General features: G+C 34.7%; 2 protein-coding genes across 2 annotated transcripts; both read right to left on the bottom strand.

Annotated features, from left to right (window-relative positions):
* Positions 1 to 48,134: 48,134 nt before the first annotated feature.
* Positions 48,135 to 49,587, bottom strand: LOC107892965 (cytochrome b5). The gene is made up of 4 exons (XM_016817978.2): positions 49,380 to 49,587; positions 49,187 to 49,281; positions 48,688 to 48,754; positions 48,135 to 48,573 (listed from the first exon to the last, which is right to left on the bottom strand). Exons 2-4 carry the CDS (start codon positions 49,271 to 49,273, stop codon positions 48,311 to 48,313), a joined length of 417 nt encoding a protein of 138 aa, XP_016673467.1. The 5' UTR covers positions 49,274 to 49,281; positions 49,380 to 49,587; the 3' UTR covers positions 48,135 to 48,310.
* A 719-nt stretch (positions 49,588 to 50,306) lies between these two features.
* LOC107892953 (homeobox-leucine zipper protein ATHB-12) lies at positions 50,307 to 51,448 on the bottom strand. Its single transcript, XM_016817969.2, has 2 exons — positions 50,976 to 51,448; positions 50,307 to 50,884 (listed from the first exon to the last, which is right to left on the bottom strand). The coding sequence occupies exons 1-2, from the start codon at positions 51,321 to 51,323 to the stop codon at positions 50,525 to 50,527; spliced, it is 708 nt and encodes a 235-aa protein (XP_016673458.1). The 5' UTR covers positions 51,324 to 51,448; the 3' UTR covers positions 50,307 to 50,524.
* Between the last annotated feature and the right edge of the window lie 20,641 nt (positions 51,449 to 72,089).

Below are 72,089 nucleotides of genomic sequence, written 5' to 3'. Positions count from 1 at the left end.
TTATTTAGGGTATTTTTAGTAAACCCCATGTATATAAATAGGGGTATTTTGTTCTTTGAAAAGGGACCAATGACTTTTGGAGGACTTTTGGTATTCCTACTTCAATTTGGAACTAGATTATTCTCTCTTTTCCTATTTCCATTGGAATTGAATTATTTTCTTTTCTCTTTCAATTACGTGAGAATTTTTTCCATTTCATTTCAATTTCTTTGTTTTTTTCTAAATTCGTCTGATTGCTTTTAGTCCTTCTATTTTTTATTTGTTTTGCAATTAAGTTTTCCTTATTCTTAATTTTGGCCTTAAAATTTGTTTTGACTACATTTTGGTCTTCCTTGAAGTTGTGTGTTTTGGAGGGTGGGGATTATTTTCCTTTTGGTCCCTCCTTGTTATTCGCACATTTAAATTGGTCCATTTTCTTTTATTTATTTCTGATTTGCCCTAAAATTTTTCTTTAAGGTTCGATTTAATCTTTTTTTATTTTTGCTATTTTATTATCAAATTAACTAATTTAATATATTATTGCTATTATTTTTATGTTTCTATTTATATTTATTTTGTTATTCTAATACTATTATTATTTGTCTAATTTTTATTTATCTATTTATATTTCTACTTATTATATTTTTATTTCTATTTATATACTAATATTATTTTCATTATTATTTTTCTTATATATGTTTCACTTTTGTTATTAACATTCTATTTATTTATCTATTTTTTTTACTTTTTTTTTGTTATTATCTATTTTAACTTTTTATATAACGCTCATTTCAAATTTTTATGCATTATTTACTTTAATATTTTCATATATTATATATTTCAAACTTTTTTTACACATTATATATTTTGAATTGTTTATATATTATTTTTAAAAAGTTTTATATATTATTTTATCTTGAATGGATACCAATTTTTTTTAAATTATTTTATATACTTTAGATTGCTTTTATAATCATCATCATTTTAAAAAACCTCTCAAAATAAGGAAATATTTCGTGTTTGGAAATTCAAGAAATCGTGCCCTACCGTGCTGGGTTTCGATTTTTCATTCAACCGAATAATTGAATATCCTTTTGAAATTTCGTTCATGTTTTCTTAAATTAAAATGATGCAATATTTTGATCGTGCCCAATCGTGCTGGGTTTCGACTTATCGTTTGACCAAATAGCCAAATATCCTTTTGAAATTTCAAATGCATGAGTTTTGGAAATTATAAGATGATCCTGTATCGAGGGTTTGAAATGTTGTGTCCTATCGTGCTGGATATGATATTTTATTCCTTCTAAACGCGAGAATCTCAATATCCAATTCAAGTTATCCAAACGTTTTAAAGGAATTGTATTTTAAAATCTTTTTCAAATTTTCAACATTAGGACGTTAATTGATCAATACGATACCAATTTTGGGCGTTGCGAGAATGCTAATCCTTCCTCGCGCGTAACTAACTCCTGAATCCATTTTCTAGTTTTTCGTAGACCAAAAACATTGTTTTAATAAATAGAAATGCTTTATTAAAATGATCGATCACAAGGTGACCCAATCACACCTAAACAAAAAGGATTAGTGGCGACTCCATTTTTGTTTTAAAGTCGACCTCTGTTTTTCAAAATAAAAAAGGTTTTGACAGGTTGGCGACTGCACTGGGGATGAATAAGAGAGTCAAGCCATAAAATTGATTATTTTTTGTCTTTTTGTCAAAAAATTAAAAATTTGATTTAAAAAAAATCCTGCTTTTTTTGTCGCATTTGCTAGTGTTATGTTATATGTTTGTTGCGATTAGAAACACATAGGATATTCCTGTATCATGTTGTATGACCGTTGTGGTCACACCTTTTAAGTGGGAGTGAGAAACTATTTCTTTTGTGAGGTATTCACCTCCGTGCAGGATAGTGGATCGCTTTCGGGATACATCCATACCTATGTCTTCGTGAGGTTTTCACCTCCGTGCAACCATAGGGAAATGTATTCCTCTGAATTAAACTAGGTCCACATGAGCCTATAATAGGTGAAGATCGATGAATCTGCTAGTTTAGGTACCCTTTCTCTAAAACTAAGCCACATATAGTGAACCTTGAGGGTCCACCTTAGGTAGAACCGTGCCCAAATTTAGTGGTCACCCAAATAGGTACTTTATTTGTTATTTATTTCTTCTATACTAACGAGTTTTGTTTTTGTTTTGTCTATGAATGCATTGCATTACATCATCATAGAAATGAGGTGTGGATTCATATTTGATTACTAAATAGAATAGTTTGTCATAAGAAAGCAAATTTCTTGATAAAGTGGATTTTAATACGGTTGTCTGAATATGGTCCAAGTAAACACAACGAAAAAAGGCTGATAGTTCACAGAGGAAAACAAGACTTTGCCGAGGATTTAAGCTGATAAAGATTGTTTGGGATCCGTCGCGTCCCAAATTTCTTAAAGGAGCTAACCAACATCGTGAGGATAAGTGAGTGATAAATCGTGGCCCGGATCAAGAAAAAGGAAATCGGGATTTGACTTTTACAAAGAAAGGAAATCGGTCTCTTCTCTTGGAACATGAGGGCAAGGCCGCACATGTAATCCGTTTTATGCAAAGGAATTTGTTTTCTAAAAAAAGTTGTTCCAATAGAATTGAATTCAAAATCAACGCCTTTCTTTCTTTTGCATTCATTCCATGCATTTGCATTGCATTGCATTGCATTATTGTATCATGTGCATTAAATTTCACAAAAAAACCCTAATTAACTAGTAATTGTGTTATAGTTACCCTGGAACATCACTACTACACATGAAGAAAAACTAAGGTTATGGGTCAAAGGCTGGAAAAATTGGAGCAAATGTAGAAAGAGATGCAAGAACAGATGCAAGCGCAAATGCAAGAGCAATTAGCCAAGATCCAGCAAGATATGAAGGATCAAGTGCTGGAATCTCAAAAGAATATGATGAGCCAATTGACTCAGTTACTAGTTGGAAGGCCGGAAAAAGAGAAGAGTCCTGTGACCAATATTGAGGACGACAGTGAGATCCTTACTTACCCTCCAGGTTTTACCCCAATAGATACCCCAGTACCACCGCAAAGGGTGTCTTTCAGGATTAAACCCCAATATCAGACAGGTACTTCGGCACCAATAAATGTCCCGATGGGCCCGTGTTCTAACCCCAAAAACAATCAGGCAAATCCTGCAGTCCTTGACTTCGATGAGGTAGCGGAAGCAGAAAAGGCAAGAGCGAAATTTCCAAAGCAATTGAAAGACCGATATAAATGGTTGGAGAAGAAATTCAAGGCATTGGAAAGCGCTGATTATTATTGCGAAATGGATGTTAAGAAGTTGAGCTTGTTTTCAGATTTGGTACTCCCTCCGAAGTTCAAAGTGTCAGAATTTGAAAATTACAATGGAACCAGCTGCCCTGAGGCTCTTATTACAATATTTTGTCGGAGGATGATTGGTCATGTTAATAACGATCAGTTTTTGATTCACTGTTTTCAGGATAGTTTGGCTGGGGCTGCGGCCAAATGGTACAATCAGCTGAGTCGTACCCAAGTTAAATCATGGAAAGATTTAGTACAGGCCTTCATGAAGTAATATGGCCATATGATCGACATAGCGCCTGATAAGATCACATTACAAAACATGGAGAAGAAGTTGAATGAAAGTTTCAGGCAGTATACCCAGAGGTGGAGAGAAGTAGCTACGTAAGTTCAACCGCCGCTGTTGGAAAAAGAAACAACCATGCTTTTTATTAATACTTTGAAGGCACATTTTATTAATCACATGCTAGGAAGTGCAACTAGGAGTTTCGTGGACATAGTGATGTCTGGTGAGATGATAGAAAATACGATAAGGTGCGGAAAGATAGAGGCTTGGGAAAATACCAGGAGGTCGGCCCCGAAGAAGAGAGAAGATGAAGTCAGCAAAGTAAGCCTGAGTTATGCAAAATCAGTCACAGTAAACCAACCGAAGGCAGTGGCCACGGGTCAGCAAGCTTCACCAAGACAGGTGCCCAATACAAAACAAAGCATAGAGAAGCTCCGGTTTACTCCTATTCCAATAACATATCGGGAGCTGTACAAAAGTTTATTTGATACGCACATTGTATCCCCTGTCTACTTAAAGCCATTAAAACCCCCATATCCCAAATGGTACAACACTGGTACTCAATGTGAATACCATGCAGGAACAGTGGGACACTCAGTAAAGAATTGCCTTTATTTCAAAAGGCTAGTCGAAAGGTTCATCGACGTGGGCGTTGTGAAATTCGATGATGTACCTAACATAGGAAATCTGTTACCCAATCATACAGATAATGGGGTAAACGTGATAGTCGAGAATATGGGGAACGAATATCAAGAAATCTGAAGAAAGAATCAGGAAATAAAAGTTTCCAAATCCTTGCATACCTGGGAGTGTTTTGAACAATTGGATTGTGATAGAGATCCCTGTATTTTTAGAGCTAATCTAGAGTAATATTCAAAACACGCTTGTTGTTTTAAGCCTAGAGGCAATAAGAATCCTTTTGTGACATAGGCTTGTGTCCAGAATTTTTTATTTCAATAAAATGCATCCTGTTAAGCAAATATACTTTCATTTTTTCCATTTCATAGTATACAATTCTTTTGTTTTTTGGACTTTATTTTAAATATTTTTTTATTCTTCATTCATGGTCATATCATACAAATAATCATCATTAGAATCATTTATTCTTTGGAAATATGCCTTTGTACCTACAATAGGTCCCTAAAAATCAACGACATGAGCAACGTTGTAACTGACTCCCTTTTAGAGTAAGATATGTGTTTAAGCAGATCTCAAGACTTTGAAGATTACAAGAGATTGTAGCTTATATCCTGATTTGTTAAAAATGGTAGAACAGGATGAGAAACAGATCCTACACTACAAAGGGTCAGTGGACATTGAGAGCCTAGGAAAGAGGTGAAGGTCGAAACCTAGCTCACCACAAAGACAAAGCGAGACATCATTGGGTTATTCCCAATTTAAAGATGTTTTCTCATGATCACATCAAGATATGCCTAGGCTACTAAAACGTAAGGATACTATAGGGTGCTTGAAAGACACATGCTAATGGTTTTACGTTAGCCAGGTTAATCATAAGGTTCGGATACTGCTGATCCACAATGGAAGGGGATTGTATCAGTCGGGCTGTATTTAGGGAGACAAAATTCATGTGCCTCATTCATTCCTTCATAGACTTTCTCTATGTGGGGCATGGATGTTATCAGGTCATTTTCGACTAATATACATCGATTCATCTTGTCAGTCGTTGATTACTTCATGAGGTGGGTGAAGGCCACTTCATATGCCAATGTTACAAAGTCATCAAACCCCAAAAAAATAAAATAAAACAAAGGTCATAGTGAAAGGTGACCGAGACTTGTAAAGATTGGCATAAAGAAGTTACAATTTACCCTTTATGCTTATCGAACGTCGATCAGGACTCGTTGGGGTAACACATTGCTCATTGGTTTATGGGATAAAAATGGTATTGAAATCGAGAGTCCTTCTCTCCAAGCTTCGATTGAGTCAAGAATTGGATGAAACAGAAGGATCCAGTGAACTTAATTGAAGAGAAGAGTTTGAAAGTTACCTGTCATGGTCAAAACATACCAAAAATGAATGATGCGAGCTTATGACAGAAAGGTTCGTCCCAAAGAATTCCACAAAAGGGACCTGGCATTGAAGATTTCTATACAAAAGGACTTCAGAGGAATGGATCCCAAATTGGGAAGGACCTTATGTAGTAAAGAAAGCATTTCCTAGAGGAGCATTGATATTGACCGAGACGGATGGCAAGAACCTGCCCAGTCTAGGGAATTCAGATTTAGTCACAGTTAGCAGTTTAAAAAAAAGGAAAAAACACAAAAAAAGAAATGAAAAAGAAACAGGAGAGGCCAAGGCGAAAACCCGTAAAGGGCGCCTTGAGACCAAAGGGGATTTGAGTTGAAAACCGAAAAAGGGCGGCTCAAATTTGGATCAAAGTGGGGCATACAATGGTCTTGCTATGAAGAAGTATGCTACATCTAGGGGCATCGACAAAGTGCTCCGAATCCCCTAAACACAGGTTGAGCTCAAAGTGGTCCTCAAGAAGTTGGTACAGAGAACCTCAAGCTGCGATATCTAGGGCACCTAGTGTTCCATTTTACCCATTTTTAGAATTTGATATCTTTGATTATCTTATTCTTTTCAAGATACATCCCAATAAATTTCCATCTTAATTGCATTTTGCCATCCTTGGTTAACTTACTTGCTTCGAGCTATGTATCTGGTTCATTGTTATGATCATTTTCAAGCGTTTTGCATTGAAGTAATAATTAGTGGACTAATAATATTTTCATAAAAGGAGTTTCACATATTACTCTAGAAGTTTCTAAATAATACAGGAACCTAAAATGTGACTATTGTTTAAAAGTCACCAAGCTTAAGGGTTGGAAATATTTAATCCCAAATTGAAATTATCTCCTTAGGTTTTCTATCAAAGATATTGGTTGAGCAAAAAGGAAATTACATTGGTGTTATAATCCCGGCAAAGTACGAGCAATGGGATTATTCTCAAGAAAAGGAAAATGGTATTCTGTATTCATGAAGATATCAGGCATATACATCAATTCATTACACCAAGGGATTGGTGTAATAGATCAAATTGATTGAAGATGATGAGTTGCAGGAGGATGGATAGAAGAAATCAAATGACTATTCCCCTGAAGTTGTAGTGGGAAGTATAAACTTTATGTCCCAGAAGGTACAGTGGAAGAGACTTTGAAACTACAGCGGGGCAAGCTAGTTCAGCAAAATGGGTTGTTTCTATGGGTTTTCGTTGGAAATGCTAGTTGAGCAAGAAGGTAGCATAATACGACAGTAATAAAACTTCGATGGATAACGAGTGATGACACTTTAAGATTTTAAAAATCATTCAGTGATGACACTTTAAGATTTTAAAAATCATTCTCATGACATTTCTTCATTCATATAATAACACATCTAGTTAGGAGCATTTGATTCATTTTCATCATAGCATCATAATTATTTGACAAAAGCATCACATCTAGTTAGGAGTATTTGATTCATCCCGATCATAGCATCCTAATTATTTAGGCATAAGCATAAATACATGAATCTGATTTTACTGATCATGTTCCTTAGAGTACAGTGCAGTGGCATCGGTGAATTCACAAGCATTAACCCCCTAAGCAGTAGGGTAATAGGCCGAAAATTACAGATCTTATTTCCATGTATAGACTATGGAGTAGATCGAAAATGGCGAGTCTTATCACCATGTATTGGTTATGGAGCAGATTTTAGCCTTATCTCTCTGAGGTAGTAAGGGAGCAAGCTGAAGATACGAGCCTTAACCCCCTAAGCAGTAGGGTAACAGGCTAAAAATACAGATCTTATCCCTAAACAGTAGTGGAACAGATCGAAGACAGCGAGCCTTAACCCCCTAAGCAATAGGGTAACAAGCTAAAAATACAGATCTTATCCCTAAACAGTAGTGGAACAGATCAAAGACAACGAGCCTTAACCCCCTAAGCAGTAGGGTAACAGGATGGAAATATAGATCTTATCCCTAAACAATAGTGGAGCAGATTGAAGATAGCAAGCCTTAACCCTCTAAGCAGTAGGGTAACAGGCTGGAAAATACAGATCTTATCCCTAAACAATAGTGGAGCAGATCGAAGACGGTAAGCCTTAACCCCTAAGTAGTAGGGTAACAGGCTGGAAAATACAGATCTTATCCCTAAACAGTAATGGAGCATATCGAAGACAGCGAGCCTTAACCCCCTAAGCAGTAGGGTAACAGGCTGAAAATACAGATCTTATCCCTAAACAGTAGTAGAGCAGATCGAAGACAGTGAGCCTTAACCCCCTAAACAATAGGGTAACAGGCTGAGTTACAGATCTTATCTCCCTAAGCAGTAATAGAGTAGATCGAGGATAGTGAGCCTTAACAGTAGGGTAATAGGCTGAAATTTGCAAATCTTATCTCCTTGAGCAGCAGTGGAGCAGGATGAAGATTACAGATCATGTAATAGCCTAAATTCAAAGTTATCGGAACAGTGGTTTCGTAACCACAAATCTGATTTAAAGAGAAATTTATTTCAATATTTTTGCATAAAATTGATATGATAGGAAAATCGTATGAAAATATTGATAGAAAAATTTTACCGATTTAGTGGTTAGTTAGAAAAAGAAATTATTGAAGAAATTGAGTAAAAAAAAGGTATCGGGACCTCTATCTCGTAAAACTGAGTCAAAAATAATTTTATAAATATTTATGAAATGTTAGTAATGTGGTATTAAAATTTCGTTAGGAAATTTTAATGTTTGGGTAGTCAATTAAATGAAAAGGACTAAACTGTAATAGGTGTAAAAGTTGCTAGAATGATTAAATAGCTTAAGAGTCTAATGAGAAAGGATTTAAAAGGAAATTAGACCCAAAATTTATTTGAGCTGGACGGCAAGGGCATGAAATCAACAGGAAAATTGATAAATTAAGGGAAAAATTGGAATATTACAAAATTAACTAAATAAAGCTAGGACTAAATAGGAAATATCTAGATTTCTCTTCATTTCTCTTCAATTCTAGCAGCTAAAAACGCCATAGGAGGATTCTCTAAGCTGGTATTCCATAATTTTTTCACCAAGTGAGTTAATCCTTGCCTTTTTCTTGTAATTTTTGTGTTTCTAAGACTTTTACAACTAGGTCCTACTATTAAATTCATTATTTTTTGATTTCATGGATGAAATTGAAAGTCACCATGGTTGAGTTATGTAATTTTATGATGAAATAGAATGAAATTAAAGCTTTAATTTGTTTATGAGATGATTTTATTAGGTAATTTCAATAGAAATTGATTTTTAGGACCTAATTGTAAAAATGCTTGGAATTAAAGTCTATTGTTGAAGTTCTGATTCCTAAAGGTTGTAAACTAGTTTAAGGTGATAGAATAAAATGTTAATTGAGAAAAATCAGCTCAATTGAGAGGATAATTGAGTACGGACAAAATTATCATTTATTAAAAACTTAAGGGAAAAATGGTAATAAACAGCTTGCACAAAAACAGTTTGGACAGCAGCAGTAGACTAAATTTGAAAAATCACCATAAATTGTAGAAAAAATTATAAGATGAATAAAATATTGAATTAAAGCTTATTGAGTCTAGTTTCTCATAGAAGAAATAGTGTAAGCAATAGATTTGTAAATTTTGAGATATAATGAATTTTTGAGACAAGGTCAGAATGAATTCGGGTTCCCCTATTCTGACTTTGAAAAATCATAAAAAAATTTAAGAAAAATAATTAGGGGCTTAAATTTATATGTATAGAATCCTGAATGAGTCTATTTTTAATAGAAACAAACAAGAACATCATTTGAATCCTGTATGAAGAGATAATTAATTTTTAGTGAAGAAGGGTCAGAACTGTCTGACAGCAGAATAGGGGTGACTTTAAAGAATAAAATGTACTTATTGGCTAAACCAAAATTCTGAAAATTTTATGGTAAGAATATATATGAGTCTAGCTTCAGGGAAAATTAACTGATCTTAATTTGGAGTTCCGTAGCTCGAGTTATAAATAATTTAGTGACTATGACTCAAATAGACAGCTTTGAATAAACTATAAATAATAATAGTTGAATTATAGAGAATGTTGCATATGAACATGAAATGTATTAAATTGATAATTAAATTTATTTATTTAGATCCAGAAGATTCAAATACGAAGCTAGATCGAGGAAAGGAAAAAGTTCGGGATTAGTAGATTTTTTTTGTTTACAAACAAGTATCAATGTAAGTTCGTGTAACTTTAATTATATTCTTAAATGCTGGAGATTGTATGTTATTGATGTGAATATGATTTGAATGTTCATTGTATGAAAATTAATGAAACATTGACGTATGTGATAAAATGGGAAGAAATCTCGGTTGAATGAAAGGAAAATTCGATGGATCTCTGAAAAGGAATTGACGGTAAAAAGGATCTAGCCCGGACGGGTGATCCTATCCTGATATAGCCCTCCCGAAGAATATGTGTAAAATGGATTTAGCCCGGACGGGTAATTCGAATTAGGGTCTGAATTTAGTCTGGACTGGTAATTCAGATCCAAGCTCATTAGAGTAATTGTCGTTGCAGGGGATCTAGCCTGGACTAGTAATCCCGACAATACTCTATGAGTTTATATTGCAGGGGATTTAGCCTGGACTGGTAATCCCGCTGCAAGGTTGAGGTTCGCGGGAGTGTGCTCTCTAAAATGGAAATGTGCGCACATGAATATGAATTGACGGACCCGGAATTGTACACTAAAAGTGTATCTCTGAAAAATCCATCGAAATTTCGATAAATTCAATGGGATAAATATGGAAAATAACAAGGAAATGGAAATTATGATATTGATGAGCTCATCAATCATAGTATATATTATTGGTACATGGAAATTATTGTACTAACTTGAATGTTGAGTTTGTGCATGTTAGGGTAATAATGCATTGAATGGATATAGGAATGTTTATTGTATTGTATTGAAAATATTAGGTAAGTATAATTCTTGTTACATGAGCTTACTAAGCACAAAGTGCTTACTCTGTTTCAATTTCCCCTGTTTTGTAATGTTAAGAGCTCGGAGGTCGGATTTGGTCGGAGACACATCACACTATCAACCTCAGGATTTCGGTATATAAAGAAACTTTATTTTGGAAATCAATGGCATGTATAAGCTAATAAAGTAAATGTTAACATGAAATGAATGTAAAGTTAGCCATTAGTATGGTTAACAAACCTGGTTTTGGGTACGTGATGATGTTATTTTATAAATATGCATGAATTTATCTTGAAAATATGTTGAATTGGATTGGTTAATGGGGATTGTTTTTGGTTTAAAATTTCAGGGAAGGTTAGATATCTATAAAGGGATTATATTGAGTTAAAAAAAATTTTAATTCGTAAACTCCGGTAATACTTCGTACCCTATTCCGGCAATGAATACGGGTAGGGGTATTACAGATCATATCTCCCTAAGCAATAGTGGAGCAGATAGAAACAAAAATTCCTATACCCCTAAAGATGCAGTGGGTTAAAGCGAGGTTACTTGAAGAGGAAGAAAGGAAGCGCCGAGACTCAGCAGGCCCAGGCAAAATTGGCTATTTTAGAGTCTTTGCTCTATTCTCGTTACACAATAATGAGCAAAGAGGGGCAGCTGTAATAGGCAAATTTTGGCCTGGGCCCCCCAAAAAATAATAACCGAAGCCAAATGATGCAATCAGTCGGAAACAAGTTAAAACAGGGCCAGATTGAAAGACAATCATTAAATTGTAGCCAAATAAAAAAGATGGAGAAAGCCAAGGAGTTATTAAAATTTATTGACTTGGTAAAAGGCTAAAAATAAAAAGATATGATTTTTATTTTATTTTATTTTATTATTAAATTATTTAGGCTATTTTTAGTAAACCTCATGTATATAATTAGAGTATTTTGTTTTTTGAAAAGGGACTATTGACTTTTGGAGGACTTTTGGTATTCCTACTTCAATTTGAAATTGGATTATTCTCTCTTTTCCTATTTCCATTGGAATTGAATTATTTTCTTTTCTCTTTCAATTACGTGGGAATTTTTTCCATTTCATTTCAATTTCTGTGTTTTTTCTAAATTCGTCTGATTACTTTTAGCTTTTCTGTTTTTTTATTTGTTTTGCAATTAAGTTTTCATTATTCTTAATTTTGGCCCTAAAATTTGTTTTGACTACATTTTGGTCTTCCTTGAAACTGTGTGTTTTGGAGGATGGGGATTATTTCCCTTTTGGTCCCTTCTTGTTATTCGCATGTTCAAATTGGTCAATTTTCTTTTATTTATTTCTGATTTGTCCCAAAATTTTGCTTTAAGGTTCGATTTTATCCTTTTTTACTTTCGCTATTTTATTATCAAATTAATTAATTTAATATATTATTGCTATTATTTTTATGTTTCGATTTCTATTTATTTTGTTATTCTAATACTATTATTATTTATTTATTTATATTTCTACTATTATTATATTTCTATTTATTATATTTTTCTTTCTATTTATATACTAATATTATTTTCATTATTATTTTTCTTATATATGTTTCACTCTTGTTATTAACATTCTATTTATTTATCTATTTTTTTTACTTTTTTTGTTATTATCTATTTTAACTTTTTATATAACGCTCATTTCAAATTTTTATACATTATTTACTTTAATATTTTCATATATTATATATTTCAAACTTTTTTTACACATTATATATTTTGAATTGTTTATATATTATTTTTAAAAAGTTTTATATATTATTTTATCTTGAATGGATACTAATTTTTTTAAATTATTTTATATACTTTAGATCGCTTTTATAATCATCCTCATTTTAAAAAATCTCTCAAAATAATGAAATATTTCTTGTTTGGAAATTCGAGAAATCGTACCCTACCGTACTGGGTTTCGATTTTTCGTTCAACCGAATAACTGAATATCCTTTTGAAATTTCGTCCATGTTTTTTTAAATTAAAATGAGGCAATATTTTGTGTTTGGAAATCCGAGAAATCGTGTCCAATCATGCTGGGTTTCGACTTATCGTTTGACTAGATAGCCAAATATCCTTTTGAAATCTCAAATGCATGAGTTTTGGAAATTATAAGATGATCTTGTATCGAGGGTTTGAAATGTTTTGTCCTATCGTGCTGAATATGATATTTTATTCCTTCTAAGCGAGAGAATCTCAATATCCAATTCAAGTTATCCAAACGTTTTAAAGGAATTGTATTTTAAAATCTTTTTCAAATTTTCAACATTAGGACATTAATTGATCAATACGGTACCAATTTTGGGCGTTGCGAGGGGGCTAATCCTTCCTCGCGCATAACTGACTCCCGAATCCATTTTCTAGTTTTTCGTAGACCAAAAACGTTGTTTTAATAAACCGAAATGCTTTATTAAAATGATCGATCACAAGGTGACCCAATCACATCTAAACAAAAAGGATTGGTGGTGACTCTATTTTTGTTTTAAAGTCGACCTCCGTTTTTCAAAATAAAAATGGTTTCAACAATTTGTAATCTTCAGCCTATTACCCTACTGCTTAGGGGGTTAGGGCACACTGTCTTCGATTTGCTCCACTACTGCTTAGGGAGATAAGATCTGTAATCTTCAGTCTGCTCCACTACTGCTTAGGGTGATAAGATCTGTAATTTTCAGCCTGTTACCCTACTTCTTAGGGGGTTAAGGCTCACCGTCTTCAATTTGTTCCGCTATTGCTTAGGGAGATAAGATCTGTAATTTCCAGCCTGTTACCCTATTGCTTAGGGGGTTAAGGCTCACCGTCTTCGATTTGTTCCACTATTACTTAGGGAGATAAGATCTGTAATTTCCAGCCTGCTACCCTACTGCTTAGGGGGTTAAGGCTTACCATTTTTGATCTATTCCGCTACTGCTTAGAGAGATAAGATCTGTAATTTCCAGCCTATTACCCTTCTGCTTAGGGAGTTCTTCGATCTGCTCCACTACTGCTTAGGGAGATAAGATCTGTAATTTGCAACCTGTTACCCTATTGCTTAGGGGGTTAAGGCTTACCGTCTTCGATCTACTCCGCTACTGCTTAGGGAGATAAGATCTGTAATTTTTAACCTGTTACCCTACTGCTTAGGGGGTTAAGATTTGAAATGTTTAATTTGCTTCCTTGCTACCTCAGGAAGATAAGACTTGTATCTTCGACCTGCTCTCTTGCTACCTCAGAGATATAAGGCCGGTGGCTAAAATTTGCTCCATTACCGATACATGGAGATAAGACTTGCCATTTTTGATCTACTCCATAGCCTATACATGGATGTAAAATCTGTAATTTTCAGTCTGCTTCCTTGGTACCTTAAAAAGATAAGACTTGTATCTTCAACCTACTCTCTTGCTACCTCAGAGAGATAAAGCTAGTGGCTAAAATCTACTTCATAACCGATACATGGAGATAAGACTCGCCATTTTCGATCTGCTCCATAGCCGATACATAGAGATAAGATCTGTAATTTTCAGTCTGCTTCCTTGCTACCTCAGAAAGATAAGACTTGCATCTTCAACCTGCTTTCTTGCTACCTCAGAGAGATAAGGCTGATGGCTAAAATCTACTCTATAGCCGATACATGGGGATAAGACTCGCCATTTCTGATCTGCTCCATAGCCGATACATGGAGATAAGATCTGTAATTTTCAGCCTGCTTCCTTGCTACCTCAGGAAGATAATACCTGTATCTTCAACTTGCTCTCTTGCTACCTCAGAGAGATAAGGCTGGTGGCTAAAATCTGCTCCATAATCGATACATGGAGATAAGACTCGCCATTTTCGATCTGCTCTATAGCCGATATATGGAGATAAGATCTATAATTTTCAGTCTGCTTGTAATGCCCCCACGTCCGAAACCGTCGCCGAAGTCAAGCTTGAGGAGTTACCGAACATAATTTATCAAATTAAGAACTTCAAATCTTTTGTTTCTACATTCACAGCTTTCTAGCTACTAGCGTCACAGTTATAAGAAAAATCATATCTCGAGTTACGAAACTCGAAATCAAGATCCGTAAATTTTCCCTAAATCTAGACTCATATATCTATTTACTAATATTTTTCTAGAATTTTTGGTTGGGCCAATTAGTACAGTTTATTAGTTAAAGTCTCCCCTGTTTCAGGGTTTGACTACTCTGACATTTGTGTATTACGAATCAGATATCTCTCTATACAGAATTTCAATGACTACGAGGTTTGTTTCTCTTAAAACTAGACTCAATAAGAAATCTTTAAATATAAAGAATTACTTCTAATTATTTTTTTACAATTTATTATGAATTTTTAAAGTCATAATAGAGGATCCAGAAATCACTCTGGCCCTGTTTCACAAGGTTTCAAATATCTTATAAAGTATAATTTATATGCCTCTTTTTTTTATCCATATGAAAATAGACTCATTAAGCTTAAATTTCATAACTTGATCATCATTTAATTCTATTTATACTATTTTTAGTGATTTTTCAAATTCATGTCATTGCTACAGCAATATTCTGTTTTAAGGCAAATTTCATCTTTTCATGAGTTATTATGAACTAGATAACCTATTAAACTTCCATGATATCAAACATGATCTAAATTTAACCATCACCATGACTTATCAATATCAAACATTTTCTCAACCAATCATGGCCATATCATAAAATTATTTACACAAAATAAATATATTGCTATACATGCCATACTTAAGTTTTACAAGCCATTTACCCAGATGAAAGTCCTTTGGATAGTGTGATCGAACCTTCGACCCGTCCCGATTCCCGAGCTAGCTTGTTCAAAACTACAGTAAATAAAGAGGAGGGAGTAAGCATAAATGCTTAGTAAGTTCATATGTAAATAACAAGTAACATAACAATACAAATATACCAAACAACTTTAGCATGGTATCACCAAAACATATATCATATTTCTAAACATCATTCATCATCTTACTACCTTATCGTTGTTGTATCTATTATCAACCCGAGGGTTAAGAACATACCTGTCCAAAGTGTCCATTTCACAACACTTACCAAAACGTCGCTTGCATCTTAAGTGTTCTTTCATTTCACTAGAAATTTCACCCGTTGAACACATCGGAATACAACTCGGATACACGGATAATTTGCACATAAGTGCCTCATATGTAATCAAGAAATCATGTAACCTGCCCCTAAGTGAACTCGGACTCAACTCAACAAGCTCGGGCGTTCGCATCCATAAGTGAACTCGGACTCAACTCAACGAGTTCGGATGCCTAGTTACATTTCACGAACTCGAACTCAACTCAACGAGTTCGGACATTCGCATCCATAAGTGAACTCGGACTCAACTCAACGAGTTCGGATGCTCAACCATCCTAGTGACATGTCACTTGTATCCTAATCTATTCCTAAGGTTCAAACGAGATTTTTTTTTCCTCTACCTCACATCTTTGCCGTCTTCCACGGAATATCGGAACCGATACTCGGTGATAGTTCATACTCATCCAGTAATTCACATAATTACATATTATTCAACAATAACCACAAAGCATAATATTTCATGATAATAATCAGCACCATATCATATAAACAACATTAAATTACTTAAAATGACAATTATGTTACTACATTTACACATGAACTTACCTTGGTACCAAAATATAAAGATTTTGCAATTTAGTCCACAATTTTTTCTTTTCCTCGATCGCGACTTGAATCTCGTTTCTCTTGATCTATAATGCCAAATTAATCTTATTTAATACATACATTCATCAAAACAGCATTTAATACGAACTTTGGTAAAATTAAACTTTTGCCCCTAAACTTTTGCATAATTACACTTTTGCCCCTAGGCTCGGGAATTAAACTTTATTCCTTATTCTTATGTTTTATAACATGCTGATCACTTTTCCCTTCTATGGCAACATCAAATTCTCTCTCTAACATATACTTATGACTATTAGGTATTTTTACCGATTAAGCCCTTTTGCTCGTTTTCACTTAAAACCGAGTAGCACAAGTTGTCTAACATAATTTAAAACCTCATATTCTATCATAAAACACCAAAATACGCAAATTTCACCTATGGGTATTTTTCCAAATATAAACCCTAGGTTAAATTATTGCTAGCATAAGCTAAATCGAGCTACGGGACTCCAAAAACATAAAAATCATTAAAAACGAGGCTAGAACGGACTTACAATCGAGCTTGAAAGCTTGAAAAACCCTAGCCATGGTTTCTCCTTGCTATATTCGGCCATGGGGTTGAAGATGAGCAAAATTGGCTTTTAATTTTGTATTTTAATTCATTTTACCCCTAAATGACCAAAATGCCCTTACTACTAAACTTTCCAAAAATTCCATCCATGTCCAATTTTTGTCCATAGACTTAGAAATTGGTAAAATTGCTATTTAAGACCTCATAATTAATATTTCAAAACAATTCCATACTAGAAACTTCTAGAATGCAAGTTTTACAAATTATTCGATTTAGTCCCTAATTTCAATTTAAGCACTTTATGCATAAAATTTCTTCACGAAATTTTCACACAATCATGCAATCATATCATAGACCTTAAAATAATCATAAAATAATTATTTCTATCTCAGATTTTGTGGTCACGAAACCACTATTCCGACTAGGCCCAAAATCAAGATATTACAACTCTCCCCCCCTTTAGGGATTTTCGTCCCCGAAAATCTTACCAGAAATGTGGTCTTCACTTAGATTCCTCAATTTCATATTCGGTGCTGAAGAACTTTCACTCAGGCGGTGCCTCCAATATATCTCATTAATTTCTCATATATTCTGAAAGTTTACGAACTCATCTCTTAATTGTTCTTAAATTTTCAACCCTTCTCCGTTTCCCTTGTCATCTTGACATAAAACCAGATCTCAATTTGGTTAATGGAGACTAGAATTCCAAGAAATTCAACAATCAAAAAGACCTGAAATTCCATGAATCTGATGAGTAGGAATTCATTCAATACCGATATGATTTATAGATCTCGCCAAACATTTAACAATAGGATACATCACATTTTCCTCTTTCCGCCATGGAAATAATTCTGATATGGCCTCAAGAATAATCCTTCTCATTTCCATCCCAATATCAACACTGGCAAGGATAATTTTGATAGATCCCAATGCTCGGCTTTAACCTCTTTAACAACTCAGATTTTATGTAACATCGAATGCTCTAAACTATCACATTACCTCACTGTCTTGAAACACATCACAATTCATACAACGGTACATTACTGAAAGTCAGGAAGTCTTTACTCAATGTAGACTAGTCTAGTTCAGACGCTTCGGTTACCAATATTCTCATCTATCCAAACTCTGTCAACATGTAATAAACTTTTCAGCTTTCACAAGACGAAAACCTTATCATTCGTAGTGACTTTAACTAATATCCAACTCTTTCTAATAAATATACACTTCTCGTTCAGACTATTTACTCTTTTATCTGTACAAAATGAAATTTTATTATCAGGCTTGGGAAAAATAATCCTGACATAATTGTCACATGAAATCTTTCAAATAAATAATTTACCATATCGACTGAAACTCGCGCTTTTATCACTTATGCCTTTACTGATGTGAAATCCTGACACAGAAATTAGAAAAATCCCAATACTAAAATCATTACATTACCAAGATCAAATTAGAAGTATAGTCATATTTGACATGATTATCACGAGCTGAAGAACGCACTTCGAACACGAGTCATAATTGATAAATTATGGAACAAAGATAACAAGGAAACCGAATAAAGAAATCCAAGATAGAGAAATCCAGAGTAAAGAAATCCAGAATAAAGAAACCCAAGATACGATACTATGCCGGAGAATCGAAAACCAAACTCATAGAGAAAATACAGAATACCCCGATAATTCTTCAAAGAAAAGAAAGTCCAAAAGAAAACATCATTTAATCCCACTGAAATCAAATATAACAAGATCAATATATCTTCCTATTCATATATATCAGATGAAGCATCAAGTAGAAGAAACAGAATCATAATATCATACGTATTCTCTCATCAATTCTTATCAGACGAAATGAAATAGAACACCCGATGAAATAGAGCAATATAAATTATAAACCAGTCAGACTACCAATGCTTTCATCCAACACCAGGATTAAAAGACATTCCCATATAACAAGAATTTCTTCAGAAAATCAATAGCCATAGAAATATTTCTGAGAACGGGTAAACACATAGAACATCTCAAAAGAGACTGCTAAATCTGTCCAGTCATAACTGTCACACTCAGATAGTTCACATTTCAATTATCATTTCCCCAACTAGTTCTGCCGTCACAAATTTCATATTAAACCATTCACTAAAGAAGGCCAGTTCTGAATAAATTTGGATTTACACTTTTCTCGACCTTGCACCTGAGTAATTCGGTTTACCAAGGAGAATTTCTTTTCTAACTGGGACAATGCATAACTCCAATAATCTTTACGTCAATCCGATACTTTACTTGCTCTGACTTTACTTATCAGCTCATTTTCAATCTCTGATCATACTTATAATTATTCTATCACTGAACTCTTTGGGTTCTCAACCGAAAACTTATTCAATACAAATCTCATGAAATTCCATTATAAGTACCACTTTGGTAAAGGGGGAGGGGTTGTAGGACCTCTGACTCGACTTTCTTATACATACACATATGACACAACTCCCATCATCATAGCAACATCATCAAAATCATGTCATTCATTCATGTTGGCTTACACCAATTTTCCTATTGTCCCATTTAGACAATATACTTATGCATACATTCTATGTTTTCTAGATAGCTTTACTTATCCATTTATTTAATTAAATTAATTCATGCTCATGACATCATATAAGGCCAAACAAACATAGATATTTGCATCACAATCACAACTTTCATTTCGTGCATCATCATGTACATATCATTACAATCATATAATTCAGTCCAACAATTTAACATAGATAAGTTCATTTCATTATAATCCTTTATCTCATAAAAAAATTGTATATCATTAACATTCATCAACATTCAACGTCCAATCAAGACAAGGACATTTTCATTCGTATCATGATATTATGACCTTTATTCATACCTCTACTACTTTATATTTATTCCGTTCATCTTATCAAGTAAGCCACATACACTACATCGTATGAGCATTAAGCAAATATGGATATTTATCACAACATGAACTTTCATCTCACATATTATCACATATGTATCATAAACTTTTATTCATACTTTTCTAAACCGAGACTTATCATAATCATAACTTTACTCAAATACCTTCGCATAACATTGAACATGGTCAGCGCAGCTCGGTTGGAGAGTACCCTGTCTAAATAAGACGGTACTCATACGCGTCGGAAGACATCACACTATCACAGATCAGTGGCATGTATAGCTAAACTTTTACACATGCTAGGTTAGTCTGAGAACCAACTAAACCTGCTCTGATACCACTAAATGTAACGCCCCCACGCCCGAAACGGTCGCCGAAGTCGAGCTTGAGGAGTTACCGAACATAATTTATCAAATTAAGAACTTCAAATCTTTTGTTTCTACATTCACAGCTTTCTAGCTACTAGCATCACAGTTACAAGAAAAATCATATCTCGAGTTACAAAACTTGAAATCAAGATCCGTAAATTTTTCCTAAATCTAGACTCATATATCTATTTACTAATTTTTTTTCTAGAATTTTTGGTTGGACCAATTAGTACAGTTTATTAGTTAAGGTCTCCCCTGTTTCAGGGTTTGATTGCTCTGACATCTGTGTATTACGAATCAGATATCTCTCTATACAGAATTTCAATGACTACGAGGTTTGTTTCTCTTAAAACTATACTCAATAAGAAATCTATACATATAAATAATTACTTCTAATTATTTTTTTAAAATTTATTATGAATTTTTAAAGTCATAATAGAGGATCCAGAAATCACTCTGGCCCTGTTTCACAAGGTTTCAAATATCTCATAAAGTATAATTTATATGCCTCTTTTTTTTATCCATATGAAAATAGACCCATTAAGCTTAAATTTCATAACTTTATCATCATTTAATTCCATTTATACTATTTTTAGTGATTTTTCAAATTCATGTCATTGCTGCAGCAATATTCTGTTTTAAGGCAAATTTCATCTTTTCATGAGTTATTATGAACTAGATAACCTATTAAACTTCCATGATATCAAACATGATCTAAATTTAACCATCACCATGACTTATCAATATCAAACATTTTCTCAACCAATCATGGCCATATCATAAAATTATTTACACAAAATAAATATATTGCTATACATGCCATACTTAAGTTTTACAAGCCATTTACCCAGATGAAAGTCCTTTGGATAGTGTGATCGAACCTTCGACCCGTCCCAATTCCCGAGCTAGCTTGTTCAAAACTACAGTAAATAAAGAGGAGGGAGTAAGCATAAATGCTTAGTAAGTTCATATGTAAATAACAAGTAACATAACAATACAAATATACCAAACAACTTTAGCATGGTATCACCAGAACATATATCATATTTCTAAACATCATTCATCATCTTACTACCTTATCGTTGTTGTATCTATTATCAACCCGAGGGTTAAGAACATACCTGTCCAAAGTGTCCATTTCACAACACTTACCAAAACGTCGCTTGCATCTTAAGTGTTCTTTCATTTCACTAGAAATTTCACCCGTTGAACACATCGGAATACAACTCGGATACACGGATAATTTGCACATAAGTGCCTCATATGTAATCAAGAAATCATGTAACCTGCCCCTAAGTGAACTCGGACTCAACTCAACGAGCTCGGGCGTTCGCATCCATAAGTGAACTCGGACTCAACTCAACGAGTTCGGATGCCTAGTTACATTTCACGAACTCGGACTCAACTCAACGAGTTCGGACATTCGCATCCATAAGTGAACTCGGACTCAACTCAACGAGTTCGGATGCTCAACCATCCTAGTGACATGTCACTTGTATCCTAATCTATTCCTAAGGTTCAAACGGGCTTTTTTTTTCCTCGATCTCACATCTTTGCCGTCTTCCACGGAATATCGGAACCGATACTCGGTGATAGTTCATACTCATCCAGTAATTTACACAATTACATATTATTCAACAATAACCACAAAGCATAATATTTCATGATAATAATCAGCATCATATCATATAAACAACATTAAATTGCTTAAAATGACAATTATGTTACTACATTTACACATGAACTTACCTTGGTACCAAAATATAAAGATTTTGCAATTTAGTCCACAATCTTTTCTTTTCCTCGATCGCGACTTGAATCTCGTTTCTCTTGATCTATAATGCCAAATTAATCTTATTTAATACATACATTCATCAAAACAGCATTTAATACGAACTTTGGTAAAATTACACTTTTGCCCCTAAACTTTTGCATAATTACACTTTTGCCCCTAGGCTCGGGAATTAAACTTTATTCCTTATTCTTATGTTTTATAACATTTTGATCACTTTTACCTTCTATGGCAACATCAAATTCTCTCTCTAACATATACTTATGACTATTAGGTATTTTTACCGATTAAGCCATTTTGCTCGTTTTCACTTAAAACCGAGTAGCATAAGTTGTCTAACATAATTTAAAACCTCATATTCTATCATAAAACACAAAAATACACAAATTTCACCTATGGGTATTTTTCCAAATATAAACCCTAGGTTAAATTATTGCTAGCATAAGCTAAATCGAGCTACCGGGACTCCAAAAACGTAAAAATCATTAAAAACGAGGCTAGAACAGACTTACAATCGAGCTTGAAAGCTTGAAAAACCCTAGCCATGGTCTCTCCTTGCTATATTCGGCCATGGGGTTGAAGATGAGCAAAATTGGCTTTTAATTTTGTATTTTAATTCATTTTACCCCTAAATGACCAAAATGCCCTTACTACTAAACTTTCCAAAAATTCCATCCATGTCCAATTTTTTCCATAGACTTAGAAATTGATAAAATTGCTATTTAAGACCTCTTAATTAATATTTCAAAACAATTTCATACTAGAAACTTCTAGAATGCAAGTTTTACAAATTATTCGATTTAGTCCCAAATTTCAATTTAAGCACTTTATGCATAAAATTTCTTCACGAAATTTTCACACAATCATGCAATCATATCATAGACCTTAAAATAATCATAAAATAATTATTTCTATCTCAGATTTTGTGGTCACGAAACCACTATTCCGACTAGGCCTAAAATCAGGATATTACACTGCTTCCTTGCTACCTCAGGAAGATAAGACTTGTGAATTCACCGATGTCGCTACACTGTCCTCTGGGGAACATGCCATGTAAACTCAGTTTCATATGCCTATATTTATGCCAAATGATTAAGATGTTATGATCAAAATGAATCAGATGCCCCTAATCAAATGCGCTATGAATGATATGAATGTAAAAATGTCATTAGAATGATTCCTTTTTTTAAAGCTTAAAGTATCATCACTCATTATTCATCAGAGTTTTATCACTATTGTATTATGCTGCCTACTTGCTCGGCTAGCATTTTCCAACAGAAAACCTATAGAAACAACCCATTTTGCTCAACTGGCTTGCCCCATTGTAACCTCGGGGTCCATTTCACTGTACTTCTAGGACTCAAGGATTGTACCATCTTCAAAACCTCCCCTACGATCCAGGAGTATAGGGTCAAAATCTTTCCATTAATTTGGCCTATTACACCATCCCCTAAGGTGTCATGATCAGATGTGTACACCTGATATTTGCATGAATGAAGAATATCATTTCTTTTCTCGAGAATGATCCCCTTTTATGCTTGGGTTGATCATTATTTGTCGAGGATGTATCACCGACGCTATATCTTGTCTCTTCGTTCAACTGGTATCTTTGATAAAAAAACTGAAGAGATAGTCATAATTTAGACTCCTCTTTCTCAAACATTTCCAACCCTTAGGCTTGTTAAGTTCTAAACAATAATCCTGTTTCAGGTTCTTGTACCATTTAAAAACTTTCAGAGTAATACGCAGAACCTCTTTTGTGAAGGTATTATCAGTCCATTAATCATTATTTCAATGAAAAATGCTTGAAAAAGATCATAACAATGGACCAGAAGGAAATTAGGATCATAGCTCGAAACAAATATGTTAATCAAAGATAGCAAACGTAATAATAAGGAAATTTATTGAGACGTATCTTGAAAAGAACAAAATAATCAAAGATAACAAATTTAAAATGGGCAAAATAGAAAGCAATGTGCCCCAGATATCACAACTTGAGCTTCTCTGTACCAACCTCTTGAGGACCATTTTGATCCCAATCTGTGTTTAGGGAATTCAGAGTACTTTGTCGATGCTCCAAGACGTAGCATACTTCTTCATCATTAATTCAGGCGTAGCAAGACTACTGTATGCCCCACTTTGATCTAAATTTGAGCCGGCCTTTTCAGGTTTTCAACTCAAATCCTCTTTGGCCTCAAGGCGCCTTTTGTGGGTTTTTGCCTTGGCCTCTCCTGTTTCTTTTTCTTTTCTCTTCTTATTTTGAAACTATTAACTGTGACTGAATCTAAGTTCACCGGATTGGGCAGGTCCTTGGCATCCATTTCGGTCAATATTAATACTCCTCTAGAATAAGTATTCTTTACTTCATAAAGCCCTTCCGAGTTTGGCACCCATTTTCCTCAGAAGTCCTTTTATATAGGAAGGATCTTCTTTAATGGTAGGTCTTTCTTGTAGAATCCTCTAGGGCAAACCCTTTTTGTCATGAGCTCGTATCATTCATTTTCTGGTGCATTGGAACATGACGGATAACTTTCAACCTTCTTTTTAAATTCAACTGACTATATCAGGATTAGATTTAGTTCTTACAAGACCCGGAGAAAAGAAATCTCGACCTCAATAAGAAAAATCGCTTCCATAAATCAATGAGGAATGTGCTGCCCCGGCGAATATCCTGACCGACGTTTGATAAGCATAGAGGGTGAATGGTGACTTCTTATACCAATATTTACAAGTCTCGGTCATTTTCCCACAATCTTTTTTTTTTCCCGCCTCTGTTGGGCCATTCATTTTGGGGTGATATGGTGTTTGGTCTTGAACATACTGCAATCTTTTGATATTGTGCAATTGTACATAATCCTTTCTGACATTTTTTGGTCGACATTTTCTCTTTTTTGTTTGATAACTATTGACCTTGTAATATTGACATATGAAGCGACCTTTACCCACTTTGCGAAGTAATCGACGGTCGCCAATATGAATCAATGTATATTGGATGAGAATGTCCTGATAACATCCATGCCCCACATATAGAAAATCTGTGAAGAAATAGAGATGGCACATAAGTCTTCTCTTCCGGCATAACTGATACAATCCCCTTTCATGGTGGATCAGCAGTACCCGTACCTCATGAGTAACCTGGCTAACGTAAAACCATTAGTATGTGTCTTTCGAGCACCCTATATCATCCTTACGTTTTAGTAGCTTAGGCATATTTTGATGTGATCATGCGAAAACATATTTGAACTGGGAATAACCCAATGATGTCTCGCTTTGTCTTTGTGGTGAGCTAGGCTTCGACCTTTATCTATTTCCTAGGCTCGCAATGTCCACTGCCCCTTTGTTAGTATAGGATCTATTTTTCATCCTGTTCTACCATTCTTAACAAATTAGGATATAGACTACAGTCTCTGTCTTCTTCAAAGTCTTGAGATTTGCTTAAACACACATCTCATCCTAAAAGTGAGTCAGTTACAGCGTTGCTCATGTCGTTGATATCTAGGGATCTATTGTAGGTATAGAGGCATATTTCCAAAGAATAAATAATTCTAAGGATGATTATTTGTATGATGTGATCACAAATGAATAATAAAAGAATATTTAGAAGACAGTCCAAAGAACAAAAGAATGTATACTATGAAATGGGAAAAATAAAGGAATATTTGCACGGCAAGATGCATTTTATTGAAATAAAAATTCTGGACACAAGCCTAAGTCACAAAAGGATTCTTACTGCCTCTAGGCTTAAAGCAGCAAGCGTGTTTTGAATATTACTCTAGATTAGCTCTAAAAATACAGAGATCTCTTCTACGGTCCCATTGTTCAAAACATTCCCAAGTATGTAAGGATATGGAAACTTTTATTCCCCGATTCTCCCTTCGGATATGTCATTCAAATTCCCCGATGTTCCTTCCTCTTCTGAATTGTTCAAGGCATTGCAACCCTTTTGCCCTTACTTTCAAATATTGCATTTACTCCATTGTCAGAGCGATTAGGTTCTGAAGAATCGTCGAACTTCACAATTCCCATTTCAATGAACCTTTCGACCAACTTTTTAAAAGAGAAGCAATTCTCTATCGAGTGTCACATTATTCCCGCATGGTATTCACATTGAGTACTTGCGTCGTACCATTTAGGATATGGGGGCTGCAACAATTTTAAGTAGACAGGGGATATAACGTACGCATTAAATAGACTTTTATACAGCTCCCGGTATGTTATTAGAATGGGAGTAAACTAAAGCTTCTCCGTGCTTTGCTTTGTATTGGGCTATTGACTTGGTAAAGCTTGCTGGCTAGTAGCCACTATTCTCGGTTGTTTTACCGTGATTGGTTTTGCATAACCCACGCTCACATTACTAACCTCATTTTCTGTCTTCTTCGGGGTTGACCTCCTGATGCTTTCCCCAGCCTCTATCTTTCCGCACCTTATCGCATTCTCTATCATTTCACCGGACATCACTATGTCCGCAAAACTCTTAGTTGCACTACCCAGCATGTGATTAATGAAAGGTGCTTTCAAAGTATTAATGGAGAGCATGGTTGTTTCTTTCTCCAGTAGTGGTGGTTGGACTTGTGTAGCAACTTCCCTCCACCTCTGGGCATAATGCCTGAAACTTTTACTCGACTTTTTCTATATATTCTGTAACTTGATCCTGTCAGGCGCTATGACTGTCACATGGCCATATTGCTTCATGAAGGCCTGTGCTAAGTCCCTCCATGATTTAATTTGGGTGCGATTCAACTGATTGTACCATTTGGCCACAGCCCCTGTCAAACTGTCCTGGAAACAATGAACTAACAACTGATGATTATTGACACAACCAGTCATCCTCCAACAAAATATCGTGATGTCGGCCTCAGGGCAGCTGGTTCCGCTGTATTTCTCAAACTCTGGCATTTTGAACTTCTGAGGAAGCACTAGATCCGGAACCAAACTTAACTCATTAGCATTCATACCACACTGATAATCAGCGCTTTCTAGCGCCTTGAAATTCTCTTCCAACCATTTGTATCGGTCTTCCAGCTGCTTTAGGAGTTCTCCTTTTGCCCTTTTTACCTCTGCCATGTCATCCAGATCAGGGACGCTGGGATTTTTCGGATTGTCTCCAGTGCCTGAGCCTGTCAGGAAATGTATTAGTGCCGAAACACCGGCTTAATGCTGAGGGCTAATATTGACAGATACCCTTGCTTGATATGCATTGAACTGCACTGGGGTATTTGTTGGGGCAAAACCTGGTGGGTAGACAGGGTCCTCACTGTCATCCCCGGGGTTGACCATAGGGCTCTTCCCTTTTCCTGTCCCTCCGAACAGTAACTGGGTTAACTGATTCATCATGTTCTTCTGCGATTCTAGCATCTGATCTTTCATATCCTGCTGAATCTTGGCCAGTTGCTCTTACATCTGTACTTGCAGCCGATCCTGCATTTCTTTTTGCATTTGTTCCAGTTTTTCCAGCTTTTAATCCATAACTCTAGTTTTTCTCCATGTGTAGTAGTGATGTTCCAGGGCAACTATAACACGATTTCTAATTAATTAGGGTTCTTTTGTGAAGTTTAATGCACATGATGCGATGCAATGCAAATACATGGAAAGAATGCAAAAGTAAGTAAGGCGTTGATTATGAATTCAATTCTATTAGAACAACTTTTCTAGAAAACAAGTTCTTTTGCATAAAACAGATTACATATGCGGCTTTGCCCTCATATTCCAGTATCCCTTTTTCTGTAAAAGTCAAACCACGTACTTCCAATAGATGCCTCTAGTAGCTCCTTTTTTGCTTAATCCGGGCTGCGACTTATTACTCACTTATCCTCGCGATGCTTGTTAGCTCCTTTAAGAAATTCGGGACGTGACGGCTCTTGAATAATCTTTATCGACTTGAATCCTCAGGTAAAGTCTTGTTTTCCTCCGTGAACTCCAGCTTTCTTCCGTTGTGTTTACTTGCACCATATTCAGACAATTGTATTATAATCCACTTTATCAAGAAATTCATTTTCTTATGACAAACTGTTCTATTTAGCAATCAAATATATCAACATCTCCTTTCTATGATGATGTAATGCAATGTAGTCATAAACAAAACAAAACACATTAGCACAGGAGGAAAAAAATAATATAGGGCACCTACTTGGGTAACCACTAGGGTTTGGAGTGGCTCTACCTAGGATTGGGCTCTTAAGGCTCGTTATATGCGGTTTGGTTCTAAAGTAAAGGTACCCGAACCAGCAGATTCCTCGATCCTTACCCATTATAGGCTCATGTGGACTGAGTTCAGTTCAGAGGAATACATTTCCCTATGGTTGCACGGAGGTGAAATCCTCATGAAGACATAGGTACGGATGTACCCGGGAAGCAGTCCACTAGCCCATGCGGAGGTGAAAACCTCACGAATGAATAGTTTCTCACTCTCACTTAAAAGGTGTGACCACAAGGATCATGCAACATGATACAGGAATATCATATGTGTCCCTCATCGTAACAAACATATAACATAACACTAACAAATGCGACAAAAGAAACAAGATTTTTTTAAATCAAATTTTCAATTTTTCGACAAAAGGATAGAAAATAATCAATTTTATGGCTTGACTTTCTTATTCGTCCCTAGTGGAGTTGCCAAGCTATCGAAACCATTTTTATTTTGAAAAAAGGGGGTCGACTTTAAAGCGAAAATGGAGTCGCCACCAATCTTTTTTGTTTAGGTGTGATCGGGTCACCCTGTTATCGATCATTTTAATAAAGCATTTTGGTTTATTAAAACAACTTTTTTGGTCTACGAAAAGCTAAAAAACGGATTCGGGAGTCGGTTACGCGCGAGGAAGGATTAGCACCCTCGCAACGCCCAAAATTGGTACCATATTGATCAATTAACACCCTAATGTTGAAAACTTGAAAAGATTTTAAAATACAATTCCTTTAAAAATGTTTGGATAACTTGAATTGGATATTGAGATTTTCTCGTTCAGAAGGAATAAAATACCATATCCAGCATGTTAGGACACAACATTTCAAACCCCCGGTACAAGATTATCTCATAATTTTCAAAACTCATGCATTTGAAATTTCAAAAGGATATTTAGCTATCTGGTCAAACGGTAAATCGAAACCTAGCATGATTGGGCACGATTTCTCGTATTTCCAAACATAGAACATTGCCTTTATTTTTTTTAGAAATCCTTATCTCGAGATACAAAATGTCATATCCAGTGAGTCAGGACACAACACCTCAAATTCCTGAGAATAAGCTTTTATTTGAAACTTATGCGTTTTGATTGAAAAAGGGGTACTCGGTTACTTAGATTCAACGAGGAAAATTGGGATACAGTAAGTTAGGGCACAATCTTCTCGAAGATGCCAAAAATCGAATATTGCCTTATTTTGAAAACTTTTGAATAAAATGATTTTAAAACTTAAACGATATTAAAACACGACCTTTTAAACGAATAAAATGCGATGGAATAATAATGTACAACGCAAAGTAATAATTCATAAACAAAATGTTATAATAATGAATCACAAATAAAAATAAATACAAAGTAAGAAAATCTAAAATAAAATATAAAACAATTCTAAGCAAATGATACATAAAAAAATTTAAAATGGATATTATAAAAGCGATCTAAAGTGTATAAAATAATTTTAAAAAATTAGTATCCATTCAAGATAAAATAATATATAAAACTCTTTTAAAAATAATATATAAACAATTCAAAATATATAATGTGTGGAAAAAAGTTTGAAATACATAATATATGAAAATATTAAAGTAAATAATGTATAAAAATTTGAAATGAGCATTATATAAAAAGTTAAAATAGATAATAACAAAAAATGTAAAATAAATAAATAAATAAATAGAATGCTAATAACAAAAGTAAAAAACATATATAAGAAAAATAATAATGAAAATAATATTAGTATATAAATAGAAATAAAAATATAATAAATAGAAATATAATTATAGTAGAAGTATAAATAGATAAATAAAAATTAGATAAATAATAATAGTATTAGAATAACAAAATAAATATAATAATAATAGCAATAATATATTAAAATAGTTAATTTGATAATAAAATAGCGAAAATAAAAAAAAGATTAAATTGAACCTTAAAGCAAAATTTTGGGGCAAATAAAAAATAAATAAAAGGAAATAGACAAATTTGAACATGCGAATAACAAGGAGGGACCAAAAGGGAAATAATCCTCACCCTCCAAAACGCACAGCTTCAAGGAGGATCAAAATGCAGTCAAAAAAAATTTTAAGGCAAAAAAAAAACTTAATTGCAAATCAATAAAAAAATGGAAGGGCTAAAAGCAATTGGACGAATTTAGAAAAAACAAAAAAATTGAAATGAAATGGACAAAATTCCCACGTAATTGAAAGAGAAAAGAAAATAATTCAATTCCAATGGAAATAGGAAAAGAGAGAATAATCCAATTCCAAAATGAAGTAGGAATACAAAAGTAATTCATCTAAGTCTCCCCATTCAAAGAACAAAATACCCCTATTTATATACATGGGGTTTGCAAAAAATAGCCTAAAATTTACTAATAAACTAAAATAAAAACAAAAAAATCATATCTTCCTATTTTTAGCCTTTTACCAAGTCAACAAATTTTGAACTCTTTAGCTTTCTCCATCTTTTTTATTTGGCCATAATTTAATGATTGTCTTTCAATTTGGCCCTTTTTGGCTCGTTTCTGACCGATTGCATCCTTTGGCTTTATTGATTTGGTTATTATTTTGGGGGGGGCAGACCAAAATTAGCCTATTACAATCAATACCGGGGACAATAGTGAGGACCTTGCTTACTCTCCAGGTTTCACCCCAACGAATACCCAACAATACCACAAAGGGTGTCTGTCAATATCAGACCCCAATGTCAGACTGGTACTTCGGCACCGATAAATTTCCCAATGGGATCGAGTTCCAACCCCGAAGACAATCGGGCAAATCTTGTAGTCTCTGACCTCGATGATGTAGCGGAAGTAAGAAGGGCAAGAGTGGAACTCCTAAAGCAACTGGAAGATCGATGCAAATGGCTGGAGGAGAAATTCAAGGCGTTTGAAAGCGTTGATTCTCATTTTGGAGTGGATGTTAAGAAGTTGAACCTGGTCCCAGATTTGGTACTCATTCCAAAGTTCAGAATACTGAAGTTTTAAAAATATAATTAGACTAGTTGCCCTGAGGCCTACATTACAATGTTCTGTTGGAGGATAACGGGATATGTCAACAACGATCAGTTGTTAATTCACTGTTTCCAGGACAGTTTGACTGGGGTTGCGGCCAAATGGTACAATCAGCTGAATCGTACCCAAGATAAATCATGGAAGGACTTAGCACAGACCTTTATGCAGTAATATGGACATGTGACCGACATAGCGCCTGACAGGATCACGTTACAGAACATGGAGAAAAAGTCGAGTAAAAGTTGTAGGCAATATGCTCAGAGGTGGAAGGAAGTCGCTAAACAAGTCCAACAGCCACTACTGGAAAAAGAAACAACCATGCTCTTCATTAATACCTTGAAAGCACCTTTTATTAATCACACGCTGGGAAGCGCAACTAAAAGTTTCGCAGACATAGTGATGTCCGATGACATGATAGAGAATACTATAAGATGTAAAAAGATAGAGGCTGGGGAAAACACCAAGAGGTCGGCCCCGAAGAAAAGAGAAAATGAAGTCAGCAATGTGAGCATGGGTTATGCAAAACCAATCACGGTAAACCAACCGAGCACGGTAGCCACTGGCCAGCAAGCCTCACCAAGACAAGAGCCTAATACAAAGTAAAACACGGAGAAGCTCCAGTTTACTCCCATTCCAATAACATATCGGGAGCTGTACAAAAGTCTATTTGATGCACACATTGTATCCCTTTTCTACTTAAAACCGATGCAACCCCCATACCCCAAGTGGTAAGATGCAAGTGCTCAATGTGAATACCATGCGAGAATCACGGGACACTCGATAGAGAACTGCACCTCTTTCAAAAGGTTAGTCGAAAAGCTCATCAAAATGGGTGTTGTGAAATTCGATGATGCACCTGGTGTAGGAAATCCATTACCCAACATACTAATAATGGGGTAAACGCGATAGTCGGGAATATGGGGAGGAGAATCAAGTTGAATGTTGCAAAAGTAAGAACCCCGTTGAGAGAGGTTTGGAGGAAACTAGTGGAAAGAGGGTTAACCATGCAAGACTTGGGGAGTAAATCCCGATAAGTGAGGAAATATTGTGAGTTCACGGAGAGGAGGACCATGATATTCAGAGATGCAGTGAATTCAGGGCCTTCCTGCAGGGTTTAATGGACAACAAAAAGTTGGAGTTTTTTAAATTTATCGAAGGAGAAGATGTATGCACCTTGGAGAGGGTGTCGATAGAGAAGGTCTCTGAGGTCAAACACCCGGTGGTGATCAACTAACGACCAAGAATCAAGGAAACCAGAGCAAAAATGGCACCAAGAGTTGTAAGTCAGAAACCCGTGGCTTTTTCTTATAAGGATAGCAAAAGGGTGCCCTGGAATTATAACTGCAATGTGACAGTCCCGGGAGAGGAAAGTCCAGACATCGCGCCAAAAACTAAAGCTGAACCTGTAAAAAGGAAATCATTGATGATCGACCAAGGGGAAGAAAGGTTAGAACCACAGGTTAATGAACCGGTAATGGAGAATGAAGCCAAAGAGTTTTTGAAATTATTAAAACATAGCGAGTATAGTGTTGTGGAACAATTACACAAGCAGCTGGTATGTATATCGGTACTAGCTTTGCTTTTAAACTCGGAGGTACATTGTAACGCGCTGATGAAGGTGTTGAATGAAACCTATGTCGCTGATGACATTTTAGTAAACAAGCTAGACCGCCTTGTTAGCAACATAAGCACCGACAACTTCATCTCTTTCAGTAATGATAAAATACCACCAGGGGGTATGGGATCCACCAAGGCTCTGCACATCACCACCAGCTGCAAAAGGTATACATTACCGGGGGTACTAATTGACAATGGATCGGCATTGAATGTCTTGCCCCTATCCATATTGAATAGGTTACCTATAGGCGGCTCTCATATGAAGGTATGCCAGAACATAGTAAGGGTATTCGACTGCACCGAAATAAAAGTAATAGGAAGGATTGAGGTATATTTTCTGATTGGACCAAACAAGTACGAGGTAGAATTTCTAGTGATGGACATCAGGTCTTCTTATAATTGTTTATTGGGGAGGCCTTGGAGTCATTCAGTAGGGGTAGTACCATCATCACTACACCAAAAGCTAAAATTGGTGACAGCGGGCCAGTTGGTAACGGTAAACCCAGAAGATGACATTATTGCATCCATTACCAGTGATGCGCCATACATAGAAAATGATAGTGAATCAATATAATGTTCTTTTCGGTCATTGGAATTTGTAAACGCAACCTTTTTCATCGGAGGAGGCAAGATCCTAATGCCCAAAATATCTGAGGCTACAAGGATGAGCCTACAACTGACGGTAGGAAAATGAGCATTACCTGGAAGGAGACTCGGGAAATACCTCCATTGATGGGTCGAAGTGCCAATCTTGGCCGACAAGCGGGATCGTTTTGGCTTAGGGCATAAGCCAGATGCCAAATAGGGGAAAGAAGAGCTGGAGAGGAGGCAAGAGAGACGAAAGGCACGATTAAGTGGGGCAGAGGTCAAGTGGGAATCAATGACTTTTCCACATATATCCAATACATTTGTGTCAGGAGGAATTATCCATCCTTGTAATACCCCCTACCCGTATTCATTGCCGGAATAGGGTAGGAGGTATTACCGGAGTTTACGATTTTTTTTATATTCAATATAGCCCCTTTATAAATATCTAACCTTCCCTGCAATATTAAATCGAGACCAATCCATATCAACCAAACCAATTCAACATATTTTCAAGATAAATTCATGCATATTTATAAGATAAAGTCATCACATACCCAAAACCAGGTTTGTTAAACATACTAATGGCTAACTTTACATTCATTTCACGTGAACATTTATTTTATTAGCTTATACATGCCATTGATTTCCAAAATAAAGTTTCTTTATATACCGAAATCCTGAGGTTGATAGTGTGATGTGTCTCCGACCAAATCTGACCTCTGAGCTCTTAACACTACAAAACAGGGGAAAATGAAACAGAGTAAGCACTTTGTGCTTAGTAAGCTCATGTAATAAGAATTATACTTACCTAATATTTTCAATACAATACAATAAACATTCCTATATCCATTCAATGCATTATTACCCTAACATGCACAAACTCAACATTCAAGTTAGTATAATAATTTCTATGTACCAATAATATATACTATGATTGATGAGCTCATCAATATCATAATTTCCATTTCCTTGTTATTTTCCATATTTATCCCGTTGAATTCATCGGAATTTCGATGGATTTTTCAGAGATACACTTTTAGTGTACAATTCCGGGTCCGTCAATTTATATTCATGTGCGCACATTTCCATTTCAGAGAGCACACTCCCGCGAACCTCAACCTTGTAGCGGGATTACTAGTGCAGGCTAAATCCCCTACAATATAAACTCATAGAGTATTGTCGAGATTACCAGTCCAGGCTAAATCCCCTGCAACGACAATTACTCTAATGAGCTTGGATCTGAATTACCAGTCCAAGCTAAATTCAGACCCTAATTTGGATTACCTGTCCGGGCTAAATCCATTTTACACATATTCTTCGAGAGGGCTATATCAGGATAGGATCACCCGTCCGGGCTAGATCCTTTTTACCGTCAATTCCTTTTCAGAGATCCATCGAATTTTCCTTTCATTCAACCGGGGTTTCTTCCCATTTTATCAAATATATCAATGTTTCATTAATTTTCATACAATGAACATTCAAATCATATTCACATCAATAACATACAATCTCAAGCATTTAAGAATATAATTCAAGTTACACGAACTTACCTTGATACTTGTTTGTAAACAAAAAAAATCTACTAATCCCGAACTTTTTCCATTCCTCAATCTAGCTTCTTATTTGAATCTTCTGGATCTAAATAAATAAATTTAATTATCAATTTAATACATTTCATGTTCATATGCAACATTCTCTATAATTCAACTATTATTATTTATAGTTTATTCAAAGCTGTCTATTTGATTCATAGTCACTAAATTATTTATAACTCGAGCTAAGGAACTCAAAATTAAGATCAGTTAATTTTCCCTAAAACTATACTCATATATCTTCTTACCATAAAATTTTCAGAATTTTTAGTTTAGCCAATAAGTACAGTTTATTCTTTAAAATCACCCCTGCTCTGTTGTCTAATAGTTCTGACCCTTCTTCACTAAAAATTAATTATCTCTTTATACAGAATTTGGATGATGTTTCTGTTTGTTTCTATTGAAAATAGACTCATTCAGGATTCTAGGCATATAAATTTCAACCCATAATTATTTTTATTCAATTTTTTATGATTTTTCAAAATCAGAACAGGGGAACTCAAATTCATTCTGACCTTGTCTCACAAAATTCATTATATCTCATGATTTACAGATTCATTGCTTACACCATTTCTTCTATGAGAAACTAAACTCAATAAGCTTTAATTTCATACTTTTTTCATCTTCTAATTAGATCCCTAAAATTCATGGTGATTTTTCAAAGTTAGTCTACTGCTGCTGCTGTCCAATATTGTTTTAGTGCAAGCTATTTATTACCATTTTTCCCCTAAGCTTTTAATAAATAACAATTTCATCCCTACTTAATTAGCCTCTCAATTGAGCTGATTTTTTTCAATTAACACTTTATTTATCACCTCAAACTATTTTACAATCTTTAGGAATCAAAATTTTAGAAATAGACTTTAATTCCAAACATTTTCACAATTAGGTCCAAAAAATCAATTTCTATTGAAATTACCTAATAAAATCATCTCATAGACAAATTAAAGCTTTAATTTCATTCTATTTCATCATAAACTTACATCACTCAACCATGGTGACTTTTAATTTCATCCATGAAATCAAAAACTAATGAATTTAATTGTAGGACCTAGTTGTAAAAGTCTTAGAAACACAAAAATTACAAGAAAAAGGCAAGGATTAACTCACTTGGTGCAAAAATTATGGAATACCAGCTTAGAGATCCCTCCTATGACATTTTTAGCTTCTGGAATTGAAGAGAAATGAAGAGAAATCTAGATATTTCCTATTTAGTCCTAGTTTTATTTAGTTAATTTTGCAATATTCCAATTTTTCCCTTAATTTATCAATTTTCCAGCTGATTTCATGCCCTTTCCGTCCAGCCCAAATAAATTTTGGGTTTAATTTCCTTTTAAATCCTCTCTCATTAGACACTTAAGCTATTTAATCATCCCATCCACTTTTACACCTTTTACAATTTAGTTCTTTTCATTTCATTAACTATTCAAACATTAAAATTTCCTAACGAAATTTTAATACCACATTACTAACATTTCATAAATATTTATAAAATTATTTTTGATTCGGTTTTACGAGATAGAGGTCCCGATACCTTATTTTACCCAATTTCTTTAATAATTTCCTTTTCTAACTAACCACTAAATCGGTAAAATTTTTCTATCAATATTTTCATACGATTTTCCTATCATATCAATTTTCATGCAAAAATATTGAAATAAATTTCTCTTTAAATCGGACTTGTGGTTACGAAACCACTATTCCGATAACCTTGAATTTAGGCCATTACAATCGTGAACCGAAGATGACAAGAAAAGGAACGGCTGAAGATATGATGGAAAATTTAAGGATCAACGTCATATTTGAAGAGGGAGTGATGGAAGAAAACTTATCAAGAATTCGCCCTTATGAGCCTGGAAGTGTTCTGAACAACTAGACTGTGGAAGAAATTCCTATAGTTCTTAGAGCTAATACAGAGTAATGTTCAAAACACACTTGTTGTTTTAAGCCTAGAAACAATAAGAATCTTTTGTGAAATAGGCTCATGTTCAAATGTCTTTATTTTCAATAAAAAAATGCACTTTTGTGTCTCATTCTAGGTAAATATTCTCTTAGTCTCTCATTTCATTCATAATCATGCCATACAAATAAGCCACTCTTAGATTCATTCTTTGGATATTCTTTCGTACCTACAATAGGTCTCCAGATATCAACGACACGAGCGACGCTGCTACGGACCTATAATCTCTTTTTGAGCGAGATATGTGTTTAGAGGGATCTCAGGATTTTACAGATGACAAAGACTGTGGATTATCTTCGGATTTGTTAAGGATGGTAGAATGGGAAGAGAAACAGATTCTACCCCATAAAGAGACAATTAAGAATGTGACCTTGGAAGAAGGGAAAGAGGTAAAAATTGGAACTGGCATAACCGAAGAAACAAGGCAGGACCTCATCAAACTACTGCAAGAGTTCAAAGATATCTTCGCATGGTCATATTAAGACATGCCTGGGTTAAGCGTTGATATTGCGTTGATATTGCGTCCCCATAAAAGAAGAGTGCAAGCCAGTTCAACAGAAGCTCCGAAGGATGAGACCCGATGTTGCAGTAAGAATAAGGGAAGAGGTCAAAAAGTAATTTGATGCTGGGTTCTTACAAGTGGTTAATTACTTAGAATGGGTAGCCAACGTTGTCCCCATCCCTAAGAAAGATGGAAAAGTGTGGATATGTGTATATTACAGAGACTTAAACAAGGCCAGCCCAAAGGACAACTTCCCACTGCCTCACATCGATACTTTGATGGATAACACAGCAGGTTACTCACTGTTCTCCTTCATGGATGGTTCCTCTGGATACAATTAGATAAAGATGCATCCTGAAGATATGGAAAAGACCACATTCATAACCCTGTTGGGAACATTTTGCTATAAGGTGATGCTTTTTGGGTTAAAAAATACGAGAACAACGTATCAAAGAGCCATGGAAACCTTGTTTCACGACATGATGCACAAGGAAATTGAGGTTTACGTCGACGATATAATCAAGAAGTCCCGAACAGAAAAGGAGCATGTACAGGTTTTGAGGAAATTGTTATTGAGGATGAGAAAATTTCAGCTAAAGTTCAATCCAACAAAATGTACTTTTAGGGCTAGGTCAAGAAATTTGCTCAATTTTGTAGTTAGCAAAAAGGGAATTGAGGTCGACCCCGACAAAGTCAAGGCTACACAAAAATTGCCTTTGTTGCGCACTCAGAAAGAAGTTCGAGGTTTCCTGGGAAGACTAAATTACATCTCCCGGTTCATTTCACAACTAATTGAGAAATGTGACCCCATATTTTGTCTTCTCAAGAAACACAACCCAGGTGTGTGGGATGATAAGTGCCAGAAAGCCTTTGACAAGGTTGAACAATATTTGTCCAATTCTTCAGTGCTAATGCCACCTAGTCCTGATAGGCCACTGATTTTGTATTTGACAGTATTTGACAATTCAATGGGATGTGTGCTGGGCCAACACGATAAGACAGGCATGAAAGAAATGGTGATATACTACTTTTGTAAGAAATTCACTGAGTGTGAAATAAGATACTCGCCAATTAAGAAACTATGTTGCGCTTTGGTTTAGACAACTCAGAGATTGAGGCATTATATGTTGTACCATACGACTTGGTTAATCTCAAAATTAGACCCTTTTAAGTACATGATGGAGTCAACCGCTCTGAATGGAAGGATAGCCCGATGACAAATTCTACTTTCCGAATTGGACATAGTTTACGTGAATCAGAAGGCTGTGAAGAGGAGTGCAATAGTAGATTTTCTAGCCAGTAGAGCTCTAGAAGATTACGAGCCTTTGAACTTTGAATTCCCTAATGAAGACCTAATGTATGTGGCAACTACTGAAGAAGACACTCCAGAAGATCATCCTTGGAAACTGAATTTTGACGAAGCATCAGACACCGTTGGTAATGGAATTAGGTCAATCCTGATGTCCCCAAGTGGAGATCATTATCCATTCACTTGCAAATTGGATTTTGACTGTACAAACAATATGGCATAATAAGAAGCATGTATCATGGGAATCTGTACAGCCATAGAGCGTAAAATCAAGGTGCTAGAGGCATTTGGGGATTCTGTGCTGGTGATCTATCAGCTCAAAGGTGAATAGGAAACAAGAGACCCAAAGTTGATCAACTATCAAAAGTTAGTTCTTGAATTAATTGAGGTGTTTGATGATATCACTTTTTGTTACTTCCCACGAGATGAAAACCAGATGGCTGATGCCTTGGCTACATTAGCTTCTATGATCAGAGTAAATGAACGAGAGGATATGAAGCCGATCTAGATGAGTATTTGTGAGGCTCCAGCTCATTACTGCAATATCAACAAAGAAGAGGAGAGAGATGATTATTCTTGGTATCATGATATTCTACGATATATGAAGAATTGTGAATACATTGATCAACAACTGAAAATGATAAGAGAACGTTGAGGAGGCTAGCCAGTGATTATGTCTTAGACGGAGAGATCCTATATAAAAAGAGAAAGGATCAGGTGCTGCTAAGATGTGTTGACGTTGTTGAAGCTAAGGAAATCCTGGAAGAAGCCCACGAAGGTGTCTACGGGACGCATGCCAATGGGTTCACAATAGCCAGGAAAATCATGATATTCGAGTATTACTGGTTCACGATGGAAGGATATTGTATCAGTTACGCCAAGAAATGTCATAAGTGCCAAATTTATGGAGACAAGATCCAAGTGCCTCCTTCAACTCTTCATGTTATGACTTCGCCATGACCTTTCTCAATGTGGGGCATGGACGTCATTGGGCCGATTTCTTCGAAGGCTTATAACAGACATCGATTCATCTTTGTGGTCATCGATTACTTCACCAAGTGGGTAGAGGCTGCTTTATACGCCAATGTCACAAAGTCAGATGTCAGCAGTTTTTTGAAGAAGGAGATCATATTTCAATATGGCGTGCCAAAAAGGATCATATCTGACAATGCGTTAAATTTGAATAACAGCGTGATAGTGGAGGTCTGCAGTCAGTTCAAAATTAAGCACCACAACTCGTCACCAAATCGCTCGAAAATGAATGGTGCAGTTGAGGCAGCTAATAAAAATATCAAGAAGATCGTGGGGAAAATGACTGAGACCTACAGGGATTGGCATAAAAGTTACCATTTGCTCTCTATGCCTATCGAAAATCTGTCAGAACTTTTACCGAGGCAACACCTTACTCATTAGTTTATGGGATGGAGGAGTTTTGCCCATTGAAGTCAAAATTCCTTCTCTCCAGGTTTTATCAGAGTTGAAGCTGGACGAAGCAGAATGGATCCAATCTCGGTATGATCAGCTGAACTTGATTGAAGAAAACAGGCTAAAAGCTATTTGTCATGGTCAATTGTACTAGAAGCGAATGATACGAGCTTACAACAAAAAGGTTCGCCTTAAAGTATTCTATGAGGGGGACTTGGTATTGAAAAAGATTCTCCCTATGCAAAAAGATTTCAGAGAGAAATGGATGTCAAACTAGGAAGGACCTTATGTGGTAAAGAAGGCTTTTTCTGGAGGAGCATTAATATTAACTGAAATGGATGATAAGAGCCTGCTTAACCCAGTAAATTCGGATTCAGTTAAAATGTACTTCACTTAAAAGGAAAGGCTAAGGTGAAAACCCACAAAAGGCACCTAAAAAAAAGGAGAGGCCGAGGTGAAAACCCACAAAGGGCGCCTTAAGACCAAAGGGGTTTTGAATTGAAAAACCTGAAAATGGCAATTCAAAATTCGATCGAAGATGAGGCGTGTGGTAGTCTTGCTATGCTTGAATTAACTAAAAGGAAGTATGCTACGTCTTGGGGCATCGAAAAAGTGCTCTAGATCTCCTAGGCACATGATAAGCTCGAAATGGTCCTCGAAGAGTTCGTACAGAGAAGCTCAGGTTGCGATATCTGAGGCACTTATTTTTTTCATTTATCTATTTTTTGTATTCTAGCAATGTTTACTTTCTTTGCTTAATCCATTCTTTTCAGATTTTGTTCCTAATAAATTCAAATTTTATCCATCTTTATAATTTTTTTCTTTTTTTAAGCGTTTCATATTGAAATAATGATTAATCACTTTCACAAAAGGAGTTTTGCATATTACTCTAGAAATTTCTAAACAATGTAAGAATCTGAAACAAGACTATTGTTTAGAACTTACCAAGCTTAAGGGTTGGAAATATTTGAGTCTAAATTGAGATTATCTATTCGAATTTTCAGTCAAAGATATCGGTTGAACAAGAAGACAAGATATCGGGTCAATGACGAAAACAAGCAATATCAACCCAAGTATAAAAAGGGATCATTCTCGAGAAAAGAAAAATGATATTCCTTATTCATACAAATATCAGGTGTACATATCTGGCCATGACACCCGGGGAATGGTGTAATAGACCAAATTGATGAAAAAGATTCAAATCCTATACTCCTGAGTTGCAGGGAAGGGTTTGAAGATGGTACAAACCTTAGGTCCCAGAGGTACAGTGAAATGGACCCTGAAGTTACAGTGTGGCAAACCAGTTGAGCAAAATGGATTGTTTCTGCGGGTTTTCTATCAAAAAATACTAGCCGAGCAAGAAGGCAGCATAATACGTCAGTGATAAAACTCTAATTAACAACGAGCGATGACACCTTAAACATTTAAAAATGAATCATTCCCATGTCATTTTTGCATTCATATCGTTCATAACTCATTTGGTTAAAAGCATCTGATTCATTCTGATCATAGCATCCTAATCATTTGGCATAAACATAGGTATATGAAACCGAGTCTATAGGACATGTCCCCTAGAGAACGGTGTAGCAACATCGGTGAATTCACAGATCTTATCTCCCTAAGCAGTAATGGAGCAGATCGAAGACGACAAATCTTATCTTTCCGAGGTAGTGGGGAAGCAGATTTAAGCCACTAGCCTTATCTCCCTAAGCAACAGTGGAGCAGACTGAAGATTACAGATCTTATCTCCCTAAGCAATGGTGGAGCGGATCGAAGATGGTGAATCTTATCTTCCTGAGGTAGTAGAGAAGCAGATTTAAGCCACTAATTTTACCTCCCTGAGCAGCAGTGGAGCAGGTTGAAGATTGCAGATCATATCTCCCTAAGCAGTAGTGGAGCAGATCGAAGACGGCGAATCTTATCTTCCCAAGGTAGTGGGGAAGCAAATTTAAGCCATTAGTCTTATCTCCCTGAGAAGCAGTGGAGCAGGCTGAAAATTGCAGATCATATCTCCCTAAGCAGTAGTGGAGCAGATTGAAGACGGTGAATCTTATCTTCCCAAGGTAGCAGGGGCGTAGATTTAAGTCACTAGCTTTATCTCCCTAAGTAGCAGTAGGGCAAGCTGAAGATTGTAGATCTTATCTCCCTGAGTAGCAGTGGAGCAGATCAAAGATGGCGAATCTTATCTCCATGAAGCAGCAATGTAGCAGATTTAAGCCACCAACCTCATCTCCCTGAAGTTGCAGCGGAATAAATCAAGTTACAAGCCATAGATCTTATACCTCTGAAGTTGCAGTAGGTCGGAACCACAAACCTCGTTCCCCCAAAGTTACAGTGGAGTGAATCAAAGCGACAATGCCTATACCCCTGAAGATGCAGGGAATTGGAAAGAGGCTACTTGAAAAGCTTCTGAGTTAGAAGCGCCAAGAAGGCCAAGGTTATGTAAGACCCAACAAATTTGGCCCTTTTTAAAGTTTTTACTTTATTCTCGTTACAGGACAATAAGCGATGAGGGGTAGCTATAAATACCCAAATTTGACTGGGCCTTAATAAGAAAAAGCCCAAAATAATTTAAAAATTACAAAATAATTCAGCCCAATTGCCCAACCCAAATTAACTAATCAGACCCAACATAAACCTAGCCCAACTACCCAAACCCCAAACAAACCCTAACCCCAAATGCCTTTGCGCCGCACGTCGCGCGCCCTTCCGTGTCGTGTGCTGCTCTACCACGCCACGTCCACACCACGCCTCCGTGATCTTCGCTTCACACCTACAAGCACGCAGCGAACAATTGTAATTTAGGCTATATAAAGCCATTCTCAACAGTGTAAAAAGGGATTTTTTTTTACGATCAATATACAAAATAGAAAGAATTCAAAAAAATATAGCAGAGGCAGAGAAGCAAACAGATTCAAAGGTGTTCCATTTTGCTCTTTTTTATTTATATTTTTACTATTTTTTTTATATATTTTAGTAATAAACAAAAAAAAGGATTTTTACCTGTTTTTGATAGCCGAAAGGAAATTTTTAATTTTTCCGAACGCCGTGGGGTGGCACTTGACTGGAGCCATAGTCGGAGAGGAGAGGGGCTTCAGAGAATTTGAGAGAGGTTTTTGGTTTTTTTTTTTTTGAATTGGGAAAGAGTGGAAATTTTAAAAGAAATCTTGACTTATATAGGCCCCCAAAACGATATCGTTTTGGGACTAGCCTTAAAAGCCCAAAACGACGTCGTTTTGCCCTTGACCCATCCGACCCAACCCGTTCCAGCCTAGGATCCGCGTGTTTTTAATCGGAAGGGCTAATTGCGCATTTAGCCCTTCCGCTTTTTTATAGCCTTACAATTAAAATTTTCTTTATTTCTGATTTGACCCTATTATTTATTTCGATTGTATTTTGGTCCATATTTAAACGACACCGTTTTGGAAGGCAAGGATTATTGCCCTTTTGATCCCTCCTTGTTATTCGTGTGTTCAATGTGGCTTTTTCCTCTCTTTTATTTTTGATTTGGCCCCAAAACTTTTATTTTCAATTCAATTTAGTCCCTTTTCGATTATTTTGGCTATTTTATTGTTAAATTAATTAATTTGAGTTTTGTATTTACTATTATATTATTTATTATTAGTATTATTATGTTCATTATAACTGTCATTATTATTATTATTTATTATTATTTTCTACTATTATTATTAATATATTATCATTACTATTTTTTTCATATCAGTACTATCAGTACTATCATTATTAACTTTTTATTTTTATTTTTATTTTTATTATTAGCATATTATTAAGTTTATTAATATATTATTATTATCTTCTATTTTGTTGTCGTTATTATTATTTTTATCGTTACTATTATATTTATGATTATTGTTAGCATTATTTTATTATTACTATTATTATCATATTATTAAATTAATTAATTCTATATTATTTTCATTACCTTATATTTTTTTTTTACATTTACTACTATTATTATTACTATTATTATTTTATTATTATTACCTACATACTGTCATCATCCTTATATATTATTATTTTCTATTTTATCATTAATATCATTATTAACGTATTATTTTTTATTTTTATTAATATATTATTATTATTTTTCATTATTAATATTGTCATTATTTTAAACCTTTTACTTAGTATTTTCTTATTTCATTCATTCATTTGTTCACTCGCAAATTTTCTAAATTAAACTTTTATTAATATTCATTTATCCATCCACATATTATTCCTTTTTGGCTCGTGTTATTTTATTCTTTTTTTCATATCCCATATTTTTGCCCTTGTTATTGTTATTTTATATTGTCATGTTTATTACCCTATTATGCATATTCGCATTGTAATTTATTTCACATTTTATTTCAAAATCACGTTACATTTTTTACCCAAACTCGTAAAAAAGAGATTTTTTAAATAAAGGCAATATTCCGTGTTTGGAAATTCGAGAAATCGTGTCCTACCATACTGGGTTTTAATTTTTTCGTTTGGTCCAAATAACCGAATATCCTTTTAAATTTAAAATACATGAGTTTTAAATAAAATAAAAGGCAAGCTTATATTCGAGGGTTGAGATGTTGTGTCCTAACGTACTGGATATGACATCTTACCTTGATGTGAGATGGTCTTTGACATGCACTCTAATTTATCTAAGCGGATTTTAAGGAAAAACATTATTACTAAGTAGGGTTGTATTTAAACTCTTTTAAAATTTTCGATTTTCAACATTAAGGCATCAGTTAATCAACTAGGTATCAATTTTGGGCGTATCGAGGGTGCTAATCCTTTCTCGTACGTAACCAACTTCCGAACCCGTTTTTTTGAATTTCGTAGACCAAAACCATTGTTTTAATAAAGGAAACTGTTTGTTAAAAATAACCGCTTTTTCGAGGTGACCGATCACATCTCAATAAAAAAAGGATTGGTGGCGACTCTCAATTTGTGTTTTCAAAAGTCGATCCCTCTTTTTTCAAAAAAAAAGGTTTCGACACATACTACTTGCCGAATCGAGAACTTCATTTGATTAAACCGATTTGATTAGATGTAATTGGTATTTACAAAAAAAATAATACCTAATTTAATTATAAAATATATTTATTTTCTTTTGATTTTTTACAAATAAATTAAGAATAAATAAATCTGTACATTTTAGATTAGATTACCAATATATTGATATTATTTATATATAATGTTAATCTCACACATTTATTATTAATTATATAAAAATTGATTTTTAACTTTATTAATTATTATCATATTTAAATTAATCATATATAATATCAATTTAATTAAAAAATTGGATTTTGTTAGCTCGAATAACCTATTTGAAAATATCAAGATGGAGTGAATTGGCCTTTTAAAAATTTTTTAATTGCTAAGAAAAAGATAGAGACAGTGAACACATATATATATATATATATAGTGGTTCAACCCCAATTGCTTGCTACATTATCTTAGCTTTCCACAATTAAAGATTTTTTTCAAATTTACTAATTTGGCAATCTTTGAAGACAATTTTTAACCTTACAAACTCCCTTAAGGTTTCTACCCAAGCCTTAATACAAAACTGTTAGCTCGATAAATCAAACCGAAATTGCCAAGAGGGGAGGTGAATTGGCCTTTTGAAAATTTGGTGGAAGCAAAGATATAAAATGAAACAATGAACACAAAGAATTAGAGTGGTTCGACCCCAATTGCCTACTCCACTATCTTAGCTTTCTACAACTAAGGATTTCCCTAAATTCACTAATTTATTCAACCTTTGAGAACAAGATTTAACCTTACAACTCTCTTAAGACTTCTACCCAAATTTTAAGATAAACCCTCTCAAAGAATTACAAAGAAACAAACTAAAAAATAACCCTTACACGATCAAAGTGTTTGCTAATTAAGCACACATAAACTATGATACACTTGAATTATGGAATGAAAGCAAAGGATCACAAGTGTATACAAGAAAATTACGAAAGTATTGAGCACAAATTAAGGTTGTTTGATTGATGATTTTGCTTGAATATGCTATCTGTCATTGTAAGAACTTTAGAAGCTGATATTTATATCCCCTAAATGATTTCCAACTATTGATGTTGTTGTGGTAGTTAATAGAGCCACTGGGGATGTGAAAATCAGAGCACCTACAACAAGTATTAATACCAAATAAAAAGGTATTGATATTTTTTGCAATAAATTTTAAACTCAATGATTGTTGGAGTTTAACTATCGATACCAAAACAATTTTTATCGATACCTTAGGAAAATGTATCGATACCGTACCAATACTTTGTTGATTTTATATTTATATAAACATAATGCCATTTTGGTATCGTTTATTTGAAGGGTATCGATATTTCAAAATTATCGAACTTGGCCAAAAAAGTATTGATACTTTTTGGCCTAGAGCATTTCTGATTTGTTTGAAAACCAGTTTGATTCGTTAAAACCATTTTAACTTGGTTAAAATTATTTTAACTTGATTTTAAAGTTGTTTCAAAAATTTGCTAAGAGTTCAAAGTAAATATTCAAAAATTTATCTCTTAGACTTCAAATTGAAAAATCATTTTGTCAATTTTATTCAATTTTAACTTTTATTCAAAAACACTTTAATTTGTTATATCAAAATATTTTATCAAATAAAGTTTGGTTTAACAAAAACCCTCTCAAAGAGAAAAACAAATAAGCAAACTAAGAACAAACCCTTACAAGATCAAAATGCTTGCAAATTAAACTCAATTATAAAGAGAAACACTTGAGCTAAATGAATACAATGAAAGCTCACAAGTGTGTTTAAAGAAAATTGTTGAGAATTATAAGCACAAGGTTGTTTTGATTGATCTTTAAGCTTGATAATTTCTTTAGTTGTTGTAGGACATTTGGAAGCTAATATTTATACTCCCTAATTGATTTCCAACTGTTATGGTTGTTGGAAAAATGAATAGAGCCGTTGGGGATGAAATAACAAGTGGATTTAATTCACCGGCAATCACGAGTATCGATACTTGCTAACAAGGTATTGATATTTTTAGCAATTAATGCAGATTTCAGTGACCATTAGAGCTAGAAATATCGATACCAGTGAACTTTTATCAATACTATATGAAAAATATCGAGATTAGGTCAATACTTAGCTAAAATCTTTGAGAAACAGAATGTCAAATTGGTACCGATTTTTTGGAGGGTATCGATGTTTTAGAAACTATCGATACTTCTTGGTCTAGAGTTATATTGACTTGTTTTAAAACAATTTAATTTTTAATTGAAAAATTCTAACTTGATTGAAACCATTTCAACTTGATTAAATGTTGATTCAAAAAGTTTTTCTAAGAGTTCAAAGTAGTAGTTTCAAAATTATATTTCTTAGACTGCGTTTGAAGATACAATTTTGTCAATTTTATTTAAAAACATTTTAATTTGTTATATCAAAACATATTATCGAATAAGTTTGATGTAACAACTTTATTTTTATTTTTTAATTTATCCAGTTATATTTCATGATTTTATAAATTTAAAATTTTATTAATTAATAATATATTATAAACGTTTAAAACATATAATCAAATTAATTGATTTCACATAATATATTATCATATTTAATTAATATCACTTTTATTATTACATAATAATACTAATAAATTTTTATTAGAATGTCAATTTAGTATATAATTAATTTAAAAGTTTTTCCAAACTCATATTCTTATGTTTATTAATTTCTAATGGCACACGCATTACATGTGATTTTATGTATTTAATTTTTAATTAATTTTTAAATAATATATTTTTAATTCATTATTTTTATTGTTAAATCTAATTAAAATATATTAACAATTCAAATACCATATTAAAATATTGATATTTTGTAGATCAATAATTCTTTAATAATAAATATTTGTACTATTTTCAACATAATCTTCACTTTTTACTATTTGATTTTTATTTTTATTTTTATTTTCTTAACATTAAAAAAATTGACTATAATAATTTGTAAATAATTACTACTTTTATTTTTTGATTGAACTTTTTTTTATCTAGTAATGGTAAATTAAATTATAATAATTATTAAATGTGTAATTATTGCAACTTTATACTTATTAAAAATTAATTAATATTTCTAAAAGAAATATTATAATTATTTGAAAATGCGGTATTCTCATGTTTGATTTATTATTAACAACAGAAATTTGACAGCATAAGTCCGGAATAATAGCAAGAGATTGCTAAGCCATTATTTTTAGCAACCAATAGTAGATCTTCATTGAATATTACAACAACAACAAAGACAGCTTTGTCGGAAAAGTAGAAAATCTAAGCTTCAGTTTTTTCCTTTTTGCCCAAGAGCTGGAAACCAAATGCCAAACCTAAGATCAGGAGGGGTACCAAGAACTGTAATATCTTAAACAGAAAGCCGGGTTCGTCATCTTTTTGGGTCACTGAATACGTCTGTGGTTTGATCTTGTTTGGAGGAGGAACCGTGGTGCTGTCCACCTCACCAATGTAGTATTTTTTCATCATGTTCCTTGCATCATCACTGTGACCAACATCTTCGAAATCCTGTGTCGCATCTTTTCCTGCGTAACAAGTAGTTCATAGTGGTACCAACATGAATAAAGATGAATCAAGCCGGGATAAAGAAATACGATCCGCCGGTTAATTATTGGCAGATAATAATACAATCATCTTACCACTAGCGGCTAGCAAGACTTCATCTCCTCCAGGATGATCCTCCAAGAATTGGGTTACATCATACACCTGATATATTAGGATGAAAAGAAAATAGGTTTAAATGAACATGAAACAAGGCTTCATTGTAGTATTCAGATGGAATTATCTAATGTGGACTTATAAGCAAAAAACCAAATTTGAATTCACCGAAAATGTCAGCAATTCGACAGATACAGGATTCAGCATCATTTTTAATCAAAGATAAAATCTTGTCCCGTCCAGCACAGGTTTACAAGATGAATTAAATTTCTACTAATTTGAATAGTACCAGTAATCATTGGATATCGTGGATATGCATATATGGAAATACTTTGTAAAAGTTCAAATCGGAAGGGAGAATCTAATAATTTCATTTGTCATACACAGAACATTCAATTCAATATAGCCTTTCAAATTCTAGAATTAAGCTATAAAATATAAATCAACAACAAAAGAAGAGGGGAAAACCTGAAAACCAACCTTTCCAGATATCAAAAGCCAACAATCATCCCTTTCCTTGCGCTTTGCCAGTTCTTCAAAAACAAAAACCTTTTCCCCACAATCCATTTCTTCAACTACAGAAAAGAAAAACCCAGAAGTTGAGAGAGCAATGGGAGGGATTATGAGAAACTAATTGGGGAATAAATTAATAAATAGAGAGGGATTTTCTTACATGTTAAAGAGGAAGTCAAAGGAGTGAAAATCGGTGAGTTTGAACTAGACCAGCGGGTTGGATCGGGAGGTGGGAATATAGATTTAAAGAGATTTTTTGAATCAGTTAATCTATGATTTGGAATGGAAAAATTAAATCAGACCAAAAATAAGGTTGAATTAGATTTTTTAATTTTTTAAAATTTTGAATACACTAAACCAATTAGATCAATGGTCTAAAAATAATTTAAAGTTAAATTTATTTATGAGTTGGGTTATCCGCTCGAAGACTAGTTTAAAATTTAAGAAGATTTTGACAAAAATATTAGACTCAAAAGAAAGTTTCGGTAAAAAAATTAAGTTCACTTAAATTATGAGTTGAACTCAAGTTTGAACATTCAAAGCTCGCGCTTAGCCTAGTCTAATTCATTTTAAGTTTATATATTTTATATTATGTTATTTTTGTATATTAAATAAGGTAAAACACATTAAAAAATAAATTTATACTAAATATATAATACTATTTTAATATAAACATTAAAATAATGTTAAAATTTTTAATAAATAAAAAGGTATAAAAATATTAAATATTAAAATAATATATGAATGAATTTAAAAAGATTTAAATTAAATATTTTTTAAATATAGATAAATTTAGAAAAAATTTTAAAGGTAGGACTACAAATATAAAATAAGTCACAAATCCGGCCCTGAGCACCTGTATTTGAGGCCAGGGTTGTAATAAAACGTGTGGGAGAATCGCAGTTTTATCTTACTTGGCAGTGGTCTGACCAATCAGTCGCTGGCCAGGTGCTCCTACACTCATGTGGATCTTTTTGTGGAACACTTGATCTTTTCCTCCGCCACTTCTCTTTTACAATTTCTTTCTTAAAATGAATAAACAATCGCATCTGTTTCTAATATAAAATTTAGAAACTAATTAAACAAATAAGAAGAAAAAACTAATTTTTATTGGTTTGATCATATTTTTCAGAATTAATACCAACTCAATGAATTTTCCATTTTTGAAGATTTACAAGAGCTAGTAGACGGTAAATATATATATATGCCTCGTTCAATTCTCTCTTATATTTCCTCTTGGTTGTTTATACAAGGAAGATTATTTTCATACATTTTCCTCCATACTTTTTTTGTTATTCCATTTGTTCAAGACCAAAAGTCCCACCACTCATAACCACTACTGTAGCGATCAAAGAGATCATCAGAGTCAAAGCTCTGCCACTCTTCTGAAGATGTCAAAGAACCATCAGCTGGTTCCGCCATGCTTATAAAGTTAAGCTTTTCTTCCAGTCCAAAACAGTCTATCTTTATGCCACTATCATCATCCGAGACCCCTCCAAGTGCGTGTTCCGATCTTTCCATTGATAAACTGAGCTGCCCTTCAGAATCAGACTTGACACCCTCCCCCTGATCTGACTCTCCGTCAATGCTGTTCATTGATGTCACTTGTTCGCAACACTGGCCTTCCTCTTCTGGCTTCTTAAGCAAATGGTTCAGCTTCTGCAACTGTTATATTATATATGATTTAAAAACATCTAACATGTTATAATCTTTTCATTGCTTTTTTTGTATGCAAATGCAAAAGTGAAAGTAGTACCTGAATCACCAAGCCCTGCTTTTCTTTCTTTAAACTTTCGAGCTTGGAAGCTAGAATGTTATAATTGGCTTGTAGGATGCTGTAATCTTGTTCAAGCTGCTTCGATTTCCACCGAGCCCTCTTGTTCTGGAACCAGATTGCAACCTGTCTTGGGTGCAACCCCAACTCTTTAGCCACCTCCAACTTCTTCCCAGGCTCAAGCCTGGTTTCGGACTCGAACATCAATTCCAACGATTTGATTTGTTCATCGCTGAACCTCCTCTTGTTATTGTTCTTCGTTTTGGTTGTTGAAATTCCAGTCACCGACATCATCTCCTGCGTATAATTATCTCCCCCATCAAAAATCATTTCTAGGATCACTCTTTACAAGCTTTTAAGTAGTACAAAGCAGTGTTCAACAAAAGGGAACAAATTTGGACTTGTGTGCTTCTGAATATGCTTATATAGTAGTTATAAAGCTCATATGCAACCCAAGTGCGTGTATTTATAACCCTTTTATCTGCCCTTGAAACATTACCATTCGAATCTTCATTTGATTACCCCTTAGCTATGAAAAATAAAATTAAGGCTTAGAGGTCGGCATCAAGAGTCCTAGCCGTCCTTTTTCTTAGCCATTATGGCTAGCTTAATTATTATTTATTATCATAATTTAATCATGTTTAGTAATTTAACATCATGATCTTGTCGTTTTACAGATCTCTGATTCCATAATGTCATCGTTCAAATATTAATATTAAAAAATTATAATGTCTGAATCTAGACTTGTTTTTAATTATAAAGTATCAGACACATGAATCATGTTCCACCGGTTAATTAATATCGAATTCCATCTCCGATTATGTCTTTGGTAAAAAACATTCAGGGGTGTCTCAAGAGTAAAAGCAAGTTGTTTTAGTACCCCCAAAAATATAAGCCCCGTACTTATATATATATAATTTTTGAATCTCCACATTAATCTCGAAAACCTTATTCATTTTGATATAGCAGTTTTTCCCACTATTATTCTTGCCCAGTATGAACAGATGCTTGAGACAAGTATCTTTCACCTGTCACACCTCAACCAATGGAAACTTGCCACTTGGCTTAAATCTCTTACGTAGTCATTTTATTTGAAGTTAGTGGTTCAACTTTGAAAAAGTTGATTTGAAATGAGTACACGTGCCCCAGTCTTGTTTAATATCGTAGTTTATTTGTTTTCAAAGTACAGGTGTCTCTCATACTTTGCTTCTTCCTACGACCCTGTCTGCTTGCTTCCCACGTGGCATGCAACATAATTTTTTATTTTTCCTTTTCCGAAGAACCATTATTATTTTATGTCTTAATTGGTAAAGAAGAATTCAAAGTACCAACTGCAACATATATATTCTTTTAATTTAATTTTAATTCAAATAAATATCAACAATGACATGTGAAATCTATAAATAATAATATATATTTATTTATTTATTTTTCAAATTTATAAAAATAATATAACAAACATTTTTAATAAGTAAAATCAATATTATCTACAAAGATTACTTTTGACTATTCTAATGAAGCTAAGCCAATGAGACAAAAGACTTTATGTACCCCATTGGTATAGGTCATAATCATATCTCATGTGTGTGATTTGAGGGAATGTTGCTAATGTATTTTATTATATTTGTTTATTTATTTTGTATTTGCTTGACCCTTTCATCAAGATTTTGATTTGCAAATTATATTGTCTCAAATAGTCGTATCTCTCCACAATTGGACATTGAAGATTGTGTGACTGAGCCTCCAATTCCTTATTTATTATATTCTTAAATCAACACTTATAATGAACCCTTATCAAAATTCAACTTGCTTTGGAAAAAGCAACACTCTATTCAATGAGGGTATAATATTAATTAATATTCTAAGACTAAACAAAACAAAGAGGGAAGAAACGAGAGTTTTGTATGAGTGGTAACACACTTAACTTCTTTATTTTGTATATATCATATATCTCTGCGTTGGGGTTAATATCAAAATTAGGGTTAAAGAGAGAATGTTGAACCGTGAATGGAGTTAAACTTACTGGAGGAAGACAGCACATATTGTCACAATAGCAAGATTAAAGTTGCAACAAAGGCTGCTAACGGGGCAACATGGCAGGAAATGAGTGGGGAGGGGATGATACAAACAGGTCCAATCAAAGTTAGCTTTTTTTTGCGTGCGTTAAAGTAAGTTGCTTGTTCAAATCAAAATGATTAGTGCATCCGAGGATAGGTGGATAACTATTGTCCATGTCAGTTTTTGAATAAACATTTACATTTGTGGCTGTGGCAGTATACCGGATAACGGATATCGGCACCGTCGTGGCATGTGTGTGCGAAAGCAAGGTCCATCCTCTTACCTATTGGAATGATTACAGATGTCCCAAATTTAGCCATGTTTGTTTTTAGGCCATTTGAAAAACATGGGCTAGAAGTCATGGATCAAACTGCATCATGAAAGTTGGCTAATTTTTTTTAGTGCAAAAGGAAATCATTAGACCCTTTACATAACTAGCAAAAGGAAGAAAAAAAAACATTCCAACAAGGTAAAAAAAAAAGGAAAAACAAGAAGGGTCCTTAAGCCTAGATCTCAAGACCCCTGAGCTTCGTAGATATTGATATTAATGAATTATTGACACTAGAGAGCAGAGGCCTTATTCGAAGCCAAAGCCTAAAACACAGCAAACCATATCATCAATGACAGTGGTTTGCCTCTAATGAAATAGTTATTGTCTCAAGATAGAATAGAGTTGTAATAGAATAAAATAAATATAATAATAGTTTGATTGGATGGAATAGAATGAATATGATAATAATATTAATGTATTTGGTTTAAGAAAGTAGATCTAACAATAGCATAAGAAAAATGTTGAATGACAAATATACTCTTTAATATATTTTTTTAAAAGAAAAAGTTAAATCAAAATATATTAAAATATTCAAATGACCTATATATCCTTTAATAAATTTATTATTTTATTTTGAAAAATTATTGAATATACCATTAATAGAATTTTTTAGACTCTACAAACAGGTTGAGGGTTTAATAAGTATATTATAAACTGTAATAAAAAAATAAAAAAATTATATAAATAAATATAACACTTTTCATTTTAAATATTATTTAGTATTAAGCATGTATATCTAGAAATGGTAAAACACTTCATTAAAAAAAAAGAAAGAAAGTCAATGCATAAGCAAATTATAGATGCAAACGTAAAAGCCTATCATCCCTGTGAACTATTTAGAAATCAACACAACTAAATAGATCAAACTGAAACCAATTTAGTTCACTCATAACTAAAACTATCTCAAACAATTCAAGCATTATGGCGAAATATTAAAGCAATATATGACATAAATTATTATGCAACTCTTAAACCAATCATGTGGTAGTAGTGTTGTTGCATGTTAAAGGCATACCTCATATACAACATATATTTATTAGAAGTCTAATAAGAAATTAATGAAATCTTGAATTAAAGCATTCTTTTGAGATACAAGACTTGTTTATTTATACAAGAAGACTATAACTAATTCATAGCTAGAAATTGGTTGAGGCTAACTAATAGTAGTTATTTAGTTGCTTCTGTTAATAGTTTTTGTTAACATATGCTGAGATTTCCCCTGCAGAAGCGCGAAAAACAATAAGTGAAACCATGTTGAGTTTATCACGACATTAAGCAAAACTCCTTATAGTCAATGGCTTGATGAGTATATCTACTATTTGATCTTTACCAGGAACATAGTTCATCTCCATGTTTCCATTCAACACCTTGTCCCGAATGAAATGCAGGTTAAGTTCCACATGTTTCACTCAAGCATGTAACATTGGGTTGACAGCCAATGACACTGTGCTGAAATTTTCACACAAGACAACTGGAGGTCCAGAAAGTTTTATCCCAACTTCATCAAGTAGAGAATGAAACTAAGTTACTTCAGAAGATGCATTTGCCAAGCCTCTATATTTTGCTTCTATAGTGGATCGTGAGACTACACTTTGTTTCTTATATGTCCAGCCAATGAGATTATCTCCAAGATACACATAGTAACCTAATGTGGACTTACGATATTCAAGACAGCTTGCCCAATTAGCATCATAAAATTCGGTCAATGCAACCCTTGAAGGCTGAAAAACTATTCCATGGTCAAGTGTCCCTCAAGTATATCATAAAACGTTTAACAACACTCTGGTGAATGTCATGTAGTTGATGCATGTATTAGCCCACCTTATTGACAACAAAGGCAATATCTAGTCGGGTGAGACACAAGTACTGTAATACTCCAACAATCTACTTGTACTTTGTACCATCATCAAGCGGAGTGCCAACCAGAGAAGTCAAAGTAGGTGAACTCACCATAGGAGTGCTAACAGGCTTAACATTTTCCATACTTTCTCGATCCAATAGCTCTCGAGCATACTTATACTGGGAAATCTGTATATAATCACCCTTGCGAAAGACTTCAAGTACAAAAAAATAACTAAGATCCCCTAAGTCCTTTTAAAGAAAACTGATTATCAAGACACTGTATTACTTGATCAATTTCTAAGTCTAAATCATTTGTGAAGATTATGTCATTGACATATACAAGCAAAATGACACATCCAACTGTAGTTTTCTTAAAGAACAATAATGGATCTGCACGAGAAGGCTAAAATTGTTCATTTTGAACCAGAAAATCTCTCAGCTTTTCAAACCAAGCTCGTGACTTGTTTAAGACCATATAGTACCTTGTTTAGTTTGCAGTCCAGAAAAGTATCATTTGCATAAAAAAAATTCAAATCTAAGAAGTTGTGTCATGTACACCTCTTCAGTTAGATCACCATTTAAGAATGCATTGTTAACATCAACCAGTCCTAATTTCTATCATTGTGACACTGCCAATGGTAGTATTGTTTGCTTTAACCATAGGGCTAAAGGTCTCATGGTAATCTAGTCCTATAGCTTGAGAGAACCCTTGTGCCACAAGACGTGCCTTGTTGTAGGCTACACTACCATCCTAATTCTTTTGAACTTTGAAAATCCACTTGTATCCAACAAGAAGTCAACCAGAAGGTGGTACTACCAAGGTCCATGTATTATTTTTGGACAAAGCCTGAAGCTCATCATGAACAGTAAACTACCAAGATGGATCGACCATAGCTTCATGTATATTAGTTGCCTCAACTAAGGTTATTGCAGCAGTGTAAACCTTTGGCTTGTAGATGCCAACTTTACTCCTGGTGATCATTGGATGTGTGTTACTAAGCATAAAACCATGTTGTTGCTTCATAGATGTACTAGAAGATGCAGTAGTAGAAACCGTAGTAGTAACTCTATAAGATACACTGATAGTAGGACCGACAGATGATCTAGAGGAGATACTGACTACGAACTGAGCAGAATTAGTAGTAGAGATAGGTGTGTGAGAAGTAGAAGATTCAGAAGTAATAGCAGTGGATGACAATGCATGCTGATTTGGTTGTGGATTCAGAGAAGAAGAAGACATAAACAATGGTAGTGTTGTGATTGGTCTGGCAGTAATAGATCTAATTGGAGTAGCATTTGAGAATGAAGCTTTGGCAAATGGAAACACGCTTTCGTCAAATCAAACATGCCGAGAAATATAATCACGACCAACACGATCAATACATTTATACCCTTTGTGACTAGAAGCATAGCCTAAAAAAACACATGAAAAGGATCAATACTACAGCTTATGCCTATTACAAGGTCGAAACAACGGATAAAACAAACACACAAAAACCTTGAGTAGCTTGTAATTAGGTGGAATACAAAATGACCTTTCAACTGAAGATATGTCATTCAAGACCTTTGTAGGCAAAAGATTCATTAAGTGTATTGCAAAATGAAAAGCATCAGCGCAATAGGAAAATTACAGTGATGCTTGAGTGGGTAAAACCAGAAGAACTTCCACAACCTACTGTTGATGTCATTCGACCAATCTATTCTGCTAAGATATGTGAGGACATGAGAGCCTATGAGTAACACCATTCTGCTTGAGATAGGGAGTAAAGCTTCTAAATTCACCTTCATTGTCTATTTGTAACTACTTAAGCTTGACACCTAATTATAACTCAACAGAATTCTTGAACGAAAAGAAAGCTTGAAATGCATCTGATTTGTTTTTAAGAAAATAAATCTATGTATGTTGAGAGAAAGTGTCTACAAATTATATGTAATATTGATAACCAGAAGAATAACAGGAGGCTGGCCCCCACAAATCAACAACAACAAGCTCTAGAGAGCAAAATACACTATTGTAAAAGAAGAAAATGATAGCTTATGGCTTTTTCCTATTTCACAAGCATAGCACAATCAAAATGACTTAGTTTTGGGAATTCTAATATTACAAGATTTTAGAATCTGATCAACAACAGCAGAGGAGGAATGATCAAGTCGTTGATGTCAGCGAGTTAATTGAAAATCTAAATCAGACTTCTAAAAAGACTCAGCAGCATTAGTGGCTTCATGTGTAATGTTGAAAGCATGTATAGGTGTTGCTGGCAAAAACTTGTACAACCCACCTAACTTAGTGAATTGGAGTAGAATCTTGTGAGCTTCTAGATCCTTTACATAGCAATAATGAGGATAGAATTCAAAATAAACTTTGTTATCTTTAGCAAATTTTGAAATAAATAACAATTTTTTTTTGTATATTAGGAACAAACAATAGATCATACAATAATATTCACCACAGCAAATGCACAAAAATGATGAAACAATATGAGAAATTGCAACACGATGACCACTACCTACAGTAAATGTACCTAACCCAATATACAAACTACATTCAATAAACTTGGTAGGGTGATTGGTTATGTGTGTCGTTGCTCCACTATCTGGGTACTATGCTTGATCAGCCACATTGGCAGGAGTGACAATAACTGATGCAAGATTTTCTTGTAGCACATTAACAAAGATTGAAAACCCAATATGGTTGAAGGTATCAACATAAAATGTGCCAAATGAGGGAAAGACTATCTTTAAAAGTAATATCTCTAACCTTATTTCTCCCTAAAAAAAATGTTGCACTTTTTGTCTCAAAATATTCTTAATTATGGAATCATAAAACTTATTGCCCCTAGATCGTTCAAAATAACCAATAAAGTAGTCGTTCACTATTTTGGAGTCCAATTTATTTTCATCTGGCCTATAAGGCCTTGTCTCAGCTGTACATCCCTAAATGTGGAAGTGCTTTAGACTAGGCTTTTGACTTGTCCAAAGCTCATAAGGTGTTTTTGCAGCTGTTTTAGTAGGTACTCTATTCAAAATGTAAGTTGTTGTCTTTAAAAGCATTGGCTCTAGGCTTTTGACTTGTCCAAAGCTCATAAGGTGTTTTTGCAGCTGTTTTAGTAGGTACTCTATTCAAAATGTAAGTTGTTGTCTTTAAAAGCATTGGCTAAATGAGTATATTCAAACTTCTCATGTTTCAAACTTTCTTCCTCTTATACACAATAAGAAATAAGCTTATTTAGAATCCATTTATGCTTTTAACAGTTGTAATTAATTTTAAATTGGTTAAACTGTGCAGGAAGCGATACCAAAATCATAAGAACAAGCAATTCCTTAGAAAGCTTGATCTTAAGTGCCTTAAGTCTTGAAGCAATATGTAACATCTCTATAATATACTCCCTCACGTTTCCTTGACCCTTATACTTCATAGACATCAAAGAAGTCAAAAATGATATCATAACAACCGTATCGTTTTTGGCAAGACTAATAACTCTAAATTATATAGTGTTTTACAACACTTTCTGACTAGTAATTCAAGCAAATTCTGAGTATTTTGATAGAAAATTTTGTAGTTTTATTACAAAATTTTTAAGTAGGACAAAATTAAAGTTAAATTTGTAATCTTACTTATTTACATGCTAATTTTACATATTTTTGTCATTTTGATGTAGTTTGGTGCAAAAGAAGAAAAGTTAATCTTGAAGCTCACCTATTTGATGCTCGATGCTGCAACATTCTTGCAATAGAGGCTATGCAAATGTGGGTTGATAGTTGATCAGAATGGGACGCCCTAAATTAATTTGTTGGACTCTTTATTTCATTTTGACCCAGCTCTCAATTGGGTCGCTGAAATGGACAAGTCTGCTACCAACTATGAAGCCTAAACTGTCTACTAAAGGAGGAAAAAGCCTAATTCGTCCATGAGGAGTCCAACCTATTGAAAAATCGGATTTGGAAAGTGCAACGGAAAATAAATTTAGGGAAAACCAGAAGGTTAATTTTTTTTCCAAAATAATAACTTGGTTGTAATATCTAAAGTAATAAACACTTAATCAAAACTATACCTTTTCGATTTGTCTAAGATGAACACTTCAAATGAGTAATCTTCTCCGCTATCCTCAAACTCACATTCGCCGAGTGTGGGCTCACTTCAAATCAGAAAAATTTTCACAAAAATTAACAGTGGGGTAATTACGCAATTTCTCCAAAATTTTAGGCCAAGTTGTAAATAAGAAAAATATCTCTAGAACTTTTCTGAAATAATTTCTTTAGATAATTTTCTCTTTACAACTTTCTCTTGAATTCAAATGTATGAAAAATAATAACTCATGACTCTCTTTATATAGGGAGAGTTTAGAGAATTCAACTATTATTTAACTTAATCACTTTTATATTAAATTAACTTGATAAATATTATATTAATTTAATATTAAATCTTATTTAATTAATAAAATATTTATCTATAAGATAAACATTAAATTGAATTTAATATTAAGATAATCACTTTAAAATTAAATTAATAAAATATTATTAAGATAAGTATTAAAATTAAATTTAATATTAAATCTATTAAAATAATACTATTTTTGAAACAATTAATCTGAAATCAAATTATCTAGTAGAGCCCCAAGAGGCCCGGTTTAACCAGCTTTTGGGTATTGGTCTTGGTTTTTTACTCCTACGATCTTAGGTCCAATTTTCAAGTTCAATTACCCATTGGGTCTGTAACACCCCAAACCCGACCTAGACGTTATGGTCGAATCCGGAGGTATCACAAAGAATGGGTTTAGTTACATAAAATCATTTCAGTTATTTAACTCATATTCTTTATGTCCATTCCTGAAAACATTAATTAAATAGTTTATTTGCCAAAACCTATTTTACAACGGAAGCTAAACAAACCGTTACATTTTAGAAATCCGATTTGTATTTTTAGAAAAACTTCTTTTGCATAAAAATTGTCAATTTCATAAAATAATTTATCAAGGCATACGAATTATTATCGAGCCAAAAATCAACAGTTAAAAATCATAAAGTTCAGAGAGTCCTAGAAATTACAAACTCTCAAAAGAATACCAAAATCATAAATAAAACCATAAATTAAATACTTAAACAGTTTACGATCAAGTGGTCATCGCTGAGTCTCCACCACACTGATCCGCCTAAGTCTGTCGATTACCTGGACAGAATAGACAAACAGATGTGAGTTTTTGTAAACTCAATATGTAATCCAACAGAGTTAAACAAGCAAACATATAGAAATCTTATAACAATCAGATACAGATTCGGGCCTATCCCATTTCAGATACAGTAATCGGAATCAGATATATAGATCAGAACATATAGAATCCTAACCCTATCCTTCAAACACCAACTCCGCCATCCCAACACACCATGTGGCGTTAAAAATTCCCACCCATCCCTACACACCATATCGTGCGAATATGACACAAGTCAGATAATGTGCAATCAAGCTGCTAGAAATTAGGCGATGATTGCCATTTAGACCACTTCTTCCTCATATACGAATCCCACTCCAATAAACAGATGTAGAATACAGATATAGATATAACAGAATAAACATGCTCAACATTCTTATATACAGATAACATATATGCATCTAGCATGATAATCAGACATGCATAGTCTAAACATACTCAGAACAGAATATCAGAATATCATAGCATAAAAATTAGGGTTTAATTAGCCCTTACTATTAATATGGGCGGGTCGGGTCGGGGTCGGGCCAGACCCAACTAAAAATTTAAGCCCGTTGCTAGGCCAGGCCCGGCCTAGCCAGAAAAATGGGCCTAAAATTTTGCCCAAGCCCGGCTCAAATAAAAATGTTAAAACCCAAGCCCGACCTGGCCCGCCCATATTAATTTTTATATTATTTTTTATATAATTTTAAAATATATATAAACCATCAAAAATACTAAAAACATTAAAATAAATATTTCTCAACAAATTGAAAATAAATTTTCAAAAATATGTATACTTAAATAACACTAAAATAGATGCAATTTAACAAGAAAATGTATTTAAAATAATAAAAAAATTAACAATAAAATAAGTTTTATATAATATCTAAACAATAGCAATAAAATAGTACCAACATAATAGTAAAATAGTAGTACAATAGGGAGAAAATAATAATAAAATAATTTTAAAAAATAGATTTTATTCATTTAGTGAATTTGGGCTGGGCCGGGCTTGGGCAAAAATGCCTTACCTGAGGCCCGACCCATTTTTTAAACGGGCTTTATTTTTTTCCCAAACCCATTTTTCAGGCGGGCCTTCGTGCCACCCAGCCCATGCACACCTCTAGCCCTTACCGACCCTACAGTAGGCCCATAGTCAATCAAGTGGTCCGTACGACCCTAGAGAAAATTCCAGAATTATGGGCCCACATGCCCGTATGGTCCATACGCCCAGATTGGCCTCGCCTGTGTGGCTCACGCCACCACACAGGCGTGTGCTGCGCACGACCTTGCCTTCGTAGACCACACAGCCGGCCACACACCCATGTGGCGTCGACAGTGGCCATTTTTGGCTTTCGTCGAAACTTAATTTTTCACATTTCAGGTAAACACCTGATACGTTTACATCGCAAAATCACTCCCGAGACCACCAGCACTTGTCGTTGTCCAACATATCACCAAATTAGTCGTTTCAAGTAATACTAAATCGAACTACAATGAGATAGACAACCCTTATAATTACCAAAACCCTTACCTTCGAACACCAACGATGATTTCGCACACTAGAGTACCGATTAACAGCAACCAGCCCCTTGAACTTCTCCTAAACCACACAAAAACAAGCCCCATCAACTAACGATTTACAAACCAAAACAATTAACTACCCTCGCCACACTTACCAAATGTACCAAAAACATCTAAATATCAAGATGCAAGATCACAACACAGACAAAAACAAAATGCATAATCACCGGAATAGAAAAAAAGGAAAAGAGAGTGACAAAAAATTAACGTCAGAGTTCTTTAGAAATTTTTGAAATAGTGAGAAAATATAAAAAAAAGAAAAGAAATATTGGATAATTATTAAGAATCCCTCAAATTCCTCCCCACTATCCCACCAACAACCACTTCTCAGAATCCCAACTCCACTAAAGTTCTATCAGATAACAAAGTAAAAATAAAACACCCTTGCTGATGCAAGGAGTCAAACACATTACCTCTACCACACCAACACCCTTACCACTCGAACCAGTAGGCTCATTCTGATATGTATTTATAGACAATTAAATATAAGCCCACCCAACAAAGGTAAGGCTTAGATAAAAAATAACAAAATTAACAAATCTGGGACTTGAACCCTAGACCTCATACACACACCCAGAACACTTAACCACTAAAGTAGGTACTCACTTGTACAAGATTTTTAGAGAAATAGGAATAAATTATTCAGGGTGTTATAACTCTACCCTAAATTATTCAGGGCGTTATAACTCTACCCCTTAAAAGAAATTTCGACCTCGAAATTTACTTGATCCAAACAGATGAGGATACTGGTGATGCATTGAGTCCTCAGATTCCCATGTGGCCTCCTCAATGCTATGATTCTGCCACAGAACCTTTACCAAAAATATTGACTTCCTCCTTAGAACCTTAACATCTCGATCTAGAATTTGAACTGGCTCATCTTCAAAAGTCAAGTCTAGTCAAACTTTGATTTCCTCAATAGAGACAATATAAGATAGATCAGACTGATACCGCCTCAACATCGAAACATGAAAGACATCGTAGATACGGTCTAACTCTGGAAGAAGCTCCAACTGATAAGCGACTGGTCCTACACGCTTTAGAATTTGATACGGCCCAATGAACTTAGGGCTCAACTTGCCTTTACGACCGAATCTCAGAACTTTCTTCCATGGAGAAACTTTAAGAAAGACGAAGTCCCCCATAAAATACTCTATATCACGCCTCTTCAAATCTGTATAAGATTTCGTTCTATCAGAAGCTGCTTTTAGATGATCCTGAATCAACCTAACCTTATCTTTGGTCTCAGAAACCAACCCAGGACCCAAAACCTGACGTTCACCTAACTCAGTCCAACATAGAAGAATACGACACTTATAACCATATAAAACCTCGTAAGGTGCAATCTGAATGGTAGCCTTGAAACTGTTACTGTAGGCAAACTTAGCTAGCGGCAGATAATCCTCCCAACTACCTCGGAAATCAATTACACAACTCCAAAGCATATCCTCTAGTATCTGAATCACCCTCTTAGACTGACCATTGGTCTAAGGATGGAATGCAGTATTGAAGTCCAATCTCAAACCTAGAGCTTTATGCAATTTTTCCAAAATCGAGAAGTGAAATGAGGATCTCTATAAAAAATAATCAACACAAGAACACCATGCAGTCTTACTATCCAAAAAATATACAGTTTTGCTAACTTCTGTAGAGAAAAGCCCATTCGAACCAAAATAAAATGAGCGGACTTGGTTAATTGATCCACGATGACCCAAACAGAATCCTTCTTAGTAGGTGTCAAGGGGAACCCACTAATGAAGTCCATCGTTACTCATTCTCATTTTCATAAAGAAATCTTAACAGGTTGGAGCAAACCTGAAGGGAACTGGTGCTCAGCCTTAACTTGCTGACACGTCAGACAACAAGCAACGAAATCAATAACTTCACCCTTCAAACCGAGCCACCAGTACAGTGACAAAGATCTTAATACATTTTATTACTACCGAGATGCATAGCACAAGGGCTACTATACGCCTCCTTTAGAATCGACTGCCTCAAATCAGAATTATTCGGTACACAGATCCTACCACGAAAGCATAAAACACTATAATTATTCAGCCTGAAATCAGAAGTACTACCACTCTCAACCTGACGAAACTGCAAACCCAGAGACTCATCCCCCAACTGCTTAACTCAAATTTGATCAATCCAAGTCGGCTTAACTTGCAACCCAGCTAACAGACTTCTATTATCAAATAGACCAAGTCGAGCGAACATCGCTCTCAAATCAATCATGGCCCTACGACTTAGAGCATCGGCCACCACATTAGCCTTACCAGGATGATACTCAAACATGCAGTCATAATATTTGAGTAGCTTAATCCAGTGGAGCTGCCTAAGATTCAACTCTTTCTGAGTAAGGAGGTACTTGAGGCTCTTGTGACCAGTATAGATAATACACCTCTCACCATACAGATAATGCCTCTAGACTTTTAATGCAAAAATCATCACCGCCAACTCGAGATTATACGTCAAATAATTCCCCTCGTGTATCTTAAATTGATGGGATGCATAAGCTACAACCTTACTATCTTGCATCAACACGCATCCTAAACTGACATGCGATGCATCACTGTAAACCACAAACTCCTTACCGAATTCAGGCTGCATCAGAACAGGAGCTTGAGTCAGAACAAGCTTGAGCTTCTCGAAGCTTGATTGGTGCGTATCAGTTCAATCAAAAGGAACACCCTTGCACAGAAGCTTAGTTAAAGGTGCTGCAATCCAAGAGAATCCCTCAACAAAATGTCAAGAATAACCCGCCAAACCCAAAGAACTATAGATTTCAAACACGTTCTTAGGTTGTTTCCAATCAAGCACAGCCTCAATCTTTCTAGGATCCACTCAAATCCTCACAGCAGACACCACATGCCCGAGAAAAGTTACATCTCATAACCAAAACTCACACTTACTCAACTTAGTATAGAGCTATTTTTCACGGAGAATATGAAGCACTACTCTAAGATACTCATAATGATCATCTTCAGTCTTAGAGTAAACCAAAATATCATCAATGATGACCATGAAGAAATGATCCAAATACGGCTGAAAGACTCGATTCATCAGATTCGTGAATGCAGCCGAAGCATTCGTCAAACCAAATGGCATAACTAGAAACTCATAATGTTCATAATGAGTCTTAAATGTAGTCTTATGAACATTTACCTCTTTATCATTCAATTGATGATAGCCAGAAAGAAGATCAATCTTCGAAAACACCAAAGCCCCTCAAAACTGATCAAACAGATCATCAGTCCTCGGAAGTGGATACTTGTTTTTTTATAGTCAATTTATTCAACTATTGATAATCGATGCACATCTTTATGGTCTCATCCTTTTTTCTTAACAAACAGAACTGGTCCCCCCATGGAGACACGTTAGGACAGATGAAACCACGATCTAGAAGCTCTTGACGTTGAGCCTTAAGCTTAGTAAGCTTCTTCGGTGCTATACGGTAGTAAATTCAACCTCTCGATTCGGAGGTAAACCCAATAACTCCTCAAGAAAGACATCTGAAAAATCCCTCACAGTTTTGATATTCCCGATAGCAGAGTCCCCAAAAACAGAATCACTGACGTAAGCCAAATACACCTTACACCCTTTCCGAACCAGTTTCTCAGCTGTAAGAGCGGAGATCACGTGGGGTAAATAATCTCGACACTCACCGATTATAACCACTTCTATATCATTCTTGGTCCTCAGAACGACCCTCTTAGAATCGTAGTCCAAATTGACTCGGTGCTCAACCAACCAGTCCATACCCAAAATTAAATCAAACTATATTTGCTAGAAGAATAGCCCCTTGTGCCACTAACGGAAGATACCTATAGAGTTTACTAACCCGAACAGGCTACCCCAATAGACTCAATACAGTAATCTCATTATAAGTGCTCTCAATAGATATCTCCAGGTTCTTAGAAATGGAACTAGCTATATAGGAGTGTGTTGAACCTATGCCTATCAAAATAGTGCAAGGTACATTAAAAATTAAGAACATACTGATGATAACATCTTGAGCGTCTCTATCATCTTGGCGTCAAGCAGAATAAACCAAAACAGCCTGTCTTGCCTCAGCTTGACCAGCTCCTCTTCCCGATGCTCTCTACCATCGGCCCATACTTTTACCACCACTAGCTAGTCCATGACCCTTAAGTGGCTGTTAAACTACCCTCTGAGGCTACACAGAATCCGGTCCCGAAGCTTACATCTGATCAGATTACTGTGGACACTCTCGAATCCGATGCTTCAAAGACTCACACCTCAGACAAGCCCTTATCCTCTTCCAACACTTGCCCGGATGGCGCATACCACGATTACCGCATGGTTGAACCCCATTAGGAGCAACCGGAACCCTCACTCTAATAGGCTCATCAGGTCTGACCTTTTTCTTAGGCCTCTGAACAGAACTAGTGGGTTCTGAATCTGTCTTATTCTTACCTCTCTCGCGGTCATTATTTTGGCGTTCTACGCGCTTAACCTCCTCGACGATCTTCGCCTTATCCACCAGAACAGGAAACTTGTTCTCCCTTTGTGAAGCAATCAGGACCCTCAAACTATCTTTTAAACCGTCCTCGAACCGAATGCACTTCTCATACTCAGACGTAACCATGCATCGAGCCACAAAAACTCGACCTCATACTCGGACACAGATCTATCACCTTGTGCGAGATTCATGAACTTACGCCTACTAGCATCCACATAACTCGCTCCCACATACTTACCCTAGAAGGTGGTTGTAACATCTTAAAATAGGGCCTAGCCAAAATAGTAGTTTCAGGATCACAAATCTGACATCAAATATTTATTTTATGATTATTATAAGGTTTACAGAATGAGAATATATATGTGTTAAAATTTCATGAAGAAATTCTTTGATTAAGGTGTCTAATTAGAAATTAAGGACTAAATTGAATAAATTGAAAAACTTGGATTCTAGGAGAAATTTGTATAAAATTGCTTTAGATTATAAATTAAAAGGCCTTGGAGAGAAATTTTCCCAATTTTTAAGTTTTTGGACAAAAATGGGCTTGCATGGATGAAATTTTAAAGAAAGTGCTTGAGGGTATTTTGGTCATTTGGCATTTTAATGAAATAAAATGGGAAAAATGAACCAAAAATCAGCCATCTTATCCCTTGTACCAGTTGAATTTGATGATGAGATTGCTACAGAAAGACGTTAAATTTGAATGGATGGAAAAGTGTCAGCAAAGTTTTGAGAAGTTAAAGACACTGCTGACTGAAGCTCCTGTTTTGGTAGTGCCTGAGTCGGGAAAAGAGTTTGTGGTTTACATTGATGCATCCTTAAATGGATTAGGTTGTGTACTTATGCAAGATGGCAAAGTAATAGCCTATGCTTCACGACAGTTGAAACCGTACGAGAAGAACTATCTGACACATGACCTAGAACTAGCCGCCATCGTTTTTGCTTTAAAAATTTGGAGGCATTATTTATATGGTGAGACTTGCCATATATTCACAGACCACAAGAGTTTGAAGTACTTAATGAATCAAAAAGAATTAAATTTGAGACAATGGAGATGGTTAGAATTAATTAAGGATTATGATCTAATCATTGACTATCACTCGGGAAAGGTGAATGTGGTCGCCGACGCGTTAAGTAGAAAATCCTTGTTTACATTGAGGGTCATGGATGCTCGATTGGAATTGTTTAATGATGGTTCAGTCTTGGCAGAGCTAAAGGATAGGCCGACATTTCTTCAAGAAATCTATAATGCTTAAACTAATAATGAAGACTTGCAAGCTAAAAGGACTCAATGTGAGTCGGTTATTGAATCAGATTTTTGGATTGGTTCTGATGGATGTTTGATATTTAAAAATAGGGTTTGTGTACCCAAAGACAATGAACTTTTACAGAAAATCTTGTAAGAAGCACATAATAGTCGTTTGTCAATTCACCCAGGAAGTACCAAGATGTACAATGATTTGAAGAAAATGTACTGGTGGAACAGTATGAAAAGAGATATTTCTAAATTTGTGTCAAAATGTCTGGTATGTCGGCAAATTAAAGCTGAACATCAAGTACCTTTAGGTTTGTTACAGCCTGTGATGGTCCCCGAATGGAAGTGGGACAGAGTTACTATAGATTTCGTGACAGGATTACCATTAACTCCGAAAAAGAAAGATGTCATATGGTTTGTAGTAGACAAGTTGACAAAGTCAGATCATTTTATTCCGGTAAGGACAAATTACCCTCTTGATAAGTTGGCCGACTTATACATTTCTGAGATCGTGAGACTACATGGGGTACCACAGTAGAGTATTTCAGACAGAGACCCAGTGTTTACTTCAAGATTCTGGAAGAAATTACAAGAAGCCTTGGGTACGAAGTTGAGCTTTAGTACAGCTTTTCACTCACAGATTGATGGTCAGTCTGAGCAAATGATTCAGATCCTTGAGGATATGTTACGATGTTGCATCCTCGAATTTCAGGGTAGTTGGGAAAAATACTTGTCGTTGGTAGAATTTGCCTATAACAACAGTTTTCAAACAAGTTTGAAGATGGCACCTTATGAAGCCTTATATGGCAGGAAGTGCCAAACTCCATTTTACTGGACAGAACTCAATGAAAGTCAGATTCATGAAGTTGATCTGATTAAAGAAACTAAGGAGAAAGTTAAAGTGACATAAGATTGTTTAAAAGTGGCATCGGATTGGCAAAAGTCGTACGCTGACATGAAAAAAATGGAAATTGAGTTCCAAGTTGGAGATAAAGTATTCTTGAAAGTATCTCCATGGAAGAAAGTGTTGAGATTTGGTTGGAAAGGCAAGATGAGTTCGCGATTTATCGGACCATACGAGATCACTGAAAGAGTTAGACCATTAGCCTATCGTTTGGCATTGCCACCCGAACTGGAAAAGATTCATAATGTGTTCCATGTATCTATGTTAAGGTGATATCGGTTAGACCCCTCTCATGTGATTTCACCGACAGAGATTGAAATTCGACCGGACATGACCTATGGAGAGGAACCGGTTAAGATTTTGGCCCGTGAGATAAACAGCTGATGAATAAATATGTGGCTTTAGTAAAAGTTTTATGGCATCGTTATGGTGTAGAAGAGGCTACATGGGAGCCAAAAGAAACCATGAGAAGCCAATATCCGAACTTGTTTATTAGTAAAACTTTCGAGGATGAAAGTCCCTAAGGGAGGAGAAATATAACATCCTAAAATAGGGCCTAGTCGAAATAGTAGTTTTGGGACCATAAATCCGACATCAAATATTTATTTTATGATTATTATGAGGTTTAGAGTATGAGAATATGCATGTGTTAAAATTTCATGAAGAAATTCTTTAAGTAAGGTGTCCAATTGGAAATTAGGGACTAAATTGAATAAATTGAAAATCTTGGATTCTAGTAGCAATTTGTATGAAATTGCTTTAGATTATAAATTAAAAGGCCTTGGAGAGCAATTTTTCCAATTTCTAAATTTTTGGACAAAAATAGGGTTACATGGATGAAATTGTAAAGAAATGGCTTAAGGGCATTTTGGTCATTTGGCATTTTAATGAAATAAAAGGGGAAAAATAAACCAAAAATCATCCATCTTCTCCCTTGTACCAGCCGAAATTCTCAAGCCCTCCATAGCTAGGGTTTTCAAGCTCATTAGTAAGTACTCCCAAGCCCCGTTTTTAATGTTCTTTGCATTTTTGAGATCCCAGTAGCTTGCTTTCTCCATTTCTACCCATATTTCATGTTAGGGTTTATGTTTAAAAATTTACCCATGCATGAGTTACTTGTATTTTGATGGTTTATGGAGGAATATGAAAGTTGGATGTGTGTTAAACATCGTTTCCTAGATGATTTTCATGAAAAACCCTTAAAGGAAAGTTTTTGCAAAAGCTGTTAAATGTGTTTGGCTAGGCTTGGGTAAGATTGAAATTTCATTTGTTTCGTTATACGAGCCTAGAGACTAAATTGTAAAAATCTGAAAGGTTAGAGGCACAACGGTCATTTAGACCGGGGGTGGAATTTAGACTTGAAAAGTATAATGTAGAGTATTAATGATTTAATTCTGTTGTTATAGACCCCGAGGAACAAATTTCGGAGGTCGATCGAGGAAAACGAAAGGTTTCGGAATAACTGAAACACGACACCGAAACAAATACTAGATAAGTTCGAATAACTTAATGTAAACTCCTAATATGCCTAATTATATGATTTGTGAATGAATGATGTTTGCATTTATTGATGACATAAAAAATTCATGAAATGCATCTTTGATAATGATATGTTGAAAAATGTCTCGGTTGAGGTTTAAAAAGGGAATTCGATGGATAAACCATGATTTACAAGCAAATTTAGATCTTGCATATGTTGCAGAAAGGATTTAGCCCGGATGGGTAATCCGTTGATCTCAATTATAAAAAGGATCCAGCCCGGACGGGTGTTCCTTTAGATGATCGAGCCTCCCAAAGAATATATGTGCATTATAGATTTAGCCCAGACGGGTAATCCAATTAGGGTCTGAATTTAGCCTAGACTGGTAATTCAGATCCGAGCTCAGTAAAGGTGTTTATTGTTTTAAGGGGATTTAGCTTGGACTGACAATCCCGACATCACCTTATTAGTTTTGTAAATAGGGGATTTAGCTTCGACAGGTAATCCCGCCATAAAATGTGAGGTTCACGGGAGTGCACACTTGAAATGATTATCCTTATGAATTGATGGTTAATAGATATTCCATCGAGATTTCCTAGAAACTTAACTGGATTAACATGAGAATGATGTATATCAATGAAACGATGGATGATGAGTTCATCTAGGATAAATTACATGGTGCTTTGTTATATGACTAACTCATTGATTGAGTGCATGTGATAGGGAACCATTTCATACTTGTTGGTTTCATTATCTATTATGGATGTATGCTAATTACTTGGTAAGTTTACTTTTCAGTTATTCGAGCTTACTAAGCATGTAGATGTTTACCCCACTCATTTCCCCTGTTTTACAAAGTTCGAGGACTTGTAAGGATTGGAAGACAGTTGGAGAGTCAGCACACTATCAACTAGACCAGCTTTGGTATAAAGACATTTCTATTTTGTTCAATGGCATGTATAGGACTCTTCAGTATTTTGTTATATGTGTCAATTGATTTGCCAAATAAAGGCATGTAATGATGTATATCTTTTTTTTTTGTATATGGCCATAGGAATTGGCTTATTTTGAAGTAGGTTATGACCTACAAAATTTCCATGCATGTTTATATTCATTTATGATGGTTTGTTTCCAATTGGCAATGAGTCACAAGAACGAGCCAATCTTTAATGTGTTAAAGTGACCTAAAAACCTATAAATACAAGATGAGAAATAACCTGGCCTGTGTGAAAACCAATGATATGAGGTTTCTATGCAATAAGTTTTGCCAAGAACATTTATAAGAATATAATCATGTTTTGCTTTGCATTTGATAATCATTAAGTATAAGTGTTGAAAAGGGTGACTAAAGGCTTGGAAAATAGCCTATTAGGGTCCACACGGTTGGGCACACGAGTGTGTGTCTATCCCGTGTGTGACACACGGGCCACTCCCATGGGTGTGTGGTATGGCCGTTCATTCCCTGCACCTAAAAGTTTAAGTCACGGGCAGGCCACACGGGCGTGTGTCTTGGCCGTGTGCCCCTAATTGTATGATAAGGATAAAGTCGGTGTTGCAAAAGGGCTAAGGGCATGGGCGTGTGTGATCACACGGCTCTACCTATACAGGCGTGTGACTCTTCAAAGTAAAGGAAATTTTCCAAGGTACCCAAAGTTTATCGAATGTCCTCGGTTTTGTCCCGAACTGCCCCTACATATGTTTTAGGTCTCGAAGGCCTATTTAAGGGATGAGACGTACATGTTTGAAAATTTTTAAATTTGAGTGAAACTCGGTGACCTGATTTAATATGTTTGTGAATGTCAAACACCAGTAATGCCTTGAACCCTATCCCTGCGTCAAATAAGAGTGAGGGGTGTTACAGTGGTCTTAAAGAAATCCCAGTTCAGACGATCAAGCTAAGTACCATCCTCAACCGTTAACCACCACTGATATGTCTCATCGCGAGTAAAGACACTGCACCCTTTAGTTTC

Source organism: Gossypium hirsutum, chromosome A07 (assembly GCF_007990345.1).
Source record: "Gossypium hirsutum isolate 1008001.06 chromosome A07, Gossypium_hirsutum_v2.1, whole genome shotgun sequence".
Lineage (NCBI taxonomy): Eukaryota > Viridiplantae > Streptophyta > Magnoliopsida > Malvales > Malvaceae > Gossypium > Gossypium hirsutum.
Note: the sequence above shows the minus strand (reverse complement) of the source record. Positions and strands in the feature narration are given on the sequence as shown.

Excerpts from the sequence above, each read along its gene's own strand:
- LOC107892965 (XM_016817978.2), bottom strand. The coding sequence starts at position 49,273 with ATGGATTGTGGGGAAAAGGTTTTTGTTTTTGAAGAACTGGCAAAGCGC. Across the intron at positions 48,755-49,186 it reads GGCTTTTGATATCTGGAAAG|GTGTATGATGTAACCCAATT; the intron begins GTTGGTTTTCAG and ends CTAATATATCAG. Across the intron at positions 48,574-48,687 it reads AGTCTTGCTAGCCGCTAGTG|GAAAAGATGCGACACAGGAT; the intron begins GTAAGATGATTG and ends CTTGTTACGCAG.
- LOC107892953 (XM_016817969.2), bottom strand. The coding sequence starts at position 51,323 with ATGATTTTTGATGGGGGAGATAATTATACGCAGGAGATGATGTCGGTG. Across the intron at positions 50,885-50,975 it reads AGCAGGGCTTGGTGATTCAG|TTGCAGAAGCTGAACCATTT; the intron begins GTACTACTTTCA and ends ATAATATAACAG.